The following is a 72,089-nucleotide window of genomic DNA, read 5'->3' as shown; positions in this document are numbered from 1 at the left end:
CTGGACAGTCCAGTGGCCCTTCATTTCTGTGTAGAATAATTACTTTTCAAAAAGCATTTAATTTTCTTTAATATGTTTTTGATTTTTGCTTTTGATGGCCTGCTCTCTACCTGACTTCAAAGAAACAAGTTTCATAACTTAGGCTGGGAAGAAAAAGTATGGTTTAGATTTTCAAATAAGTACATTATTCTGCAGTGCTGAAAACATTACAGATTCATTTTATTTTTTAAATAAGACTATAACACAGTTACTGGCATACTCTTACTGCTGTTGTTGATGACTTCTAGACCTGAGACTGCAAGCCCTGTACTGGCTCAGGGCAGCCAAGGAAATGTGACAGAGCAGTCAGAAAGCAAAATTTACATCTTGGATGACTTTCTGCTATTCCTGCATTTGTTTTCATCTCAAACTATCACACAAGATTATTTGGTTCTGTAATGCCAAATCCACCCAAATCATGCACTCAGGGACAAACAATAGAATTTGACAGCTCTGGTTAATCTAGGGAAGTTTCATTGGAATGGATGTACAGAAATAGAACCTCAGGTGTAAGATATTGATGTATTTTCCAATAATGATGAATATATTTCTGATCCCTCCAGGCTTAGAGTTATTCTTTCAAATAGGGAAAGGGTGGACAAGGTTTACTTGTATGATGAGGGGAAACTAAATTGTTTCCAATCTCCAAAAAGCCTGATAGACTGAAACAGGTTGTCTTAGCTTAGAATATGATGCAGCTAATGCAAATGTTTTCTTCTTATAAATCTAACTATAAATAAATATGCAGGAGTGGAAAACATAAGCGGAAATGGTAGCACTCATAATAAAAATAGTTTTATGTACATTTATCCTGGAAAGGGGAATAAGGTTTCTGATCACAAGCGATAGAGATTGTCAATTATCTCCCATTAGAAGCAAAGTTGGCAAAAATCTACAAGATTATGCTTAATAAAGCAATGACTGAAATAATACATAACGATTTCTTATAATAGTAGAGGCCTGGACCTGATGAGCAGGAAGTCTTAAGGAATCTTGTTGTAGAATAAAAAAAAAAAAGGCCTTTTTTAAAAACCATGTTCTGAAGGGAAAATGTGGGTAGAAGCTATCAGCCTGCTCCATCGAACAGATGCTTTTTGGGATTATTAAAGTTAGTAGGCCTTCTAGCTTAATTGAACCGTGTTTCTATCAGCTAAGTAACACTGAGGCATCTAAGGAAACAGAGATGCTACATTTTAACAAAATAAACTAGTATCCTCAGTCTTACCTTAATCCATGTATTTGGGACAAGAGAAAGGAAAAAGACTAGAAAATGCATATTTTAAAAATATTACGAACATAATTTTTGAAATTTTTAGAAATCCTTAGTAATATCACTAAAGATCAGGGATACATTCTGAATTCCTTCCTTGGTGAATATCAACTGTTGATTTTCATCACTTTCCCTACAGGGACCATCAAGACGTCACGACTGCCAACCTCGCATTGTGAATTAAAGGTGAATGCTTTGCATGGCCTAGAAACAATCTGAAATAAAATACTATTATTGACTTCAGCTCTACATTATTCACAAAAAGGGAAATGTACTGTATAAGCTGGGGCTGCTTCCAACCACATATTTAGAAAAATTAAATATTTTAGATGGCCTACACTAGACATCAATATTCGTAACCCAAATGAAAACATTACACAATCACATGTATCAATACATGCTGGCATAAGGCAACTAACTTTCTGAGATCATTGCTTCATCAGCTTACAATGGAAATTTAATGTTTAACTTTGTTTTCTGCCGATTTCTCCTTCCATGATGATCAACTACAAAATACACCATGAAGACAATGTTTTGGCTGAACCAGCTGCTAATCAATTTATTTTCTGAATCATGACTATTCATTGTACTTAGTCTTTTTACCTTGATACATATGCAAAGGATAATTGAGTCAGATTTCTCTAAGCAGTGCAACCATGGAGCTTTTCATGTTTTCATGATAGTGCACGGTTGAAAGACTTTTGCTTGTTTTTCCGGTCAAAAAAAGAAGCAGAACTGTGCACCAAACTGCTTTTACATTTTTGAAAGCTCTTGTTGTCTAGAAGATATTGCTGCTCATTTCTTCTGAACATTTTCCATGTTTTCTGTGCTGTGATTGAAACTGAATTCAAAATCAAGAGGATGAGAAATAGCAGCAAACTCATTGGACTTCATTTTGCTGGTAATTGCTTGGAACACATTATCCAGTTTTGGAAGCTTTTGAGGAATAAGCAGACATTTTTAATGAGTTTTGTTAGAAGGTTTGTTGGTTATTTTTGAGAGTTAAAAAAACATCTCTGAAACTGGGAGTGTCTGTATTGGTAGATTCATGAATCTTCATCTGCATGAAATTTCCTCTACCATTTTTTCCAATTGGCTACATTTACTGGAAAAATTGTATACCATGTAATTCCATGGCAGGGGGTTGGAACTAGATTATCTTAAAGTCATTTCCAGTCCTAACTACTCTATGGTTCTATGATTCTATTCTATGATGAGCATCTGCATACAGACTTACCTTTAAGATGGAGTTTACTTCAGATTTATACACATTTTTAGATGCTGCATGCCATTCATTCAGACATAATAGCAATGATTTCTACAGCAGCAGTGTGGTTCCCGCATTCTTTCAATATACAAAGGAAAAATATGTTTTATCTGGCTTACAGAGTTTCAGACTCACTGAATAGTATAAAAGAAAAATTGTTCTGATTTATGAACAATCACCAGTAACACAGATTCTCCCCTTGGGACATTTCTGCTGAAGTGTAACCACATCAAGATTAAGCTTCCTCTTTGCATGCACCTAGTCTTGTGGGTGCTATTATGAGTTAAAACGTAAAGACTGATCTAAAGCAAGCAAGTACTTATTGCAATAGAGAAGTGTAGAATATTTGCTGAGTAAGCTAGCACTTTTTGCTAGGGAGTTACAGGGACAAAAATCAGTCCCAGCAGCAAGTCTTGGGGCACTTTGTGTTAACCTCTCTGTATGTCAAGATCTCTTTTATTCTCCTTTGTTTTCTCTATCTCATGAATAGTTTTAATCCATTGTATAAATTTACATTTTACCCTGTAGTTTTAAAATTTCTGTAATAAGTTTTGGTGACAGATTCTGTCATAAGCATTCTAAAACTACAACTGAATGATCTTTGCGATGATTTCTGGAAGCTATCAGGAGAACTGGCTACCCTGGATTTGGAGAAGGCTAAGGTTCTTAATGACTTCTTTGTCTCAGGCTTCACTGGCAAATGCTCTGACCACAACACCCAAGTCTTGGAAGGCAGACACAGGGACTGTGAGAATGAAGACCTTGGACCCACTGTAGGAGAGGATCTGGTTCAAGACCATCTTAAGAACCTGAACATACACAAGTCCATAGGACCTGATGAAATCCATCCATGGGTCCTGAAGGAGCTGGCAAATGAAGTTGCTAAGCCACGGTCCACTATAGTTGAAAAATGGTGGCAGTCAGGTGAGGTTCCCGATGACTGGAAAAAGGGAAATCTAACCCTCATTTTCAAGAAGGGGAAAATGGATGACCCAGGGAATTACAGACCAGTCAGTCTCACCTCTGTGCCTGGCAGAATCTTGGAGCAGATTCACCTGGAAGGCATGCTAAGGCACATGAAAAACAGCAAGGTTCTTGGTGACAGCCAGCATGGCTTCACTGAAGGGAAATCCTGACTGGCCAATTTGGTGGCCTTCTATGGTGGGGCTACAGAACTAATGGAAAGGGTCAGAGAAGTTGGCGTCATCTACCTGGACTTGTGCAAAGCGTTCGACACTGTCCCACATGACATCCTTGTCTCTAAAATGGAGAGACATTGGTTTGATGGATGGACCACTCAGTGGATAAAGAACTGGCTGGAAGGCCACATGCCAAGGGTTGCAGTCAGTGACTCAATGTCTGGCTGTAGACCAGTAATGAGTGGTGTCCCTCAGGGATTGGTGTTGGGGCTGGTCTTGTTCAACATCTTTCTTGGTGACATAGACAGTGGGATTGAGTGCGCCCTCAGCAAGTTTGCCAATGGCACCAAGCTGTGTGGTTCGGTTGATGGGCTGGAGGGAAGGAATGCCATCCAGAGGGACCTCAACACGCTTGTGAGGTGGGCTGATGACAACCTCATGAAGTTTAACCATGAGAAATGCAAGGTCCGACACCTGGGTCAGAGCAATCCCAGGCACAGCTAGAGATTGTGCAGAGAAGAGATTCAGAGCAGCCCTGCAGAGAAGGACTTGGGGGTGTTAGTCAATGAGAAAATGAACATGAGCCAGCTTCAGTGTGCGCTCTCAGCCCAGAAAGCCAACCGTATCCTGGGCTGCATCAAAAGGAGCGTGACCAGGAGGGCGAAGGAGGTGATCCTGCTCCTCTACTCTGCTCCTGTGAGACCTCACTTGGAGTACTGTGTGCAGTTCTGGTGTCCTCAACATAAAAAGGACATGGTACTGTTAGAACAAGTCCAGAGGACGGCCACGAGGATGATCAGGGGACTGGAGCACCTCCTGTATGAAGATAGGCTGAGAAAGTTGTGGCTGTTCAGCCTGGAGAAGAGAAGGCTGAGTGGAGACCTCATAGCAGCCTTCCAGTATCTGAAAGGGGGTTATAGGGATGCTGGGGAGGGACTCTTCATTAGGGACTGTAGTGATAGGACAAGGGGCAACAGGTTAAAACTTAAGTTTTTTGTTTAGACTGAATATAAGGAAGAAATTCTTTACTGTTAGGGTGGTGAGGAACTGGAATGGGTTGCCCAGGGAAGTTGTGAATGCTCCATCTCTGACGGTGTTCAAGGCCGGGTTGGATGGAGTCTTGAATGAGATGGTTTAGTGTGAGGTGTCCCTGGCCGTGGCAGGGGGGTTGGAACTAGATGATTTTAAGGTCCTTTCCAACCCTAACTATTCTATGATTCTATTATTCCATTTCCATTTTTTAGTCATGAAGTTTTATATTCACTTTTATAACTCCATCCATAACACTAGACCCATCATAGTAGTATTTTCTTCTCAATAATTTGGACAGTAGTAAATCTGAAAATGTCCAATATGTAACTACCTTCTTACTGAATTGATAGATTCACATCTCAGATTTACAGAAGCAGGCTACAATAGTGCTACTGTGATTTTCAGCAGCTAAAAGTCTGATTGTATTTTTTGGGAGACTATTTTAAGAGAAAAAGCAACTGTGCAGCATGTCATTCACAACTAAATTTTGATCTACAGGCTAGGATGGTACTAGATACCCACTGGGAGCTGAATAACCCAAGTTGTGTTTCTTGTATTTTAGTAATTCCATATCCAATGTATTCCCACTGAGGTGCATGAAAAACAGAGCTAAAAGCTGTTTTTCTTAGAGCACTTTGAAGGAAGATAGAAGATAGTTTATGTTACATCATTTGAAGAGGACAGCACACATAGAAATGCTACTGCAGCACCAAGCAAAAAGTTGAAGTGTAGCTAAAAGGTTTGGGAATATCAAAAATAGAATATACAGTCAAATGCTTAGTGACATGGAAGTTAAAATTCAACTAAATATGACTCTACATTATTTTGTAAAGGCTTAAAGATTTGGGGTCCTGGTTTAGTTTTGTGTTGTCTTGCATCACAAACCCTTGAAACTGTTCTTATTTAAATATCTAGTTTTATGAGAGAAAGTATCAGGATCAAGGCATGAATCTTAGCCAATTTTTCTTTCGGCTATCCCATGTACAACTAGCAGGTGGTGGGTTCAAAAACAAACTAAGAGGCACAGATTTTCACGGCTCATGTACTTTTGCAACAGATCTTGTCACCAGATGTTCTGGATGCCATTGTTTACAAGGTTGCAGAAAGTGCTTGGGCAAATTTAAGGAAGAAGAATCTTTGGCTGGCAATAAGATGCAAAGCCATCACCTTGTTGAGACTTAGTTTTTTGCTGGATGGAAAGTTTTACCTGTACTATTATAGGTTTAGCCTGCTCTTCTACTTTACTTTTGAAAACTTCCCTGGCATTTGTCGGCTGGTCTTTGGTCAGACTTGGTATTGCCATTCCTACACATTCTTCTTTTGTAAGATTTCTCAGAGATGTTATTATTTCTCAGCAGTTAACAGATCTCCTTAGTCATACATAATGGAAAAGTAATTTTAAGTCACAACACAACATGAGGTGATAGGTTGTGTAGAACAAATAAAAAAATAACTGTTCAGTTCAGTGATGATTTACTTAGCAACTGTGTAATGGAATTCCTGAAATAATTAAATCTTGTCAGAAATCAGCAAGGAATACAGTAGTCTAGGTATTATTTATGAAAAAGCATAATATGAAAGATATGCTGAAAAAAATATGGGTTAGTCCAGCATGCCAGTGGAACTCATAAGGTTCAAAGAGTTAGTCTAGTGCAAGGAACATTGAGGTTCCAACTGCAAATGGCCATGTTGTCCAACATCTTCACCAGTCTTTACCTATTCAAAGCATCCTCTGAGCTATCTCCTCACTACTCTCCTGACTTTTCAAATACCATATAGTTTAGAAATACTGAAATATTTTATGCTGGGGTGGAGGGGGGTGCAATAGTAATAAAAGTCAACTGCAGTGATGAATGTTAATGGATGGTTTGCTGGAAATTGCACTAACACCAGTTCCTGGGTTAGCTTTGCAGTGTTTGCATTCTAAGCCTGTGCAGATGGATTATTTACTTTATTACCTGAATTTCATGGCCTGCGAACACTGCCAGTGGTTTAGAAAGTGAGCCAAAGTCCTATAAAAAATTCTGATCTGTATAATTAAAAGGAAAATGGGTCTGAGAAACTTGTTTTCTTTCTGGTTTTTTAGAGTCTTCCCAGATGACTAACAGCTATCAGATGAGCACAGTTGCATAGCTCTGTGGTGATGTATATTGCTTAAGAGCAACAGCACAACCTGGTGGTTTATGGTTATTTTAATACATCAGACCATGTATGTGCAGAAGAAAACACAGGAATTTCCTTTCCCTAGAAACCATCTCGTTGCCTGTACAAAACTGAAGCTGTTTTTCATTAATTCATTAATCTGTAAGATACCATTTCACCTGAGGTTTTCAGAATGAATAGAAAAGACTGCAAGGGTATATGCAAAAAGATAAATTAATAGGTCCTTTCCAACATCTAAGATCCTGAAACCTTGAGGCATTGTTGTGATGAGCCATTTCTTGTGGTTTTGTGCTGGATATGTCTGAATTTTTGTTCCAAGATAATAGCTAGGGGCATATAACTAGAAAAAGCTTGAAATACGCACTATGCAAAAATTTCCAAAAAAAAAAAAAGGCAAAAGGAAAGTGTGTGTGGAAAAAAATACAAGTTTGTCTTGCTTCCTTTTTATATTATGATGAAGCCAACCAAAGTATGTAATACATTTACAAAGAATTAATATTCAAATACCAATAGCAATATGTATTCTCTTTCTTCTGTGTCTTCAGGGTATGTGATGTTGTTCAGAGTGTATCTTATGTCACAGTGAAATGAAATGGTTGCCAAATGTGATCAGACAGAATTTTCAAATAAAATTAATTACACGTTCTATTTTGCTTGATTCTGAAGAATGGGTTATGTTATTACTAACTGGCACTGGTGTGTTTGCTGAACAGAATTCTTACAAGCTACATATTCAGTTCATTTACTGATCATATAAAATAGGACAAATGCCACTAGTTGTAACTAGTAAGCTGGTGCCAGTCTGATGATGGGGCTGGTCCTGATTCTTTGCAGGCCTTTTTCATCTTCAGGACACGTCCAAAACACTGTTTCCTCAGTTTTGCTTAACTTGATGGAAAGAACCTTTGATTTCAACCTGTGTGGGTTTGGATTTGAAAGGGATCTTAAGAGACCTTTACTGAGGCACTGAAATGCTGATGCACTTTGAGATTATAGTAGCATTATTTTATGCAGTGAAGACTTCTGTAAGTTTGTCAATGAAATGCTAAGGTTTCTCATTGCTTCACCTTTGTGCTTTAGTCCTGTTCATGTTTGAAGTATGACTCACAATCTTGGTTCAAAAAAAACACTTTAGTCCACATGGAAGTATGATTAATGCATTTAAACTTACACCCCAGCTCACACCTAAGTTTCATTTACTTTATTGTTATCAAATATATATGAAATGTAAAGTGTTCTGAAATTTATGAAAAAGCTTCTTATTCTGCTTTAGTTTATTATAGAAGAAATATGTCATTACATAAATATGATAAAATACTCAGAATACCAGACGACATTTCTGAAAAAATTGTACAAAGAGCTTTGGAAAAGTGAAGGGGCAGGGGAAAGAAAGAAAAGAAATAATTATTTTCTTTTCCTTGAGTAGTGAGTTAGAGGACAAAAGATCATAGGCCAAATCTTGTTGTTCACAGCCTTTCCCTGTAATCCACTGAAGCACAGGGAAGTAATGCAATTCCCAGTTCCCTGCACCCCACTGAAGCAGATACTGAAAGTATGTTCTGTTCTACCACAGCTAGACATAACTACAAACAGAAAACAAACACATCTGAGATGAAATGCCTTTGTGTCAGCCTCCCACACATCCTGCTTCACAGTGAAGGAACATCAGAATATTTTTGAGCTTGTTAAAAATTATTGGCGAGCAGAGTGACATCAGGTCTACCTACTTAATATGTTTTCATCACTCAATAATTATAACCCATCAGTTCAGACATTGCTTTTCACTTTGCTCTCAGAGGAGGTGACAGTTTTGATTACTGGATGAAGAACCTCAAATCAGCTGGGTTGAGCCAACATATCTCCCTCAGCATCTACTGTCATAATTGCTGTGTAGTGTCTAGGGCAGCATGGACACACTCCACTGCTGATCCATCCTCTACTCTGCTTTCTCTACTGTTTGCTAAAGTTATCCCATATTTTCATGTTAGCAAAAAGAATTTGTCACAAACAACCTACTACTTGGGGACATCTGCCAATGCCGACAATCAAGTATCTAACCCTCCCCTCAGAGAATAAGCATGTACCCAGTTTTCATGCTTGGGCAAGATATATCTCATTTTTCCATTTTAAATGGAGTGAAATAGAGAGGGTCTGTATTGTTTTCACAGTGCCATTCCTGCCAACAAAGCGAATGCTGTATCAGCATTTGCAGTACATTTAGAGGGTGAATCATCTTTTACTCAGAGGAGTAAAAATTCTGTAGTATAAATTCAATGTGTCCCCATACATGTCCACAAAATTGCGTTCTCATTGCTACAAATTTTGTATTAAATTATTTAGGTCAGCTTAATTTGGAAAGCAACAAAATAAACACAATTTTTGACTCATTTACATGTCTATGAATATTGTAAAATGGCTTGCTTCCTAAATTAAAATGATACAAGCAGTCTGGCAGGAAAATAAGCAGCAATATTTTTGCTATATTTTTGAAAAGCTGGTTGTAACAGTCAGTAACAGAAGAATAAGCAGGCACCTGGAAAATAAAAATTCAGATTACTTTTAGCATGCACTGGATTTGTGGATGCTCAGGCTTGAAATTTCATGATATTCCTTTGAACTGGGTAATATTTTGAGTCTTTGACTAAGGGTTTTCTTATACACTGCTGCAGATGTGGATAGCACACTTTCACATTGTACATCTTTAGGGATCTTAGGGTTGGTATATCAATAACCATGATCCGGTGATTAAGGACTGCCTAATAGCATACATTGTCAGGATACAGAGTATCACATTAAAGGTCATTAATAGCTCTATCCTGTGCATTCACATGATGTGACATAGCAGGTGTCTTGTGGAGAAACTCTTAATGGCATCCTGTCAAAGGTAGACATGTTAATAACTGCAGTAGGCAGTGGCATATTGCACCCTGACCACACTGGAGTCCTTCCTGCTTCCTTCTGAATTACTTGTTCTCACTGCCTGCCCTCATCCTACCTCTTTTCACTGCTGTTGAGGTGCCAGCTTCTGCCAAAAACTCCAGACTTCATTTCTGACTGACGCTATCTCAGATAAACACCTCTCTGTTCTTCTTTATGGGAAAGAGCACATAAACATTTCCACACAACTTTACCACCTATTGCCTTACAGTCATGTGGCTGTATGTTGCTTTGTGGTTTACAGTGTGCGTGTCCCATCTTTCTGCTTCCACCAGATGCCACATCTTAAATTGAAAGCTTCTTTTCACTAAAGCTACTCATAGATGATCTTTCTGCACATCCCATTATATGTGAAGTCCTGATCATGACTGAAACTCCAGTCATGGAGAGAAGACCTGGTAGCACTTTCTGAGACAAAGGTTTATTCTGTATAAATGTACAATAAAATTTCCAAGCAATAAATTCAAAGAGACCTTTCTAAAGATCATTAACCCAGTAATGGGGCAGAGAGAACACTTTAGAAAGTGTCACCAATCAGTAAATGAAGGTTGTTCTTTGGATGTTTGCTGTGTTGAATGATGATTATCAGCACTAAATTGTGCATTCACTGCGGTGTCACTAACAACTCCAACAGATATTTGGGATTTTACTATTCTTTGAGAATCCCATGCCCATTATTCAAGTGAGATTGTTGGCTTTAGCAGATTGGTTTTCCCCCTCATTATCTTTGGGTGTGGAGGTAAGCAATTAACCTGTCATTTAGCCACTTTATGGAATAAATATCCATTGAGGCACAGGAAGCACTTCTGTACGTTCTGCTGCCGAGTCTGTGTGTGGAACAGAAATTACTAAGCTGGAAAATCTCCACTTAATACCCACAAATCCTTGGGATCCTGGCTCATATTTTAGCTCAAGTGTAGCATACTAAGGTGACATTCTTTGCCTCTTGAACAGCCCTTTGATAGCTCATCCCATAACAATCCTATATCCAGGGCAAAGATACCAAAGGACAACTGCTTAAGACAGGGGCTGACTTCCCATATTTACCCTCCCATTGCTCAGAGTTCAAAAGCTTTAAGTCCACAGAGCAGACACCAGAGCTTGGGGGTACTTATATATATATATCTCCTGATTCTTTATTTGATTATCCAAAATCGATGCATATTTATGTTTACCATGGCTCAGCTCAGAAGGCTGTTAGGTACTGGCTGTGCACAGTCCCATTTTCTGCTGGCAAACCAGATGGCCTTTGGGTTTGTTTGCAGAGATGAGCTGGATATGTGTAGGTGTAGGTATTGGGATGGGAAGCTACCCACGGATACACTGTGGCTGCAGTAGCAAGTAGGGCAGCTTGGTGATAGCAACAAAAGAGCCAGTTCTGAGGATCTGATGATGTACACACTGCAGGGCTTTTTATTTCTTTATTTCTTTTATTATTTTTTTTTCTTTCCTGAGTTTGTAGAAGCTTGAGACTGATCCCATAGACTGAATATCCATTTCCCATGCATCAGGTATTTAGCATGAACTAAATTGGTGCTGTCCAGGCACCCATTGCTGAAACATCTGTCTCAGCATTAGCTTGAAATCATTTGCACTGGGATCACCTAAGCTCAAAAAGATGATAATTTGGGAAGCATGGAAAAGAGCTGGATCTGTTCACTTGGATTCTCTGTCATCAAACATCTTGTTTCCTGTCCATTCTGGTATAATTACCTCAACAACGTTTGATAAATTTTGTTTCTTGCCCATTTTCCCTCAAAATAGCTTTCAGGCTTCTCTATAAAGACCTTTTTGATTCAGCTCTTTTCCTATTTCATGCACCAATACATAATTCTTGTATAGATTTTTACTGATTGATTTTCTTAGCATTATCTTATTTTGCTGTTTTATGGCTGTTGTTAACATTTATTAGAAAAAACTATATTTTATACTCTGCATGTAGGAACATCTCTGCACATTTTTTTGGCAACACTGAGAAGAGCTGACTGAAAATTGGAGGGGTGGAATGAAAGGAGGAGAAAAGACAGCATAAGAGAGTTAGCAAATTGCTTCTCACTTTTCAAACTGTTAAAAGCTAAACACTGGTAAATGTCCTTTCACTGAGGACAATTCAGATATAAAAACAAGTGTGCTTAATCAGAAAGGCAATACAACATGCACTTACATTTCTTTGACACTCAAAATCTTCAATGTTTTCATCTGCTGGTGATGGGAGGCTTTTTGCATGAACACAAAAATTAAAATAATTTGAATGTTTTCACAGAGTAAACCTTAGCAAGTCTTGCACTTTATTACTTCAGTGGCACTAGGAAATAGACTGACATTTTATTAAAGCTGTGTTCCTGCTGGGTAGGCACTGGGAAGCAAACTGTGTAAAACTTAACTTAGCAGCACCTGCCTGCCTACTTTTGGGTTTTCTTCAATGCAAGTGAGTCACTGCTTTGGCAAAAATGAAGGTACATGGTTTTGTGCCATAATATTCTATCTGTGCCTTCTAAATCCATTTCCAGACCAAATCCACACTACAACCTTTATTATGATTAATTATTGTGCACTAAGAATTCACAGCTGTGGTGGTGGCTCCAACAGCCACTGGCAGCTCCTGGGCAGACTGCTCTGAAGTGCCTTTTCTTCCCCACACTGTGTCTACCAGCTCAGGAGGCCAGGACTATTCTGCAGTAACTTCTGATATTTGCCAGTGTGACTTAGAAACTGCAGCCTCTGAATCCCAGGGGCTAGCTTCTGTTTACTGTGAAAAAGGGATGGAAATGCTGCTTTTATTCAAGATTACCATCAGAATGTCTTCAGTCTTTAGTAATATATTGTGAGGAAACCTACAAAACTGCAGCTATAAAACTGGGGGATTTAAAACAAACCAAGAATGATGGTGTTCTAAAGTTCTGGGCATCTGAATGCAAGTCAGTCTTTTTTATGATCTTGGGCACATCTTTCTGTTTCCCAGTATCCTTGGTCTGATAACTTCAATAGAAAGTCTTTCAGTCAGGTTATGGGCTGTCTTTTTCCATTGTGGACTGAACCTGCCTTCAGGCAAAAGTGAGGGAATGAACAGAGAATCATAAAGTTCCTGCAAGTGCTAAAAATGCCTTTACTCCCCAGACAAGGTCCTCAAGGTCTGTCCATGGTGCCATGTTCTCTATCAGTGTACTGAAGTTTCCTTCCCTGTTTCAACTTGCTGCAACCCCTGCTAAGGAAAAATACCCTTATGGATTGTTTTCAATGCTAAAATGCTACTACATCATAAAGAGAAAGAGGCTGGAAAAAGTCAGTGTTGTTTCAAGCTTGCATAATTTCCTTTGTGGAAACAAAGGCAAGAGGAAGAAAAGATGAGTTTATGGGGTAACTTAATATATCAAAAATCTGCATAGGGCAGAATAATCATGAGCAGAATGCAGTGTTTAGAAACTAATGAAGGTTACTGAAGAATAATAATTCTCTTTTACAAAATAATGTTTCCTAATAGTTATATTATTAATGTTTTGTCAGAACCAGTATGCCCTTAATATTTTTATTTGCATCCTTGAACTTTATATAGAACATTGTATTTTTACCTTTAAGTTAATGTTATGTACTTAATGCATAGACAATAAGCAAGACTTGAGGGAGTCTACTGTAGTTTACCACTAAGCCACCTGTTCTGACAACTTAGTTTTTCAAGAATATGGCACTGTGATGAATTACCTAATATTCACCACTCACAGCATCTTCCTGAAAAATTTGCACAGATGTTTATAATGAGATTTTCACGATTACACAACAGTTACACATGCAGAGAAAGAAGGGGCCAGGGAGTTTGCTTCTCTGATGGGACTACAACAGTGCTCAGCAGTGTCTGAGCTTTTATGAGCAGAATGTCTCTGAGCATGACCCTATGGCAGAGATCAGTTGTGCCCCTGTGTTAACAAAATAAGCACAACCTCTTCCGTGGTTGTCTGTTTTTCCCAAAGTTATATTTCTTTCATAAAACACATAGGTGAAGAGATCAAACCAGCTGAGAATTACAGAGAATAAAAGAAAAAGAGCTCTGGAATATTTTTTTTTTTAGTTTTGCCCTTATGCAGGCATAGAGAGTAAAAAAAAAAAAATGTGACCTGATATTGACCAACATCTACTCTTCCTCCCTCCTACTTAAAGGTACTGAAAAGGTGCAGCCCAGCTGCTTTTATTGCATGTGGGCTGCAGTAAACTCTCAAACTTCCTCTCTCACAGGCTTCAGACCCACACAGAACAACAACAGGGCACAAGTGGATCTCAAATTTTATCTCCTAACAAACACCTATTATTTTCACTAAAATCCGTAGTTGCATCATATTCAGGTGCTGTAGCACATTTATTGGAGATGTGACTGGGGCACTTTTTTCCTCTCTAACTTGTTTCTTCTGTAACTTCCCACCTGCAGATCCCAGCAGGTCCTGATGCAAGGCTCAATTCTTTCATTCCTATTTTCAACATACTGGATGAAATTGAAATCTGAAAACTGCAGTGGCTTAAGATAAACCTTTGAACATATCCATGGCATTTTTCATTAGAGATGTGTATCCCTCCTGTGGATGCAGAAACTGAAAGATGGAGGATCATGTTAGTGATAAGGCCTAAAGTAAAGAGTGAGAATTGAGAGAATTGGGAATCAGGAAGAGTTCCCACCTTCCAGATACAAATTCTACTTAACAAATTCAAATGAGCTCATTTATCCATCAAACTTCTTAGTTATTCACAGAGTTTGGGTATGAGAGGACATGTTATCCTTGTGAATTTCATACTGTTGTCAGTAGGTGATTACCAGCAACCCAGCTTGATTATTCAGATGTCTTTAGATAAAACAGACTTTACTACCAGTAGGAAAGAAAAAGGAAACAAAAATAAAAACCACTTATATTGTAAATTAATTAATCTTATGCAGATATCTGTGAAACCTAACTTATAATTTAATTAGCTTTATTGTGCTCACACAAGATTTCAGCTCTTTGCTGACACTCCAATTTTGCCTGTTTTCTTACAAGCTAAAGAGCAGGCTAAAATAGCATCATGCAAGACGTATCGTATATACATTCATTATTTTTTTACTTTCTTTATTGAATCTGATCCCTATATGAGACAAAATACTGAGTTATGTAAAGGTATCATAAAGAATTAAGAGTAAGTGAACATTCAAAATAAATAATAGCAATAGTAATACCCTTATCTTTTAACTGGCTGTATTTTCTCATTGGCTGTGATTTCTCGAAGAATTTTATAAAGGTACGGACCATAATTGTGTTAATAAAGAGGAAATTATACCTATAATTAGAGTAATAAGGAAAAAGGTACAGTAGATCATAATTGAACCAGTAAGAGGAAAATTGAATCATGTTTAATGTCTTATACAACTGTTAGTGTCTTCTGTATACTTAATAAATTGGTATCCATTTTCATGGTATGTATCTAAGACAATTTTCCTAATATGATCAAATTACTCTTCAGGTCTGTAGCTGGGAACTTCTGCTAGTCCTGGAAGCTCCTCTTGAGTGAGGTTTCTTTGAGAAACCAGAACAACAACAGAATTTCAAACAGGTCTGACAACCAGATACAATCACCTGTAGCAACGTTTAAGTTCTCTCCAGATTTATTTAAGGTGACCCTGGTTTATGTTCAGGGGTATTCAAAGGTGTTTTATACAGCACCAAGTATGAGATTTGCAAAAGAAAGACAGAAGGTGGAGGAAGGTGTAACCTTTCGGGGTCATTGTATTTGGGCATGGAAAGATGCTCTGCAAGTAAGTGAAAGTATTTATTTCCTAATATGTATGGTAGAATAACATGAAAGCAAGCTCCAAGGCCAAACATCAGCAGTTTCTTGCTGCTACTGAACTCCTATCTTTTGTGGTTTTTACATGAAGATTCCACAGCCTGCAGCTTTTCTGGTTTTCCTTCTGAGTCCTTGAAATGCTAACTGCCTCCATCTTGGCAATCATAACTGTGGCAATTTTACCTTTCCTATCTTGTACAGCTTGAGTTTGCTTGTTTTCCTTGCAGCTTTTTCTCACAACATAGTGGTTTTCTCAAAGATTTGAGCCAAGGTCATACAGATGTTCAGCATAAAAACTCAGCCAGGGATGAGACAGCCAAGCCATCGCTTAAGTTCTTACCAGGGCTGGATTTTTTAAAAACCTCCCCACATTTTCATACCAATGATATGTCATATATTTTAGCTATAATTTGCCTTTTTGATTTTCCCCTCAGCAACTAAAATATGCTCCATCCTTGGCAGTGTTCAAGGCCATGGCAACATGGTTTAGGATGAGGTGACCCTGCCTCTGGAAGAGAGGTTGAAACTAGATGATCTTAAGATCCTCTCCAAACCAAACCATTCTATGATTCTATAATTTTACATGCTAATAGCATGTAAATATTTCCTCACACATGCACACACTTCATGTGTGATATCCTTTACTTTTCTGCAGAGCTTTTCAGACCAGTTATATTTACAGAAGCCCAGATGCTCTTTGTGAGGCTGTAGTTGGCTTGGAAGGCCAGGATCAAAGCTGATGAATGGGACCCTCCACATTCAAGTAGACCTTGAAAGTGCAGAATCTCTTGTAGATTTCTCAGCTCTGTTAGGTAAATCCTGAAGATAACCCAGAATGTGCATAATTTAAGATATTAATAAGTGTAAAGTTCTCCATATGATTAGGAAATATCCCAAAGGACAGATTAATAATGAACTAAATCATAACAAAAATATTTAATAATTCTATAGTATGTATTTTTTTTAAATTCTCTCTACTTCTTAGCCTACTAAATAACATTCTTTCCTAGAGCTGACCTTTGCTTTCATTCCTTAAGAGACTTGGACACCTCCCATATAAAACTCCTACACCAGTGTGACATCTGCTTCATATGTACATGTACACATTCTATAATGAAAACACACCACTATGTTTGGTGGTGATATTCAAGAACCTTGCCTTCAATGAACATTTACATAAACCCCTGGAGCCCCCATAGGTAGATAGATGGAGCTATCTAAAAGTACTAGTATACGTACATGTATATATGTATATATTTATAACAGCATTTATATATGTATACACACACACATATGTATGGCATTCTATCAGCTAGTTTGTACCTCCTTTCCTTTCTAACTCCCCAAGGAAAACTGAGAAAATGACCAGTCTACACCAAATTACTAAAGGCTTTAAATGTATTTAATCTCTAATTTTCAAGCAGGTATTTTTAGTAAGCTAAGTAATAACTAAAGTAAGTATTTTCTTTCACAGCACACAGTTGTAAAACTTTAATTTATATGTTAATTTCTTTAATTAAAGAATTATAGAAAAGGGCTTGGTTTTCTTTAAAAGGACAGCAAAATAGTTTAACATTAGACTAAAGTATAATAGTCGATAAGTGCAACAGTCTAAACAGTCTGTCCTAATGTCCCCCTTCCCTGAAGACATCCAGATAAACCCAAGGCTGAACTCAGTATTTTCTACCACCTAAGAAACAGCCTGAAACAGTTGATTCACCTTGTCAGAGTCCATAGAAATGCTCCACATTTTGTATCTGGTAACTGTGTCTGGCTCAGAGCAGGAAGCTGCTCCAGGTGCCCTTGGTACTGGAAAGAAGAGTGGGGTGAAGAGAGGGAAAGGGAGCAGCAGTGACAACTGATGTAGGACAACACTGACAATGCTGGAAAACAGATGAAATCTGAAACAGCATTTTCAGTGGTTGAGTATCTTGCTGTTTCTCTACAGCTCAAGGCAGCAATGAGGGTTGAGAATACAATGGTTTGCCATAATAATCAGAAGTGCTTTATTTAATAGTGGCTTCTAGCATGATTTTGGGCTTATGATTCATTCCTCTAATGTCATGGAAATGAAGCAAATGTGTGTCACCTGGCCACATTTCCAAATGTGTTCAAGAGGCATTAGATGAAGCCAGTGAATGTGCATGTCAGAGAACACTGAATACTGCCTTTGTTCAAAGATCACAACTTAGCTTTTCCTGCAGGAAACTGCATTTGAAAAGTTGCGATCAGCAAGAATTGCCACTATTAATGATTCCAAATCAATCCTATTATATTGGACACTTCCATGCTGTAATCTTAAGGACTTATAACCTGGTTTAGTCTTTGACTAGGACATATTATCTCCAATGGACATGTCCCTGCAATATACCTATTTAATGTTCTTATCCTAAAGGTAAACAGTAAAATTAGTGGGAGAAACCGAATGAGCATGCTTTGTTAAGATTTTCACTATTAAAACATTCTTTCATTTGCTAGCTTTTAAAAATAATTTGTAGTCTCCATATTTAGGTCTATAAACTTCATAGTTAACTTTTTATTTCTGCTTTATTCCTGTTCAATGCATTGCCAAATATTGCTTTTGTGTAATTGAAACAGAACTGTAGTTTGATTATTAAACAGAGAGATTGTAATTGTCTTCAGCTCTAATGGGGTAAGCAAAAGCTCTCAGTAAAAGTAAACCTGAAACAGTGAAAAAGTTTCCTTTTTTTCCAGAGCAGAACTAGAGAGACAATGCTAGGGGGCCAGCAGCCTCACCACCAAGGGGTGGTCATTTGCTTTCAAGTGGTGGCTTGAGGATGTGGGTTTGACAAGTTATTTTGCAAGTGGTTTTATGCAGCCTATTTATTTTCTCCACCCTTCTTCTCTATTCTGCCTTCATTTGTACCTCAAAATATTTGAGATCTAAATGTTCCCCCTGCATTACGGGACATGTCTGTAGCTGCAACCCTGACAGCTCTGACCTGCAGTTTAGACTGGTTTTGCTTCTGAAGTGCTGAATTGTGGTGGAAACAATGCTTAAAAGGTTCAGGCAAAAGGAGAGTATCAGGTGTACTAAGCAGCATGGGTGATTTCGTATTTGAAGCCTAAGAGCAGGGAGAAAACAGCGTGTGACACCATATGAGTATCATTTTTAACCCTAACATCAGATGAGGACAATGAAGCTTTCTGCTGTATCCTGCAGATGGCCATGAGTCAAGTAATGCAACTGATGCTTGCCAGTTGTTGACATGTCTGTGCAGAGGACACTCCTTTTTTATCTGCCACAGTTGCTTAAACCCAAAAATAACTCCTTATCTTACAGTGAAAAGTTTGAGGTACTTTAAAATGGCTCTAACCTTGAGCTGTACAACAACAAAAAAGTACAGGTAAGATTGGTGCTCTGGGCAAGCTGAGGGAAAGAGAGGCAGGATTTTATTATGTTTATATTTCTGTTTATCTATCTATATTTAAAAATTGTTCCATTCTAAGAACAAATCACTATCTGTTCCCTTTCCTGTAGAAGCTCTTTCCTTACTTGCTCCAAAATGGGTTTATCTCTGTAGCATTTGTACAACTATACGAATAGCCTTTGAGCGGATGTCAGACTGTAAGGAACGGCTGCCTGCAGATCAAGTTGCTGCTGCCAGCTCTCGCGAGCTTTGTGTCAGAAACAGTTGATTATAATGACAGCACTGTCCAATTTACGTGCTGAAGCAGCAGCTGCATCTGCGTTTTCCCTGAAGTATTCAAAGATCCTGACTCTTAAAAACTTTGTAGTTCTTGTAATAGAAGTGGGGTAAGTGATTCTCTATTTACACATCTCTGTCTGCCAGATTAATTTACAGTTCAGCTTGATTTGCAAGGGGATTGGGAACTTTTAAAAGCTCTGCCCATTTGTTGCTCTCTTGGGAAAACTGCTATGCAAACAGAGCTAGTAAGCAGGCATGTGTATCAGACCTTGGCATTATCCAAGGGATCCTGGGCTAAGTAAATTAAGCTAAGCTAGAAATCACTTATTAATTCAACCATCTCTTCTATTTAAATAGTGATTATATAGTCTTGTGTATAGATTTCTTGCCTGGGTGAAGATTTGCAAGGAGAAGAAATAGTCATTGAAATAAATTGTGTTCCCTTGCTGAATAAGAATAGAAAAGTATAGCCTGTTTAACTTTTGCTGGAGGAAAGTACTACAGCAGCAGCTTTTTAAAGTATGCAAATACATTATGTGATATGTCTCTGCTCAGTTAATGCTGATGAGCTAAAGCAATCTTCTGACCCTTTTATTCGCACAGTAATAATTGTAATGTTTGTTTTGCTCAGTGTGCTTTATGTTGTTGAATTTGTTTTAATGCAACATTAAAACCTTATTAAATGTAATATTTGTCATACATTCAGGGTGTAATAATAATCCTCTTTCTCTTTCTACTTTAGTTAATATTAGCTGGGTAACTTGAGACAAGTGCTCTCATTCAGCAACACAAAACTTTTGCATTTTTCTGTGATCTATTTAAAACTTTTTTTTTTAAATGCCACCTGTTCTTTTGAAGAGCTCATTAAAATTTTTTTTTTCATTTTTTTTCTTGCTAAAATTCTTGTCTAAAACTTCTCAGGGTGAAAATGTATGCTTCTCTGTTTTGCAATGCTAGTGTTTTCCTCCCATCCTTTTCCTTTTAAGTTAACAGGAAAGTAAAGAGGGGACTTAATTTAACTACTTAGATATTGAAAGCTTTAGGAACTTCAACATCTCTTGCTTTTTTAGGGTCATTTTCTCTTCTTCGTAATGATGAAGTTTGAAATTTTATTATTTCCAGCTTGGTTTTGTTGTTTGGTCCTGGGTGGTATTTTAGAAGTGAATATGTGAAGAAAATCAGTGTCAGCAAAACCACAGACTTGCAGAAATTACTTCTCCTATCTCACAATGCTGTGCATTGGATGCTCAAGTACCATATCCTTGCCACTTACATTTCTCACAGCCACCCCAGTTGCCTCAGTTGAATGTGAGACAGGGTGAAGGAGTTTAGCCTTAAACTAATCCTTACGTAACATTCCTCACCCAGCCTTTTAAAGATTTTATTACAGGAATGAACCGAACAGAAATGACTGGCACATAGAGATAGGAGCTAAATACCACTAAATTATATGAGACTCCTGTGAGGCTACTGCATGCTGACAGAGCAAGCTTCTGCTTACCCAAACTTACTGGGAGCTGCTGGACCATGTGAGTCATCTAGATTGACCACTCATATCTCTAAAGTTTAGCATATATGGGGGCATTTGTTTCTAAAAGTCAAGATGAAGGCTATGTGGAGTGTTAGACCAGCTCTGAAGTCTATTGCCCCCATTTACCACCTTAACTTTTTCTTTTTTTTTAATAAGAGGAGCATAAATGCTTATGTTTTCTAAAATTTATCTATTTTCTACCTGTTGGATGACAAAAATATTTTCCCTGAGGATTCTTCCTTCTCCTTTGATGCTATCTCAAAGTTAGGAGCTTCTCTGTGCACAATCTTTCTTTTTCCCCCTTCCTTTTCCCCCGCCCCCTCCACCATTTTCTTAGTTCATTTCCAAGAATATGCAAACAAGCAGGAGGAGCTCAGATTAAACCACAGCTGTACTTTAAACAGAAATTAGCTTAGTTCCTTTTAAGGACATAAGTGTTTCTCATTAACAAAGAATAGCCTGTTTAAAGTGGCAGGACAGAGTACACTATGCATGACAGGGCAACAAACAAAAAAATAGAAGCTTTGTTGAGCATTTTCAAATATGTATACCATAGAAATGGGTTTTAGCAAATAGTATTTTTCTGAGTTTTTACTTTCAAGGGGAAGATACTGGGGGTTTTATAGCATTTGAAAATGTTGGCTTAAATAGCAGCATTAGCATGCTTAAATGGGGTACATAATAAACATCTATACCCTTAGCTTTAGGATAATATTAATTATCACTGAAAGTTTTCAGGAAGCAAATGCCAGGCTATAGTTAAATTATTGGGCACCACCTACACATTAAAGAAAACCTTGGCTTTTTAGGAGTTGAATATTTATTCTAAGTAGTAGAAGTGCAACTACTTTTCATACTATGATGGTTATAAACTTGGTTAAATTGCTTCAGATAAAAAGATCTCAAAAGAAATATTTTATTTAGGTCTCTGTACACCAACTGACATTCAGTTCAGAAGTCCTTCATGTACTTCACTTGTTCAAGCACTTTCAGATCTTGCAGCATAGGAATAGGACAGTGAAATCACCCAGTGCTTTGAGTTTATAACAATGCCATCTCAATGGCATCTACTATGAGACTAGCATATAGTTCAAAATTTATGTTGACCTGGAAATCCTTGGATTAAAACTAGGCTTCAAGCTCCTTTTAAGTGTTCATGGGATGTGTGTTTATGTGCAGAAAAGTCTGTGCCTAATGATGTTTATTATCACATTATTGATTTGAGAATACGAATGCCAAAGTAACCTCTAACAGAATAATGGCTAGTCTGGCATGACATTTTCTGTCACAGATCATAAAATTTCCTGTTTGTCATGCCAGTGGAAATGCAAGTGGTTAAGTCATCTGCTAACTGAAGTAGCCAGAAACGGGCTTATATGACATTTATCTTCCCTGGTCTGTCTTCTTCAGTTCTATGGGTTTTTTTAGGAACTGAGTTTATCTGAAGGACTGTAACAAATACTAAATACCAAATGCAGTCTTCACAACACAACTAATAAGCATTTATGATTAAAGAGTTCTGAACTTTGTGCAGCAGCACCACCTTATTTTCAGTGCCCTTGGGATGATCTACACCCATTTTGACTAAGCTGTTTTGGCTCTGGTACTAATACATTACAATACTAATTCTGGATTTCTTTTTTCCTATGTTTCAGGCATCATGGTTTGGACAAACAGCACAAGTCTCTATGCCAGATTCCTTATGGGATTTCTTCTGTATATGTTTGTCAGGGAGGTAACGCCTGAAGATAACATCATTACAACCAAAAAAGGCAGAGTCAGAGGAATGAGCCTTCAGGTACTGGGGGGGACTGTGACAGCCTTTCTTGGAATACCTTATGGACAGCCACCCATTGGTAAACTGAGATTTCAAAAACCAGAGCCTCGTGAGAAGTGGTCAGACGTATGGGATGCCACAAAACATGCAAACTCTTGTTACCAGCTTATAGATACGACTTACCCAGGATTTCCTGGATCTGAGATGTGGAATCCAAAAACTAACCTAAGTGAAGACTGCTTATACCTTAATGTATGGGTCCCTTCTCCCAAACCCAAGAATGCAACTGTCATGGTGTGGATATATGGTGGTGGCTTTGAGACTGGGTCAAGTTCCCTACCAGTCTACGATGGCAGGTTTCTGGCCAGAGTAGAAAGAGTCATTGTAGTTTCCATGAACTACAGGACTGGTGCATTAGGATTTTTGGCTTTGCCAGGAAACAAGGAAGCTCCTGGAAATGCAGGTTTATTTGATCAAAGATTAGCACTTCAGTGGGTCCAGGCGAACATAGCAGCATTTGGAGGCAATCCAAAAAGTGTGACTATATTTGGAGAGAGCGCTGGCTCGGCTTCTGTTAGCTACCATATCCTTTCTCCTAAAAGCCATCCTTTATTCACAAGAGCCATCATGCAAAGTGGATCTGCAAATGCCCCTTGGGCTGCAGTAACAGCATCTGAAGCCAGAAACAGAACAGTAGCTTTAGCTAAACAACTCCAGTGTCCCACCAGCAATGAGAAAGAGCTAATTCTCTGCCTCAAAGACAAAGACCCAAAAGATATAGTGGAGAATGAAATTTTTGTTGTAACATATCACTCTCTTTTGCAAATCTATTTTTGTCCAACTGTGGATGGTGATTTTCTCTCTGACATGCCAGAAACATTGATTGAGAATGGCCGTTTCAAACAAACACAGATCTTAGTTGGTGTTAATAAAGATGAAGGATCAGCATTTCTGGTATATGGAGTCCCTGGCTTCAGCAAGGATAGTGATGGCTTGATCAATAAAACAGAATTTGAAACAGCTTTAACTGTGTCCTTTCCAGAAGCAAGCCAACTTGCAATAGAATCGATCATTTTTCAGTACACAGATTGGGAAAATGAGCAAAAGCCAGAACAGTACCGTGATGCCATGGATGATGTTATTGGTGACTACAACATAATATGTCCTGCAATAGAATTCACAAAAAAATTTGCACATCTAGGACACAATGCATTCTTTTATTTCTTTGAACATCGATCCTCAAAGCTTCCTTGGCCAGAGTGGATGGGAGTAATGCACGGTTATGAGATCGAGTTTGTGTTTGGATTGCCCCTAGAAAGAAGAGTGAATTACACCAAAGCTGAGGAAATCTTAAGTCGATCCATGCTGAGATACTGGGCAACTTTTGCAAAAACTGGGTAAGTTTACTGTGGAAGTTTGTTTGATTGGTCAGATGCTTGTTGTTTCACAGGCAGTAAAAGCTTAACTGTTTTGGTGGTAATTTTAAGCCTGGTGAGAATGATGAGGAAGGATTAATTGTTCGGCTAGCCAGAATTCCTATTTATTTCTGATAAAAACACTGTCTTAGTAAAACAAACTGTTGATGTATAGCTTATTGTATTGTATGGGCTTAAGAAAACAATGAGCATCCACACATAAAAGCAAATGCCAATTTTTTATTTTTTTATTTTTTTTTCCATAACAGCAGTTGTTACAAAGGAAGCTGATGGCTTAAAGTTTTAGAAGCAGAATATTTCAAATTCTGGTAGTGACTTCCAACAGTAGACGTAAAAGTAAAAAGCCCAACTTCCTTTAAGATGTAATTGGTCAGAACATGCATGTGTATAATATGGAGGTATATCATGTTCACATGAAGTGATTGGGATTGCAGGATGTTCTTTTCAGAAAGCCTATCTTCCCATGTGTACTGTAAGTATAAGTCCGGGTTTCACTGAAGCAGATAAAAAATTACTTGTTATTACAATTAAACTAATCTTTAAGTGAAATATATGCCAGCCTGTATAAAAAGCAAATAGCCATATTTCATTTGGATGTTTGAAATGGATTAAATACAGCTCCTCATTAGGTCTATTTAGCTGGCATCCAAGAGAAGTAAGACAGCCCTCGCTCTGCTTGGCAGGGCTGTGGAGTTCTCAACACAATATTCATTCTGAAATGAAAACATTTCCATGTGGTAAGAAAAACAGCCACTACTACAGTTATGTAGTCTCAAGGCTGAAAGCCTGATGGGATGGGAAGTTAGCTTGTCTTCTCACAGGTTTAGTTTGTGCTCTCTCCTGAGAAAATAATATATATAAAAATCTGTACATGACAGAACATGCAATCACAATCCTAATTCACACTTTAAATCATGTCATTAACTCAAATGTTTAAATCCTGCATCAATTTTACTTCCTTGGTGCACTTTTGTTTTGTGAAGGATACCTAGATTCGTAAAGGCTGAAATCAACTTTGGAACAAAGCTCCAAGGTGAACTAACAGCTTATTTTTATATATTTGTTTTGCTGGGTATTTTTAAACAGATATGCTTTTCAACAGGTGTGATTGATTTTTTGCCTTGGTATGTAGGAATGTTAATTACAATTAATGACTTTATCCCCTTTATTTGTTGAAGCCTGTAATACATTTTTTACTCAGTGGTGAGAATATTAAAACTCAGAATATTTATATATAGATAGTTATATTCATCAATGCACAATGTTTTGATACAGGTTTTCTTGTAAAATTCAATCTAAAATTTAATCTATGAGCTCTTTTTGCTTCCCTCTTTATTCAGAGCCTGATGACACCACTTTATATGCATTTGGTATGAAAGACTGTAGCACAGAGAAAAGCATTCAGCAGGGGTGTACATTCTGGAATTGAGCTGTGTGGTTGATTTATCTGTGCCAAAAACGCGTCTGATAGATTCCCAAGATGAAGACTGCAGAATGAGGTCAGGTAAAGCTTGGTAACAATTCCTGCATCACAAAGACGTGCTATGACAACACTGCATTGAAGCTGGTGTCATTAGGTCCTTAGTGGAGAGCAAAGTGAGTGAAGTTTCCTAATTACATACTGCAGCTTTATATCCTGTCCTGCAGGAGTTTACAATGAGGATCTTAAAGCAGACGTAACAGATCTTTCCATTAAACAGAACTATTTCTTAGTAGGAAAACAAAAATTCAAGTCTATACTAGATTTCGCAGAACAATATTTACATTTCTGTGAAGTATTGTTTTCCAGTGGATTATATTGATATATTTAACTTTTATGTATATATGTATATAATTTTTATGCATACATATATACATATTAAAATTTCAATAACCTGCTATGCAAAGTAGAGTACGCTGTCTCTGTCACTGCAGTTAGCTAAAATTAGACAACATAAGGTACATTCAGGTTTAAGCTTATAGAAGACAGTCCCATCATCTAGTCTGATTATCATTTGCATAATAGATTAACCTAGCGATTGAATTTCAAGTGGTTTCCACAGCAAACAGCAAATAATCTTTTCCATTGCCTCCACCTTAATTATGAAAACCATCGGTATTAAGGTAAACAATATAATCACGCAATTTATGTAACAGTAAAGGATCAGATCAGCAGTAACTGGCTATATGACACTTTCCTTGTCATTCAGAACACAGATCCCTAAGGTTCTGTAACACTTTACTCATAGTGTGTAGCAAGTTGGGAAATAATAAAAAATAAAAATTCTTAATAATTCCAAAAGTTATATGATAGATGATCCTTGTTTTCCTGACACCTTTGACCATGCAGTAAACATTTACAAAGAAATGGGGAAGCCCCATTTGACATGCTGTTTATTGTAAATTCTGACATGATCAAAAGGCAAGCATCTGAGGGGAAAATTACTTTATCATTGATGTCTTTAGTAGATGAGGAGAAAATCAAGCAAAAATATGAAAATCAGAAATATTTTACAACATAAATTTTAGTGAGGGTGTTTGACCAATATTCTAATGTGCAGAAGTACAAAAATACAACTGAGGGAAGAGCAGGAAAGAAGATACAAAGGAGTCAAAAAAACTGAGAGATTGGTTTTCTTCTGGTACTTTCTGGTTGGGGGAGATCAAGAGACAGCTCAGCTCACCACATACAGAACTGTTTCTCACAAGGGGTCTTCAAGCCCCTACTTTGACCTAATGACCTCTATTTTTCATTCTGTCATAAGCACTAGGCATAAAACTGATGATGACACTTTTCAGAGGTATTCCCTGTAGGAGCATTTTCTGTTTCTGTCATGGTTTAACCCCAGCTGGCAACTAAACATCACCCAGCCAGTTGCTCACCCTCCCACAGTGAGATGGGGGAAGAGAACTGGAAGAGTAAAAGTGAGAAAACTCATGAGAAATACATAACGATATGTAAGAACAAAAGAAAAGATGTTAGGGAGAAAAAGAGAACTGACTCCTTCAAAGGAATCCAAGAGTATATGTGAAACTCTTAATTTCTACATTTCTCAGTAAACAAAAGAAGACTTGTCAGCCAGTCCAAGAGTTCCCCCTCGACCACCATACCCATCAATGATTGATGCCATTTTCCAAGTCTCTAGGCTCTTCTTATTTCACATCCTTGCTAAAAATAAATATTAGTGATAACAGTCTCTTTCTGCTGGAAAAAGAAAAGGAATAAATATTTTCTCTTTTTGAATATGAATGGGGAATGGGAAATATAGATGATTCAGCAGGACATGTGAACAGACATTTTTTCTGTCATAGAATCATAGAATAGTTAGGGCTGGAAAGGACCTCAAGATCATCAAGTTCCAACCCCCCTGCCATGGGCAGGGACACCTCACACTAAACCATATCACCCAAGGCTTCGTCCAACCTGGTCTTGAACACTGCCAGGGATGGAGCATTCACAACCTCCCTGGGCAACCTATTCCAGTACCTCACCACCCTAACAGGAAAGAATTTCTTCCTTATATACAGTCTAAACCCCTGCTGTTTAAGTTTCAACCCGTTACCCCTTGTCCTATCACTACAGTCCCTAATGAATAGTCCCTCTCCAGCATCCCTGTAGGCCCCCTTCAGATACTGGAAGGCTGCTATGAGGTCTCCACGCAGCCTTCTCTTTTCCAGGCTGAACAGCCCCAACTTTCTCAGCCTGTCTTCATATGGGAGGTGCTCCAGTCCCCTGATCATCCTCGTGGCCGTCCTCTGGACTTGTTCTAACAGCTCCATGTCCTTTTTATGTTGAGGACACTAGAACTGCACACAATACTCTGACTTCATACACAAATATCCCTCTTCAGTACCCAAGGGAATAGTGTCATTTTTTAGGAATCTGAAATACATTTATGAGGTCTAACATTCGTGCAGACCTTCCTGAAACATTCTCCTTTGGCAATAAACTTTTCACTCAGGAGATTCCGTGTAGATTCATTATCCAGAATAGGATTCAGGAGTTTAAGAACCCCTTGGAACTATGGATACAGTATAAACCTTGTTACTGCACACAGGCATAGGCTGCTAATCACTGTCTGCAATATTTGCCCATGTAAATAATGTTGTTTCATATTGCATAGTCTGAGAATAATTAAAAAATAAAATAAAACAAAGTACTTCAACTGCTGTTCAAGCAATTAACACAAAGTAGCTTGAAGAAAGTACAGATCAGTAGTGATGTTTAGGATCAATCCTTTGGATTATTTCTACCTAATAATGCTTGAAGATAGACTACAGGTCAGAGGTAAGCACCTACCATGGAAATGTGGCTAAGCACGCTGGCGGCATGCGTAACTTACCCTCAGTTACACACTCTCCAGCAGATCCTTGTATTTAAGAACACTGGCAATTGAAGATCAATTGTTAGCTTTAAAATGATTTGATAAAGTTCCAGATGTCATTAAAACTGGACTGGCAAAGAGGTGTGGTCAAATGGTATTCAGCCTCAGTAAGATTATGTTTGTGTATAAGTAAAGTTCACTTTAACAATATTAAGTCAGTTTGCAGTAGCCTTCTGAAGGCTCTCTGTCACACTTTAAGTGACATGACTGTGAAAGAATTTAAATTTCTCTTTCTAAACACTTTTAAAATTAATTTCTCTGCTGCATTTCTGTTATTCTTCAGAAAGCTTTTGAAAGTAAGTGACGCTAACAGGTACTATCAATCATAAGCGGCAGAATGCTCTGCTAACTCTAGTGAGAGGAAGTTTTATTTATCATGAAAAAAATGTATGGCATCCCAATCACTGGGTGCTTGGCTATGCCTTTTGCATTATTTTATTCATTATATTTGGTATCTGTATTGTTTAGACATGAACAACATAAAGTGACAAAGAGACAGACAAATCAGATGAGATGAAAAATAATAATGTAGTGGAACATACAAAGATAATATTTTTAAGGCTTTGTGAAAAAATATTTTGGCTAAGAGGAAAATGGCAAAACTTGTCTCACTGCCAGTTTTACAACTGCTGAAACAAATCTTTACAGCTTTTTCTATAAAGTAAAGCCTTTGAAATATTTCCTTCTGTATTTTAGGGGAATTTGTGAGGCTTTGATTGTTCCACTAAAGCTCTGAAGTACTTTGCCTGGTTATTATTGCCTTTCCCTGATGTTCCACTGGTAGACATATAATAAATTTCAGTGCTTTTGTTACCAATTTATCACAACATTTTTATAGAGAGTAGTTTCAGAGCGATGAGAACAAAAACAACAGCCTCATATAGAGTCCAGACACCACATTGAACTGGGGACCTATATACTCTATGTATGGAAAGCAATGAATATACCAGGGGTGGGGTGGTGAAATGTAAAAAGCTCCAACCACTTTTAATTTTTTAACAGTTTTGAAACTGGGTAGTTTTACATATGACTAAGCCATTTCAAGGTAAGAAATTTACTGTGAGTTGTATTTCTTCCTAAGATTAGCCCATGTTCACAGGCCAGAAAGACACTCAGCTGAGACCTGGTTCTGATCTCCCACCATGTCTTCGAATGCACTGAAGCTGCAGAACAGTGGGATCAAGATGAAGTTTTCCCTGAGGCTGCTATTTCTGGCATCTCATGTTCATCACGAATAAGTAATTTATCATCTTAACTAGTGATTTGACTGGATCAGGTCAAGAATACAGAATAAAAAATTTCTGGGTGTGAAGCAAGTAACAAAGAAGTATAAATGAAGCATGACAGATTTTTCTAAAAGTACAAAAAGATATATAGAAAGTCTTAACTTCCAATTTTAGGAAAAAACAAAAATCTAATTTTGACCCAAAAGGGCAGATGCATTCTCATGCTCAGTCTTTCATGAGAATAATTTGAGCCATGAAAAAGCTTGTGGAAATCATAGGAATGAAAAATACTACTCCTATTTCTCCACCTTCATTTTTGGTTTTGGAGTTCTTAAAAGAGACTCATCATCTTTTCTAGAGTCCACACGTATTGTTATATTCAAAAGCAGTAATGGACTCATCTTTTTTAGGAATCTATTTGGAAATAGTGCATCATGGAACAAATCAATAACTAGAGAGCTGCATTTGGCAGCTATATCTCTCTGGCCAGAGATAATCTAGGATTAAGGATTACTTTCCCAACATCATAACTTTTGCAGGCATGTAAATACATGGTTGCAAAGGTCACTGTGAAATTCTAATTAAGGGTAACCCATGGTTGAGTCTCTTTTTAGGCCACTCTTTTGTGCTGCTTTTCTGCAGCTTAGTCCTTGTTTCAGCATCAAAAGGCAGAAATTGAAGTTTAAAAGGTCTACAAACCCCATTTTTCCAGATGGTTCTGGAGCACTAATCTGAAGTCCTAGTGAGAAATTTCACATGAAGAATGGAAACCTTTTGGTACACATTTTAATTTACTCCCCAGCACAAGAGATTGGCTTGTTTCAGGGAAGTGGCAAAGGGGAGAAAAGAGGAAATGAGGAGCAATAGAGGTTACTTAACACCATATTTTTGAAGGTAGCTCAATATGGTGTTTATTTTTTTTTTCAATCAGCTGCAAGAGAAGGCAGTTGTGGGTAAATGTAGTTAGCAATTTAGTCACAGGATCTGTGAGATTCTGTCCCCACAAATCTAGAAGCTGCATAAGTAGAAATCAGGCATTTCATGCTGATTAGTGATGTTACACCATTATGTGCTAGCACAGATGTAAAATTAAAAGTTGCCATTGTCTGCTTTTGCAGACATCTCTGGCTGCCATCTGTGTTCTCTACCTTTCCTTGAGGGAACATGACAAAATTTCATATCATACAAACTAAAGAGTGTTGCCTCAAGTTTACACCACAGAGATCCTTTTTCAGCTGCTGCTGTTCAAATACTGCAATTCTTACTTTAACTAATTAAGTTTTAAATATCTGTCCCTCGTATATGTTATTCACCATGTTTTCTCGAGGAGTAACCTCCAAATGAATTTTCTATACAGCTGGAAATTCTGAGAGGTTTAGCAGTTGAGTTGTTTTTTTTTTTCCTTAGTTTTGAAGTACTCTGCATATTCTAATTTCCACAAAAGCCCCTTCAGTTTTGAAGAGAATTACTTTGTATATGTTCAGATATCCTTTCCTCTTTACATATTATTCTTCTTAAGAACATGCATTTCATGAGTCTCAGTCCAAATTTCTGGTATTTGGAGATCATCTTCTTGTTGTAATCCAAATCAGATTCAGATAATGTTATTAATGCTGGGATATAATTTGAATTTGTTTATCAAAGAAAGGTACGTGCAACTTCCACTTCTAAAATTCAAACCTACAATGAATTAATAACAGAGATAAGAAAATAACTTAATATTTTTATTTTATTTTAAAGATCTTTCGGGGGGAGTTACAGACACAATATCATCTTATTTACATTCTCCATCATGAAGTACCAGTGTTTCTGTTTGAGGTGAATCAATAACATATAGGCACACTACTGAAACCTACCTAATAGTTTCATTTAGAAGACTGCTGCATTTGGCCTAGACTATATGGTAGTTGTAGTTGAAGTTTGTGACTCATGCTCTTCCTACTGTTTACAGAAATAAAACAGTGGCAGTAGTGGAAAATATCAAAAAAAAAAGTGCTACTATGATGAAGTCTATCTGGACACAATAGATCTAGATTATTTTATTTGATGCAGGGCTATGTGAAGCATCCATCTTGAAGAGAAATCATTATTAGGGCAATTACAATTGAAAACAAATCTCAAACATTATGTCCTAGAATGGTATCCACTACACAGTCTGTATTGAAGATTTGTTCTCTAGAGAAAAGGAAAACATTGAATCCATTTATCTAACAATTTCTGAGTGTCTGGGAAGAACTATTAATGGAGAGAAAGCAAGAGATGGAAACAGCAACCATATACATATGAGCATGGTATTCACTCTTTCTCATGACCAACAGGGCTGACAAATTTTACCAAAGCCAGTGGGAACTTAAAACACAGTATTAATAGTTCCACAGCAATAAAAACATTTTTCTCTCCTTTTACACACACTCTTTAGGTTTGTCCCAGGGAGCAATTCTGGTTAAGACTCTATGTAAGTTTACGTTTTTCCAGGTCAAGAGAGGTAAGGTTGTAGAAAAGATAAAACAGTTTCAGAGGATGAGTAAAAGGGCTAGTGCCATGTGCCTTCCTGTCTACTTACTCTTTTATTTACCTTCTATGGAAGTGACTTCCTCCTTCAAGGTCCCAGTAGGGTTCAGCACCTTCTTCCATTTACAAATAGCCCTCTTCAACCTCTACAAGTGAGACTGAAAACTATAGTATCATTTGATTTCTTGCTGCAGCTAAGAATGAAGAAAAAAACCCAAAATTCAATAAAAAAAAAACCTACAGCTTTGAAAAGCAGGTTTTGAAAGCTAAAATTTGTGCTGTAAGAAACTTACATAAGGACCTTACAAAATACTTTATTGGAACATCATAAAAAAAGGGGGGAGGAGGGAAAAAATGTTCCTTTAGAATAAAGAAGGACTAAGTCATAGTACTGCCTTTCATGTGTATTCAAAAGTGGCATAAATATGAACTGTGAATATTCACAGAATCAGAAGCTGGAGTCCTGGAGAAGGTGTGAAATCATCACTGTGAATTCTGTCCAGGAGGACAGAAGCTTCTTTTGTAAACAGCTACAGGTATTTCTCCAGCTGGGACCTGATCCAAAGCTTTTGAAGTCAATAATCTGTACCATTTGTTTGCATGTGGATCACCTCCTAACTAGTAAGTTGACTCACCCAAAAAGGTGCTGGACTGGTCTTCAAACACTATGCAAAATAATTCATCAGATGCAAGGCATGTTAAGCAGAAAGAAAAAAAAAAAACATTTTAAAAGTTCTTTACTGCTTTATCATAATACAAAATCTAAATGTGTAAATGATCACTACTATATATTGTAGGTATATCAGACATTTGTTATATTCATCTTAGCATGACATAAGCATCACACTGGATGATCAGTATTTTTTAAGACAGGATAAAACATTTTGGTGGTTTAAAATTATCTCATTAACATAAAAATTTCATCCATTTCCCTGAACTCAATTCAACTTCAAATCTTTTGTCTTCTTGAAGCTATACCATTAGGTTGAAGATTATTCACTAAGGTGTTTTGGAGTTTTATTATTATTTTTATCTTCCTCTTGCCAATCACTCTTCTCATTGTAACAATCTGCAGCATCACAGACTCTTTCCATTTTCAGAGTTTTCTTTCTTTTCTTTGGCCAGAAATGATGTTCTGTGATGAGGAAGCTGTGAGATTCATCATGGTCTTAGTCTCTTCTTCACACCCTCTTCAAAATTGTGCAGAACATGCACATATTTGAGATGTATTATCTGAGTTATTGAGGGGTCTCTGACTGTCAGGGTTTTAGGACTATAGTATGGATTTGCTGAGACACAAGTCTGACAGTTTTCAATCAGAGGGATCCAGGGCACAATGGGACAATGTTGTTATTTCAATCAATGTGGATCCTCAGCGTTAATGAGAGATAAATTTAAAGAATGGTCTGGTCATGTTTAACTTTACCAATTGCTCAGGAAAGGACACTTTAACTCACTTTGAATTTTCTAGTGACTCTTAGAATGCTGGGACTGCTCTTCCAGATCCTGTAGGATAATTACATCTCATCACATGCTACAAAGATAGTGGAGTTTGGGATAGGGGTTCCTGAAATAGCACCATGCTTTGCTGGAACATCCACAAAGTGGAGGAGACCTACATGCAGGAGTGGCAGCGCAGGCCCAGGAGGTTAGATATAAACAGCCATGGCCTGACGGGCTCATTAGCTTTGGCTTGGCAGACCTGGCTCATTATTACTCCTGTTACCAGAGCAAATCCCAATCCAGGAGCCAGGGATTTGAGGCACTGAGCTCCTACATGCACTGCAAGCATATCCAAAGAACTAAGGGAGAACACTCTGGATCTAAATTGCTCAAATACTGCATTATTTATGACAAATACATTAAGACCTACTTTGTCAATCCTTTATATATAACAGGAATTCACAAATAAGTACCAAGACATGCACAAGCAAGAATAATTTCAACTTTATGGGTGCTTCATGAGGCTGTTTTGAGCAGAACACAAGAAGACAAAAAAAGAAGCAATAGCTTGTTGCTTCATTTCCTGAAACTGGTATCGGTTGTAATAGTACATACCACAATAGTTTACCCTTTAAGACATTTAAACACACAACTTCTGTCACCAAACAGGAATCTGGAAGGAATATCCTGAGCTTTATTTAGCCTGTGAAGGTGTAAGAAAGCTTAGCTCCAAATTCCTTCTCCAGTTTCTGCCAGTTAAAAGCATGCCAGTTGGATCCTTCATGTTTCTTCAGGGATCAGCAGAAGAAATAATATTTACCTATGATATAACTTGCAAAGTAGTTTCCTTTTGCTATGGCTCAGGGGCACTTTATAGTCACTAGACTATGAAGTCATGTGTGATCTGAAAGCAAGAACTAAGCACAGTGGAATATAATGAACTCATAAACAGCTACTTATGAAAAGTAATTTGAAGGATTGAGGTCTGCAACCTACCTCAGATTTGTAGTATTCAGTCATTTATTACAGTAGGCATCTGAGTAAGGCTCGAATGTCACAGAATTAAAACGAATGATCTTTGCATCTTATTAAGGAACAAGTAAATGAGAAAGGTTTAATTATTACAGATTTTCAGAAACTGGTTACTGTTTTCTCACAAAAATTAGATTCCAATAAAACAAACAATGAGGTAGAGGGGTGGTTGTTTTGTTTTTTAAGTTCCCCAGTTCTTAATAGTGCCATGGGAGCACAGGCCTGAAACTTTGAGAATACTGATTCTGCAAGGCTGCTTAGTTTACGAAACAGATAACCATGGATGCTTTCCAATCACCCAGCATTGCACAGGCTGACAGTATCCCTGTCTGAATTGTCACCCTTTGGTATGGTAGTTTTTTAGAGCTTGGTTATTATAAATGGCACCACTCACCCTTTTCACCTGATAGATTAGATAGCTGCTGTCTTTCCCATTAGTCTAAAACAGAATATTAAAACAACAAAAAAAAAATATTAGTGTGGCAGTGTATTTGTCCAGAGGGTCCATCAGTTCAATAGATAGGATGTGATTAGCTGATATTAAGGAATAATCTGAAGAACTGTCTCAAATGAAAACTAGCAAGATAACTTTTTATACAGTATCACATATAAGGAGCACTAGGAGGGCTGAGGCAGCACAGGTGTGCCTGGTGCTCACTTTCTAATTAGGAGTGCCCTTCTGTCCAAGTGGAAAAGAGGGAAACAACAGTGATTTCTTCCACTCTGTGGGGGGTCAGGGAGGTGGGTGGGGGTGGAGGGAGAGGAGGTGAGGGGGGAAATGGGGAAGTTTGTCTATTTGGATTAGATAAATATATTTTGATCTGGTGTGTTGTCTAGTGCCAGCATGATTAATGGTGTTCTACATGACACAACTGCTAGCTAATAAAGCAATTGTAAAACAAAAATAAATTTTTAAGATAAAAATCCTGTGGCCTTTCCTAACAGCATATGATATCCCCTTTGTGACTCCTCTGAAGTCAACAGGATTGCTTATTGATTGAGGCATCAACAAGAGGGACTTGAGCTTTGGCTGTACTGCAGAAAGAAGAAAAAAGGCTGGCATAATCCATCCCTTGGAGAAGCAAACAGTTAAGAGTCCAGAACTTTGACAGGCACCCATCACATGATGTTATTCAGGAGCCCTAGCCATCCTATCATTAAGCAAGCAGGCATGTTTACTTGTGGTGTAGTGACAGCTTAGTCTGTGGTATTGGTTGTTAGGTTGGCATCTTTGTTTCTCTTGTAAACCACATAACTCTGCTTCCAACCCCTTACTCATCGAGATCAGCTGTTGATATGATAGCACAGTTGATGCCTTCTCATTCTTTTGCTCATTTTTCCCAGACCTTGGATTTCTCTGCCCTGTGCTTATTCCTTTTCACCTGGCAGAAAACATATACAGGAGACAACACAACCAAAATTTACAATACCACTGAAAAAGCAGTTAATTTCATACTTCAACAAGCACAAACTCAAGGCATCTTAATTACATTCACTCTTATCAGATTTTTTATCTGTGCTGGCCTGCTGCATGAGTGTTTGCAAAGCTTGACACCACACTGTGCTGCTGGCAGCCTTTTGCATGGCTGCTCTGAAGTGACCTGGGGTACAACTGCATGAGCTTCGGCACCTCGCTTTGTTTGCAGTGTAGACACAAGCAGTACTGTCCATCACTACCACAGCTACCCCTGGGGTGAAACATTTACTGCATGCTTCTTATTTGATGCTGAGTTGTTTCTGTAATTCTTAAAGGTTTTGTAATGCAGCTGTAGAAAACAAATGAGAGATGGGGTTACTGCTGCTGTTCCATGTGTTCTAAGGCCATTCCTCCTCTCTGCTATGTTGTGCCCATGGTAACTAACACACTGTAAAACACCATCCTATGAAAAATAGCTGATTGCCAGTACTGCTTGTAAGCTACAAGGAATCATGAAAGACAGTAAAAATTATTCACATTCACTCTCTCCTGCCTTTAAACCAGCTGTTAAAAGGAAAAGAGAGCAAACTGGAAACAAGCATCACTGTTTACTTCCTGTGTGAAATCAACAAAGTCACACCTAGGAGGAGCAGGTCTCCATATGATTTTAATTCTTACTGCATGGGGGAAACAGAAGGTGCAGTGCCATTATCATAACTATTCATTAATCTCAGTGGGCAACCTGTTCAGCTAATGGAACACACACCAGCAGAATGCCAGTCTGATGATAACCTGCAGGAGACACTGAGAAATTGCCTTACAGCATACTTGGTGGCTGGGGCTCATAGGGTTGTTGCTACCCTGCTGAGAGAAGAAGGGAGGCTGGCTGTGCACAGAGAGGCCACCTTCCTGCTGCTCTGCACAATGGGCAGGATAGGAAATCCTCTACTGAGTGAATCATAGGCAAACACGTTTGCTGATCTTTTCTCAGAGCAAGTCAGAGGGAAGCCAGCTGCAACTGAAGAGACAATTAAGCAATAACACACTGCTCAGGTGATATTAGTGCATGCTTCCTCTCAGGGAGCAATATCTGTATGACCAGCTTCAACCAGGCAGAACAAATATTTGTCCGTCTGGTGGAAGGGGCTACCAGGGACTGAAGCTAAAATTGTGTTTCAGCCTCTGAATCTCTTAGTGAGTTTGGGCTGGTATAATTCATTTGTGTTAGACAGCTAAAATGATGTGGATTTTGTTTTTCTTTTCCTCTAGAAAAACACACAACATGTTAACCTCATCCATTTACAAGCAGAGCAACTAAATAGGAACAAAGTGAAAGCTTAGGACAATCTAAACCGGTGTGGGGTACAATTAGCATTTACAACACTCATTAGGAAGGTAAATCCTAAAACAGCCTAAAGCCATTTCCAGGAGACTTAGGAAATGAACCTCTCTGTTAAGTGGCTATACCACAGAAGAGTGAAAATTATTCAGAGCTCATTTACAAATATAAAGTGAACTGGTTACAGGTACTTTATATTGTGAATGCTTGCCATAAAATGTTAGATTAATTACATTTTTTGTGTATGTGCACGATAAACCACATGTAAAAATAATGTTATGTGAATATTGATAAATGTGCAGGGAACTATTGTTATTTCAGGTTATATTGATTATATTAATGAGAATGGTAATGTAGGTATGCTTATTATGATTAACAGAACTGTGTTCAGGTTGTTGCATTTTCCATCTGAACCAAATTAATTTTCTCTTTCTAAAGTTGTTGAAGAATAGCAGTAAATGATCAGTGAATAAGTTCCTCTAAAACCCTCTTCACTCCTATGTCAAATCTAGTATATGTACTATGAGTCTTGAGAATATGTTATTGACAGTTATTGACATACAATACCCAAAGAGAGAAGAACCTGATCTTAGTGGGTAATGCTAAGCAATTTCCACTGAGCACAAGATTAACTAAGGCTCGTGAACTTCAGTGAGAGCATGTATATGTATAAAGGTCAAACATGAGAGCAGCTTTACTGGAGACTTAACCCACAAAGATAATCTGTTTTTCAAATTAATGAGAAAATAAGTTTGGCAGCCTTAAAGGCATATATTAATGAAATAATTAACTATAAATGAGCTGCTGTACCACTATCACAGAGTAGAGAGAGTTCAGCCTATACCTTTGGGGTATATGCAAAAAAACCCCACCAAATTACCTGAAATAACAAAACAAATCCTGTTTACACCAATGCTTAAACACAAGTGGGGGTTTTTTGTTATGGTTTCATTTTGTCTGTTTTTTCTTGCCCTCTCTTGCATTTCTGCTCTGGGAACAACTCAAATAATTGTATTTCTTAATTGCCATAAGACTTACTCCTGCAAATATTAAAAAAGTACATAGAAGAGCTAGCTATTTTTTAAAAATTCAGTGAAAAAGCTCACATTTTCTCCAAACAAAATGAAGGTTTTCCCTAACTAAAGTTTACAGATATGGACAGAAGTCTAAGAAAGGTGATTAATGTTTGGCAAGGCAGATGCACATGATAGAGTTCTGTCATGAAGTTTCATGTCCCAAGCCCTTTCAGAATGCACCTTGATGAACCATTGACAGCACTGAGGTGGGCAAAACTGGAATGTACTGAAGAGGGGATGATTGATTAGCACCAGAAGATAAAAGAACAGAGGTCTGAGGAATTGATAAAGATGACAAAATTGAGGCTTCCATAGAAATTGAGCTTTGTTTCAGTAGAAGCAAGTTCGTGTATCTATCAGCAAAGACTGTTCCTACAAACATAGAAGGAAAGAGACAAGTTTGAGCAGTGTATTGAATTCCTTTCTGTTCATTAAGGATATTATCACAATTCTTTTATTTTTCCCTATGAATATTATTAAGCTTTGAGTTTGGTGTAAAGAACAGGAAATTTTATAACTTTCTGCAGTTCTCGTCATGAACTAATCAGTAAAATATAATGAACAGTAACTGTGACAGAACAAGGTTATAGTTGTAACAACTTCTTACCTATTCAAGATTACACTCCTGTGATCTCTGTTTTGCTGTAAATAGGAGCTTCTTTTTAACTCGGGGAAATAAATTTTCAGCAATGGAGCTAAGAAGGAAATTGCTGGACACTTCTTTGAACAGTAAGCAGAGAGAATATCATAATCAGCAGGTTCATGTATTTCAAAATGCTGTGCTCACCTGACAGTTCTTTCCATCATTTTTAGTAAAATACACCTGTAGCCATCGTGTAATCCCCCCACACTTGTAAATTATAATGTGGAATGCCATGATTTATTTCATAGCACAAAAGCTGTTAAATGAATACTGACAGCACCATTAGTGTTCTGATCTTGAACTGAAGTGCAAGTCAGCTCTGCTTAAGTCATAATTCTCATGAGCCACAGATAGATGTGCAGATAAAAAGGGTGCTATAGGTTAATCAGAGCTGAATTAGTAAAGAAAAATCAGTAAAGAAGTGAGCAATTCAGGAAATGACGTGCTAAATCTCTTACTCTAATACCATTTCTATAGGCAGCCAATTGCCAAAGACTCCAGAGTATTAAAACATGGGCTGAAAACTTGATTCATTCTGAATAAACTAAGAAATATAGGTATTACCTGAGAAGCTGAATCTGTTTCCACCTACATCCAGTACTTTATTCCCACTTCTGGCAAGCAGAACTCAAGTGAGATCCTCACACCCTGGACTTCTCTCTGTCCACTGCCTTTGGGAAGAGTCCAGGTGAAAAAAAATAGAGATAACCAAATTAACATAGCTAATAGTGTTCTTAATTTATCCCACTAAGAATCATCAAATACTGTTGTTCTGCCCTAAGCCCCAGATTCCTTGATAACAGCTTCTAGGAAAAAAAAAAAAACAAAACAAAACAGTTCTTCTGATTATACTGCAATAACTTCTTTAATTTGTATTCTTAACCTCTTCTGAGCTAATGTTGATTTGTGACTATTTAAAGTGTAAATCTACTACTTTTTTTTTTCTGAAAATAATACTTTCTCATTTGTTCCCTAATGCTATGCTCCCCATTTGTTCTGCATACTTAAACCAGTCACTTTTTTCTTTCTAGTCATATAGATACTATGTATAGTCCTCTATGGTGGTGAAAAATTGAATGCCTGTCTATAGAGCCTTATGAATTCTGTTGTATTGCAAATATTTATCACAACTATTATAAAACTAACAGCTGTGATACTTTAAACTGCAGAGCTTGCTTTTTAAAGGGCCAAGCACTCAGTACCTCTTCCCAGTTTCTAAAAGATTTGAGATTGTACTTGTTCGGCACTTGGCTTACAGGGCTCAACTTACTTCAAGGAGGAAGCTTCTTCTTAGTGAGGAATAATTGTTTTCTCTCCCAATAGAGCTCTCACCCGAAGTTTAGGCATTATATGTGCCTTTACTTGCATTTTTATCTGAGCTATTTAGTCCAATCTATTTGTCTGTCTGAAGGGATAAGCAACATTCAAACAAAACATAAACACTCAACCTCTCAGACTGCTTGGTTGGTATTTTTTCAAGTTATCTATAGTAATTTACAGCTTCCGTGAGAATCTTCAGATTTGCCAAATGTAGTTTGTATACGGTTATTTATTAGCTTTTTCCCCTTAACAAAACAGCCCAAAAGGGTAATCAAATTTTTTTTTCAAATGAAGTTAAATCACATTTACCTTCCTTTTGTTCCCATTACTTACAAAAGTATACTTCAGTAATTCTAAAGTGACATACTGGGGTGTCGTGGTTTAAACCAAGTCCCCCAACTCCCGGAGAGTTAGGAAGGAGAATCCAAAGAATGTAGCCCCCACGGATTGAGATAAGAACGGTTTAATTGCTAAGACATAACACAAAACCCCTACTGCCATTTACTACTACAAATAATAATGATACAGCAAACAACAAGTGAAAAGAATACAACACCCCACCAGCCACCAACCCATAACTCACTCCACCCTGCCTGGCCGAGCACCATGTGCTCCCTCCTCCATTTTCCTCCAGAGCTCTACCTCTCCAGCCTTCTCTTTCCCAGTATGCATCCTGGGCATCACATGCTATGGTATGGAATACCTCATTGCCTAGTCTGGGTCAGGTGTCCTGTCTCTCCTTCCTCCCGGACTCCCCTCCTCCACCTGGCTGGAAAAAACCTTGAACAAAAACACCCTCAAAACATGCTCAAACCATGACATGGGGTGAAATAAGTGTTAGATAAAAAAAAACAACAAAAACATAATGCTTTATTGATGTGCTGAGGTAATTTCTTATTCCAAATGAAATGTTTCTTTTCTCATTTAGAACTCCAAATGGGACCCTGATAAATGGAACAAGGTGGCCAGTCTTCACTAGTACTGAACAAAAATATTTGACATTAAATACTGACACGTCAGAGATAATGACAAAATTACATGCTCAGCAGTGTCGATTCTGGAATAATTTTTTTCCCAAAGTCCTGGAAATGACAGGTAAAAATACTTTTATATAACTTTCATACAAGGATCACTTGCTTGATATTAATATGATACTTGAGTTTAAATGTTTACATTCCTGTTTGTGAGTTAACTTCCATGAGGTGTTCAGATGTTGAACAAAACTGCCCATGCTGTGGTGCTTCAGGCCAGGGGCTCACTACCCTGTAGCACCCTGTTGTGTATCAGGGTCCAAGGCCCAGGACTTCAGCAGCATAGAGCTTCTCTGTCTCAAAATGCAGATGCAGCCACAATAAGAGCACATTAAGAGTGCTGCAGATAATCTGTCCTCAAACTACCCTATGAAAGGGTCTGGGCACTGACTGGGTCTGGATTTCTGAGATACTGTGTAAACTTCATGTATCTGAGGTAGGTTGTGGGATGTTGTAGTGGGATATTATCTATTAGTTACGGGCTTATATTATCATTAAACTAATACACAGAAGATATTAAGCACATGGCTGCTGTAAACAGAGAATTCTGTTCTACACCTCACGTGAGAGCACATTGTATTCTGCTTCTAGAGTGTCAGCCATTGATGACATCCAGAGACTTCAGAATTTGCCTGTGCAAAATAGAACTGATTTGTGCCTGACCTTGTACACAATAAATTTATGAGATTCTGTTACATAAAAAAATATAACCTGCTCTTTGAAACTTTAAGCTCAGTTGAAAACAAAAGTCTCCAATTTTCTTCAGGAGCCTGATGCCACTGGTTTTACAAAGCCGAGCAAACAGACCAAGCCTCTGTTTTTCTGTACTTCAAAGGAATTGGTTTTATAAAGTAATTTTGCAGGTCTGGAACAGCATTCTGCTGTTTGACTGGAGGGTAGGAAAGGAATATCTCATTTCAAAAATAAGATACACTTTTTAAATGCTAATCAGTAATTTACAAGCTTTCTGTATGATTCAGTTTGAATATTAGTCTTAAAATATATAAACTTTCATGTTGCAAAAATGATTATTTCTGAAATAATTTATTCCTTCCTGATTTGAGACTATAACTGTATTATGGCACAACTTTATCACCTTTCAACCCAATAAATGTTTTTCAATTAGATCAAGAGAAGCAAAATTAGTAGGTAAAATAAATAATTTATAAAGCATACTCAGTGATTTTAAAACCACAATATACCAAAATATGGATGAATTTTAGGGAGATTTCAAAAATTCTGACAAGGCCTTTATGCTGAGCCAGGAGAACTAGAATATATTACATATTTCTTTGACCTGTCTATAAATCCTCACTGATTAACATGCATTGTACAAATGGACTGTGCATACCCAAATGCTCTGTGGTGCAACACAGAGAGCACATCACCAGACATAGCTGAACACATCCTGGCAGCACTGAAGAGTTGCTTTACATGGTTCTGTGGTGCAGATGATGACAAAGCAACACTCTGGATCTGCCAGGAGACAAATACATCACTTTGCCAGATTCAGTAATTTACCACAGAAATTTACATAATTTAATTAAAAGAAATTCCTGAGTATATTTTTAGCAAAAGGAAAGAATCATCATACCTGGATCCTACATACAAAAGTGAGACAAGAATATTTTCCAGAAGTAGAGCTGCTTTGTCATGTATCTACATCTGTCAGTCTTTGAACTGTTGTAACAGAAATACTGTCTATTTATGTTCCATATACAATCTTATCCAATTCTAACAAAGAAACCTTTAAAATTCCACTTACAATAATAATACTTTATATTGTAATAATTCTCTTCACTGAAGTATTATTTTGCATTTCCTATCTCTTTTTATGCCCAAAGGACAGCACTATATGTATTTCCTAGTTTTCTGAGGTTCTATCTTTTTTGTTGCTTCTCACGTTGAAATATTCCTAGAAAAAGAAGGTTGCTTTAACATGACATGACATAAGATGACAGAGAACAAGAAGTAAGGAAAACTTATGATATCATTATTGCAAGTAGGGTTCAGAGAGACAAAATGGAATTTTATCAGGTAGAACCTGAAGACAATCAAGCCAACTTACTTTGGAGAAATTGCAAGGGAATTTCTCATGCCAAGTGGTCAGAATTTGGCATGAATGTGCTTGCTAACAGATCACACATTTATCTACTGATGCTTTCCTAGAACAAGCCTTGCTACACCCTTGAGGTCTTCTTGACATGTATTGGCCAGCTCCAAATGTGTTCAGCATCTGAGCAAGCTTGTTACCATGACAGGCAGAGTAAGACAAGTTCTTTGATGCATTTAAATATATGAAAGAGAGAAAATATTTAGTCCCTGCCACCTTTATGGCTGGATATTTTTCACTTTTCTTAAGCAATCAAACCAGATATGTTAAGAAAAAATTAAAAAAAAATGTCATGGTTATGGATTGAGAAAACTAACAAGAAAAGAAAAAAAAAGAGCCTTACACATTAATGCAATAGTACCAACCTTTATATAAAGAACTGGCCTTTATATTTCTAGAGTACTTTGTATGAATATAGGAGATTTCTCAGTATCTTCTCCTTTAATTTCAATACATAAAAGTATAATTGAATACAAGTCAGATTCTGTGGATTATGTCTAGCTTGATAATAACCACTAGACAGGTAAGCTGGACCTAGACATGCCTTATGTGGGCTCCCAGTTCCAACTGGACACAATTTCTATACAGATTTCAACCTTATTGCAGAGGCACCAAGAATACCCTCTGTTCCTACTCCCCACAAGACAAGCCAGGAGCATTCAGAATTTAATATTTCATTAGAGGGCATGAGCGCTGAGGCAATCACTATAACTTTTTCTAATGGCTGCTTCTTAAAGAAACACACAGAGGGACAGTAAACAGTAAGTGACTCTCAAGTAGCTTTTAAAGCTATCATATGTTAATTACAAAACCATCTATATTAGATTCTACCTCCTTAGCACAATTTTTAATGCATCTAGAGCCCTATTTATATATGCCTGTTTCCTCTTTATTATAGAAAGCTGCATGCAGCCAACCTTTCCATTTATTGTTCCATTACTATTTTTGTGTGCCTAATAAAATAGAAAAATATGTACCATATGTATTTGATATTACTGTATCATAGAATGGTTTGAGTGGAAAGAACCTCAAAGATCATCTAGTTCCAACCACCCTGCCAAGGGCAGAGAGAACTTCTACTACAGCAGGTTGCTCAAACCACTCTAAAAAGATTTTGAATGTGGAGGCAGAGGAAAGTTCAGCCTTTGAACTTTTTTGAAAAGTTCAACCAGTGAATAACAAAAATATATATTTGCTATGGTACTCCAAACAGTACCTGGATTCTATAGAGCTAAACACTCAGGGTAGTAAGAATATTAAAAAATTGACTATTTAGAAAATTCACCATCAGAACTAGTTTTATTGCCACACCTACTGACAAAGATTTTACTCAGTACACCTATGGACAATAAGCTATGCACCTTAATCTGATTTCTTTCTACCTCCAATACCTTCTATCATGTGTCGTAGGAAAGATAACAGTCATAGAATCATCCTTACAACATTTAACCCCCTGAGAGATCTATTGATTTTAGGAAGAATAAAAGACATAAAACTTTAAGAACCTTAAGTCCTTAAAAATATGTATGAAATACATATGTTGTGTAAAAAAAAAAGTGTGTGATTAAAGAACACTGAATAGACATAATGAAGTATAGATACTATTTGTTTTCTTCTCTCTGAACACTTGTGTAGGAACTATCACCATGAGAATCTAATGTATAAACTTCTATCATTAATCAGACTAATGAATCAAGAAGTTTGCAGGTACCCACATTAATGGGCTGTTGAAGACATAAAAATTAATTCTAACTTGTCATCCGTTATTAATTTTGCTATATCATAACAGGTATATGGCCTTTGTCCCAATCTTAATGTTAATACACAAAAATACATTTAAGATTAGCACTTTATTGGCACATCTAGCATTTTGGCAAATGATGTATGGAGAAAAATTTAACTTTGCTACAATGTTATTAAAGTAAAGGCTGTATGCCTGTGTGGAAATAAAAGAAATGCCAGCTGTCTGTGCTGACACTGTCAAAGAATAATAAAAAACAACTTTCATTTTTTGGTCTGTTAAACTGGGACCTTTCTGAGGACTGAGGTATGATTCATTGCCTTCTGAAATATGTCCTTTTCTCCTTGAAAACTTCACTGGACTTTGCATTAGGCTAATCAGTATTAGTGTAAAGTTTGGGATTGTCTAAATGACTGCATATAGCAAAATAACCTCACTGTATTCTTAGCTGACTTCCATAGTGCTGCAGCACATTGTAGTAAGTCAGTGCTCCAAGAACCTTAATTATTGGTCAAGTTGAATCCTTTAATCCTGGGGGGAGTGGGGGGTCGGGTGTGTTAGGGTTTTTTTTTTTGCCTTCCAGCTGTCAGATCATCCAAGTCATGGGTGGTTGCTTCAGAGACTGATGATATTGGTGATAATGGCATGCATTGACTTGTGACTTCAACTTGGATCTTATCACTAAAAAAAGCAAACAAATGGGAATCCAAGTTCTTATTTCAGTGTTTTACTTCCCTTTTTATCTTTTATATTCATAATGGTGACTACTCCAAATTACTTGTTGTCTGCTTTCTTTAGCTAACTTCCTTCCTCACCGTGATCCTTCAGAAGCACCGAAATGCCTTATAATTTATACTCTTGTACGCCGATTTTTAATTGAATATGTGTGTATGTTAGAAGTATTTCAGTTTCTAAAGCCTTTGGGCAGACTTCAAACACATCTAAACCTGAAAAATTAAAGGAGGAACAGGGGTTTTACTTCATAAGTAGAGCCATTGTCTGGATAAATAAAACTGCATACCCATAATCAAGAATAAGACAAGAAATATGGCTGAGGCATTTTTCTCCAAGTAACACTAGTACTGGTTCATACACTAAAATACCTATCTATTTGACATATGTGGAAAATCTGTCTTTACCAGATCTGGCTACATTTTTAAATTTAGAAACATGCAAAGGCAAGTTCTTCGAGTCAGGAAAGGAATATGTTGTGCATGTCTTCTCCCCATAGTGCTGGCAGTCATACCTGCATAGCTTACTGATCAAAACATGGTTTTATTGTTACCAGCATTCACAAATCCTCTTTGAGGTTTTTTTTTTTTCAGACTTCAATTATAATTAAAAATTATCTGAACTTTTATTTGATTGCCAGTGTAACCAGGCTTATTTACATCTTTGAACTGAGGGAGAGGAGTATGGGGTTTTTAAATATTTTTTCCTATATTTGTTCTTCACAATTTCCCTTTCGACTACAAGGAATAGCACTAAACCTTGCAAGAAAAAACTATCTTGGTTTTATTTCTGGTCTCACTGAAACCAAGGAGCAATGTAAATCTCATTTCAAAGTCTCATTAAAATTTCCATCTGGATTTCCAGACCAAAAAGGTTTGCAAATGTTGAGCTAAAGTGCAAGTAAGCAACCAAAATACTCGATGCTTCTCCAAACTTAATCTCTGAATCTGCTAACTCTCTTTCCAGAATATTTTGACATCTTATGTGTAAAACACAAAAATATTTCATTTTCATGCAACCAGTTAAACTTGCAGTGCTGGCAGATCATAAAAAATAGTGTATTTATGGAAGAAAGGGTCTATGCTCTACTGCAGCAGAATATAAAGTCAAAAAAGCATAAAGAAATCATGGAATTTTTATCTCATGAACACGACTACCAAATTTTTTTTGAAAAGAGCTATGTCAGTATGGGAGACTGAGATAATTAGGTCCAGAATGAATAAAGCATTCACAGATCATAAATGGTTTCTAAACATTTCCTTAAAGTCTACAACTGATCTAAAATAATAAGCCACAGTATGTGATAGAGCCTACATACATTATCTTTCCTTTTAGTTGTTGTATGGATTGTTCCTGCAAGGTCACTGCATTTAGTGTTAATTATCTTTTGGGACTCAAGGAAGTGATCCCTGTCCGTAAAATACCTTGTACAATGATGTATTTTTATTGCTCTTCTCATTTTCATACTCTGCCCTGATGCCTATAACAAATTTGGCAATAAATATTGCCTTGGGATACAGGATTTGTTGGCAAACATTTTATAGGCTAGAATGAAAAAGAGAAGATGGTTCCATGTCAACATAGTGCACATTTTACAGTACCCTTCTCCAAACTTGTGCCCTTTACTCCTGAAACTTGCAGATTTATGCCACAGTAGAGTGAATTCGTGGCCATCCGTTGGATGAAATCCATTAAAACTAACAGCAAAACTGTTGTTTTCTTGAACAAAGCTGTGATTTCACTGTATCTTTACAAGTGCCTATCTCTGATTGCATAACATAGTCTTAGGGATATGCCAGTTTCACTGTAGACTGTGCTGAATCAAAGTAATATTTGGAGGATTGAAAAAAAAAAAGGAGATGGTGTTAAAATTGTAACTTTGATGGACAGAAGTATTATCCAAAAGCAACGAGGCTATACATAAGTATATTTATATATCCTCCAGTGTGCCAGAATAACATTGTTCATTTCTGATGTAAAGAACAAGTGTTAATCACTGAGTTTTCAGTCATTCCAGGTTTAAGAAATGAGACAAAAGACCACCTAACAATGTATCTGGAGCAAATGACATTGATAATCAAAATTATTTTTAATTAACATATAAAGAGATTCAAATTTAGATTAATGTAACTCATTTCATGTTTTACAGGAAATCTTGATGAAGCAGAACGAGAGTGGAAAGCCGGATTCCATCGCTGGAACAATTACATGTCAGACTGGAAAAATCAATTTAATGATTACACTAGCAAGAAGGAGAGATGTGCAGGCTCTAATTAATATGTTTACCCTTTCCAGTATGTCCATATTATTGTTCATCAGGGAAATATACAAGTAGCTTTCTAAGACATGTAGCATTAAGTATGTTACACAGGTTAAGAAAGTGTTATGAACATAATTTTGATTCCCCCAATATTTAATTTATATTTTACCTCATATCTCAATAAACAATATAAGGCATCCACACATCACTGGGTTAAATCAGATCATAGAGATTAAATTTTGAAGATTAATGATTTACGTATTATAAACACTCGCTACTTAAATTCACACTTCAAATAAACAATTGAATCTGTTATTGAAAAAATAGATATTTTTTAATTAGAAATAGTGTTGTTTTACTGTATTGGCATGCAAAACACAATCAGTTTTGATTTTAAACTGCAATGCCAACAGCACTTAAACCCTGCTTCAGACATAATTTAGTTGACATAAACATAAAAATATCATAACTTTGCTGGACACACCAAATGATATTTTCTTATTAGTCAAAAGAGTTTTAAAACTGCTGTTAAATGATGAATAATTGCTTCTTTATGGACAAATCTGCAGGACAAAGCCATAGTAGGAGAATATTCAAACTGTGTATTGAAGGCCTAAATCATCGGATCTCCGTGTGCAAGTGCACTGGTGGAACAAGCCAGAAAAACTGATGCCTCTGCTTCTGCTATCCTCATTTTTCAAGGAGTAAAGAGCTACAGATTCACAAAGTAATGAACTCACAGCTTTCCCTGCTCATGCACCCACTGTCTTCAACTGGTAAACATCCCTACTATGGAGATAAGTTCTGATTATGGCTTTTGGTGGTTTTTTTTTTGGTCCACCGATTTGCCTCCCAGTCAGAGGGCAGTCTGACATTTATTGAAGCATGACAGACAAGTTTTCATACCTGAAAAGCAGCATCAATCTGCAGGTCAACAGGCTCTTCAGAAATCAGCCATGAAAGCCCTCCTCAGCCACCAGATTTCTGCAGGAGAGTGAAACAAAGCCCTTGATCCCCTTCTGGAAGACTGGGAAAGATACCACTGCAGAGGGACATTGTGGATTTGGTGGGAAGGACCTAGCTCCTCGACATGGTCAACTAAGCTGTAGTTGCCATGCAAGCAGGCTTCTCCTGGCGCACCTTCTGCCTACTTGAGCTGAACCTCTTAGAGGCTTCTTTAAAAAAGCAAAACCGACAACAACCAAAAAAAACCCCAAACCAACAGAAACAAAAAAACAAAACCAGCACCCCCCCCAAAAAAAAGCAAAACTAATTCCCCTGACCACACACACAAAAAAACACCACCAAAAAACCCAACCCAAAACAAAACAAAAAAAACCCCAAACAAACAAAACCCCCAAACCTGTGGATAATTTGCCTTCTTATTTCTGCATAGGGTTGGAAGTTGTATGCCTGAATAATACCTTAATTGGGTGGTTTTCACTGACCCAACTAGGAAGAATAAATGCCAAAAAACTGATTAACATAAGGAGTACACAAAAGCAACAATCCATCTCATAAATAAATTATCCTGGAGCTTTCTTTAAATGTAATAGCATTTCAGTGCATCTATTTTCTGTTCTAGCAATTGAGAGCTCTTGCAAAATTCCTTCTCTGAGTAGACTGAAGATACCTAGATAATGAACAGGGAGTTTTCTCTTTCTGGCAATCAGTTTGACCAGAGTTTGACCTTACACTGAAAAGGCTTATTTTTGCAGAATGGCCCAGTACTGCAATACATGATGGCTTATCAACCTTTATATCTGTAAGATAATACAATTATTTCCTGACTAAATTATGGAAAATCACCTTCAGCACAGTATTTCCAAAACTACAATCAAACCAGCACAGTCAAAAAAAAAACCTGGTTATTTTTGAGCAAGTTGATTAAAACTTGAAGTTTTCTGGGATTAAAAAGCCCTTTATATGCAGTACTTCATGTTTATACCACAGCTAATTAGCTCATTATGTACATTAGCACAGTTACTACTATTAATAGTTGCATTGAGAGCTGTGTCAGTCTACAGTGTATTGGGTATTTATCAAATGTTCTTCATACAAGTGATGAGCTACTGAAAAAAAAAAACACAGGATGAACTTTCTGTCCTTCACTGAGCCAGTCCTGCCACTCACTATTTCATTTATATGGTGTGCTTCATAGACGTGATGGGTGCTGATCTGACACAGTGAGCTTTGACAGCACTGGTATCACCTAAGTATGTATATACTTTTCTTAGCTGTATTTCACTATCTGTCTAATCAGCTTAATCAATGGGAAGGGAAAAATCTGAGTAATTAAAATGCACAAGTATGCTTTTGGAAGGGGTGGTTGCAAAGCAGTTTATTTTGCTAGGAAGGTGTCCTTTGTCTATATGTGCTGTGAGCAAGGCAGGATAAGGTTTATTTGAAGACTATTATCCTTTCCACAGTGCTTGTGACATTTTCAAGAAGGAATAAGGATGGAGGGAAGAGGAAATAAAAGCAGAATAAAAGAAATATTAAACCACTTTTTGAAGTGTGGTTTTACTGGTTTTCATTAATAAATTGCTAGTTTTGTATTTTTTATATGCTGGGAAATAATGTCTCCATTTATCATTCATATGAAGTCAATATATCATGTAGTCATATATTCATATCCCATATTTATGCAAAAAATAGGAAAGCCTTAAGTACTTGGATGTAACTGGTTAAGATAATGAAGTGTGAAAAAACACCAGTCCCAGTTGCAGGTAGTTTCAAACTAAAAGTCAAGCAAACTTATACTGGTAATTGCTTGAGGATACAGTGTTATCACTTAAAGTGATGATTACACATTAGAGGGATAGCTCATGCAGACCTCACTGAAAATGTACTATTGTAAATTAATATTTTCTTTTTACTAAAAAGAGGTAAGAAACCAAGGTTTCTCTATGAAAACAGAGAAAAGGTGTCGATTCTTTCTTACCATTCTTGATATCAAAAGCAAGAATTCTGAATTTAGTCCCAGAGCTGCTGAAAGATTATAATAAAATGAACTGCAGTGCCAACAAAAATGTTGGCATTAAACCAGTTGTCATTAGGTTTATAAGCTAACAGCACACTGATTAAATTACAGACATTTCACACATATTTTAGAGATAGTCATAAGATGACTGAAGTCAGAAATTTCTCAGCAAAACTCTGTTTAAGTAAAACCAATAGGTTTTGTATTTTAAAAGTTTCCTTTAGAGGAATTTAGGTTAGATAAATAATATTTAAGTTTACTGAAAGCTTGAGTGAAATACCATCTTTGATCCTGTCAGAGTACAACAACTGCAGAAGTTGGGAAGTTCAAGGTACCTGGTCTGGGCCTAGGGCTGGTCTGCATAACTGAACCAAACCAAGGTTGAAGCTTCCTGGCTCTGAACAGTGACCTTCTGACCCCCAAAGGTATCTCTAGCACAACTAAGACACACACCACACACACCCCCTCAGAGGTTTTCAGGCTTCCTCTCACTTGCAGACTTTACACTCATAGCTTGGATTTCTGGAACAAGTGCTCAGCCCTCGCTATACTAAGCCCCAGCCATCTCTCTAGGTTTGTCATATTGATAAAACCAGAATTCTTTTTAAGTGGAAGCCTGATTTTTTGGCCTTTTTTGGTCACTAGAGACTTAGACTATTTATAGAGCAGAGATTACTTCTGTATACACACATAGATATATGTGCCCAGTTTATATCTTCAGAAATAGACAACTCATATGCCTCTCAATAGCAAGGAGTGAAGGCAAACCTCCTCATAGTTGGAGAGGTATCTTTGCAACACAAAGACTACAAGCCCTTTTTTATTATTATTATTAAGTAGAATGTTATTAAGTAGAATATTGGAGAGAAAATTATGTTTATGGAAAAAATGATATAACTGTCTGAAAAACATATATATATTTCATGACGTATAAGCTTAATATAACCTCTGTAAATCTCACTAATGTTCCTATTACAACAGTTCATCAGCAAGTAATTTGGCCCATTGCCATATCCTGATATCACATAAATTAATCTGAGCATAACATTATCAGTGGTGATATATATATATATATCTCAGTCAACATCATAACATTGTCTTCTCAGGCCTGATTATGGTTCATGCATTTCTACTGGTTCAGCATTAGTTCTGAAACATCAGCAGCTATTTAGAGGGACATAATAAATGTCACCATACTTCAGTTACACCTGCAGCATATCCAGCTAGTTAAGAGCAGCCTGTGCTGCCACTGCCAAATGCCAGCCTTCCTGTCTGTCCAGATGACTCTTGCCCTTCTTTCCCCTCCAGCTGCTTGGAGGTGAGGAGGGAGGAAAATAAGCAAAACAAAAGAACAAAGAACACCCATATAAAATATTGAGGGCAATGGGGATTGGGAGGGCACAGGAGGACAGAAAGGGGAGAACAAGAAGAAAAATAAAAAAGCCATCAAAAAAAAAAACCACCAAACACACACACAAAACCAAAATGAAACAAAACAAAAACAAACAAACAAAAAAACAAACAAAACCGAACCAAACAAACAAAAAAAAAAAAACAAACCACACACAGGGAGGAAAAAAAAATACAACCAAACCAAAACAAAAAAAACACCAATAAACCCAGGCAAGGAAACAAACTAGAGTATGGGGGAATAAAAAGTAAAAAAAGCAAGGGGGGAAAGACCCTATACAAGCACTTTTGCCCCAGTATGATCAACAGTTGAAGGGCTCAGTACTGTACACAGAGGTGCTAAGTATCCCAGTGTCTCTGTTCCAGTAACTCCAGCCAAGAAAACCTCCCACTGCATTGCAAAATAAGTTTAGGAATTTGACAGTGATTCAGAATATGGGGTGAAGAATGAGACTGTCAGGTTTGGCTCAGGCTTGAGGGCTGCTGTGGAAAGCACTAGTGCCAGCTGACTACTTTCTCGCTGTCTTTTCCAATCCATGGAACTATGAGCATTTGCCAAAAACTCTGAGTGTGCTTGGCTAGCCAGAGAGTCTAAATCCGAGCACCTGTGTAACAAATATGTGCAGCTATATATGCTCACCACAGCTGACCAATCTGTGATACATGCCACATGTCTGTTGGTTTACGCTGGGTGGATGAGAGCAAAAATCAATTAGATTAAAAAAAAAAAAAACAAAAAACCAAAACAACAAAAAAACTCAAAGAAAACAAGCAACAAACCAAAACTAACAAAACAAAAGAGAGACACAAATACTGGTAATTCAGCCAGGAACATTCTCATTGCTGTTTTTATTTGTCCTAATCTGTCTAAGATTCTAGGTGGGTTTTTCATTGCTAGATGATTGCCGCTGTATAAGTGTGAGGAAATTTACAACAGATCTCTAGCAAAAGCATAAAATTTTGAGCTATTTGAATATTGCATCTTTTGGATCTATATGAGGTTATTTGGCAACTGTGTACATACAGTTAATATTCAAAAACCTTGACTCAGTTCTGTAAATTGAGAGCACCACTGCTTTAAAATGATGTCTCAGAGAATATGCATCTATGCACAGATAAATAGTTTCATCAGCAATTGCCTCTCAACAGTATGTTTCCAACCCTTGCCAGCAGCATTGAGATGGAGGCTTATGTTACTGACTTGCATAATTCAAAGTGTATCTTTTTAGTCTTTACTGAAAAATAAAATGACCACAGGACTTTCTGACATAAATCAACAACTCAGTCATATTAGTCATTCACAGTTAAAAGTTCAAAAGCTTTTACTCTGATTTCAGTTATTTCAGGACCAAATTTTACCAACATAATTAGCCATTCTGAAATGCTTCATAAGACAAGATAATTCCTTCCTGACCCCTGCTGAAATCTTGAAGCATGAATGCTGATTATCTTGTTTTAGCACTTAAACCTTTCAGCATTTTGTTGATAAACTAGATTAGTTGCACTCATAAAAACTTTAATTCATAGGCTTAATGACTATAAAGCACTGATGTGAATCTACAATTAGCATAGGTGTGAATTTTTGAGAGGCTTTTAATTGGATTGCAGGTGAGATTAAATAAGGCTTCTAGAGATGTTGCAAGTAGAAGTGCTGGATTGGGTGGTGTTTAGTCACATAATGATTTCAGTTAGTTTGGGGAGAAATGGGAGGAAAAATGAAGCTTAATCCCAGCACAGGGCATGTTACACTAAAGTGAATAATGAAAAAAGTTTCCTTCCCGATAGCACCACAGAAGCTTGAAGAATTTACAGAGGGGGAAGGTAGTCTCTTTGCGGATTTACTGAATCTGGTTACAACATATATCACTCTCTTTTTAAAAACATGGTTATTTTTATCAGGGACCTGGAGATAGCCAGGAAATTACTGTTGTTTTAAAATGGAAATTATCTAGTACTTCCAAATCCACATATTTGACTGGAAAAGAACATCAGCTTTGATCTTTTTAATTCTGCTCCATTTTACTGTATGCCATGGTTGCAGGAGCTAATGTTTTAGATACTATTAACAGAACAATGTTCAAATGGTGTAGGTGGTTCTCGCAGTTTGGGAGTGCTGTGGTTAATTTCTTTAATTTATAAAGTATTTATAAGTCCTCAGCTATACTGAGTAGTGGTAAAAGTGCGTAGGCAGAAAGCAGTTATCTCCACACCTCAGTCTTCCAAATTAAATTCACTCTTGCATCACGTCTAATCACTTCAGGGTACCTCATCTTCCCCTCTTTATAACAGAGCTGTGTAACACCATTTCTTTCAAAATAGATATATCTCAACTGAGTTTCTAAATTGATCTTTGTTAAAATCTCATATGTGAGACAATTAGGGTATTAACCCAGAAAAATCAGCAAGAGATGTGACTGATCATTTATCAGTAATTGTTTAGAAAGTATTTCACAAGGAATTTTAGACCTGTGAGAACCAGCTGCAATTACACATCCAAAGTGATGCTTCTGAAATATTAAACTTTTCTCACTCACTAATTACAGAGCTACAAGTTTGATAGATACTGCTTGATGAAGTTACATCAGTCATTAAGTAACACTAAACATGCCTCATTTTTTCTGACTTAAAGCAAATATATAACTTTCTTTAAAAAAATAAAAATTAAGGCATTAGAAGTGAAAAAAAAAGATGCCTTGTTATTTTTCAGCCTTTAAAAAAAAAAAAAAAAACAAACAACAAAACAAATGTATATCATGTTTTGATTTCAGTGATATGGTAACTTGGACAGTTATAGTTTTCCCTGTCTCCACTCTCTAAAGGAGTTTGATTTTGTAGCTCTCACTGCAAGTATAATTCTGGTTCCAGGAACGATTATGACAAACCAAAACTGTAAGTATATACCTATGTACACATGGTTGCTTTCATTCAGTAAGACTTATACATTGCATCTATCTTTGGGAACAATCTCAGCACTTCCATTTTAAGACCATTAAGTGATTCAGTTAGTTAAAAGTTTTGTCACTGCCTTCAGCAGAAGCACAAGAGCTCCTTTGACTGACACTTTCAATCTTTATGATTTAGTAATCTGGAGGTACTTACTATTTAAGAAAAAAAGAAAAAATCCACACCTCAGAACATACTTTCTTCACAGATTTCTCTTAATGTTGAGCTAAATGAGAGAATACAACTATGATCAAATTGTATCTATATACTCCTTCTTGCAGGGAAAAAATCCATTAGATGCTAACAAAATATCACCAATTTACATTTTCCTAGTTTCTCTTATTTTGCTTATGAATGGTCTCTGAAAAATGGAAGCAGAAACCAAAACTGCCCTCTGCCAATCCCTGGCAAAATTGCCAGCGTACCCTCAGCTCCCCTCAGGGTGCTATGCTTCCTCATCAAGTCTCTCAATTAAAAATATGAAGATCAGTATCTCCAAGAACTCCTTTCTAGAGAGCGATATTGACAGCCAACCACTACAGGAGCTCCCAAGCCTGTGACTATCCCTTGTGGGTTCAGAACTGCAAACAGGCATCTTAGTTAAAACAGCCTACAGATCCCTACTTCTACTCCAGGAAACAGCTAGATTAGGACCGAGCGATGCAATTTGACAACACTTGAGAGCAAACAAAGCAATAAAGAAAACTTAATTGAATTTTCTTTCCTACCCCAGGGCACAAAACTGACAGATTAATGACTTCAGCTACCTCAAACAGTGGTAAGACTGCAACACTATAAGATTTCTTACAAGACTTTGTGCTAAAGTCAGTAAGTATAGAATACAGAGTCTTACCTGTTCTTTCACCTAGTTGATCTCTGGCTAACCATGTCCCTTGGTTGGCCAGAGCAAGACGCAATGCCTGTAGCCCAGTGGGCTGATGAAAACAGGACTGAAATCTCCACTTTGGTAGAGGTCTCACTCTTTTGGAAAGACAATACTTCAGGGGACAAGTGGAAAATCTGGATCTCCATTAGCTTTTCACTTGCTCAATCAAGCCTCATTACTGGTGATGCAGGTGTGCTGTAGCATGAAAATAGATGGTCTTCTTCTGGAAGATTTTTGAATCATTTTGCATAATGGAGAGCAATGGGGAGGATTCACCAAGACTTTAGTCTAGGATATTACCCACTCCAGAATAAACTATGAAATTTAAGTTGGCAGAACAAGTTTTATATCAAATCCTTGAAAAACACTGTGTGCTATTTCTATATTCAAAGGAAGATCTCTTGGCCAGCTAATCAGTCATTGCAGCTTGAATTCCTTCTATTTGCCATTGATATTAATGTCACAAACTCCTAAGAACTAGGTTATTGTTAGTGTGCTCTGACTCTACAATATACTCATGGCATTTGACATTCATAACTGCACATTTATGAAAATAGACCAGTCCATTAAAACACTTGTTAACAATAGCTCTAGCAAAGCGTACATTGCCTAAAGCAATACAATTATTGGTCAAAAACTCATCTTTAGCTGTCTGTATTACTGACACTTTATTTCAACACTTGGCTTCTTACCCTTTGATCTGCTAATTATCTTTTTACCCTCTGATCCTCTTTGCAATTCCTTGGCAATTTGAACAATTAATTGCAGTGTCCATAGTCCCTGTTTTCTGTAGAATACACATTTTTCTGACCTTCTGCACCTTTCTTCATACAAACACTTGCCATCATTCTGTAGGATATACCTACTTCTGTAAAGAAATATATTGATATAAAATGCTATAATTAAAAGTATTTTTACACTTTCCCTGTAATTCTTTGGACTTTATGAAAATGTCTTAATAGTTTGTTATTGACTTGAATTTTGATGGAAATGAGCAGTCATCTCTGGTAAATTCTTTGGCACTCCACCTTCAATTACTGTAAATGCTTAGATTTTTTTCAAATGTTAATAATAATTGGTTATATTTCCTTCCTGCAGACTCTATTAAAAACACAGTTTCTGCTATGTTTTGGATATATACTATTTTAAAAAAGTGTTTTCTGATATAAGGCTTTTCTCACTTTATGAGCATATGACTCATGAATTACTGAATTCCCAATGTTGTCAATTTTCTGGTCTCTTCTAAAACAGATGTAGACTTTCAGTGCAACCTAAATATGTTTTAGAATGGTAGAATTTTAGGAAGATAAACTTGTACACTGCAGGAATAATGTTTCTATGAGAGGTAGGCATTTCTGAGACTGGGAAAAAAGTTACAGTTGGAATACAATCTCAGTGTTTGAAAGCCATATTTCAGTCATTTACTGAGATCAGGATATCCTATAAGAATTGAAAAGACACTTATTCTACCAGACGCTCTCTGAAGCTGCACTAAAGGTTGTTATATACCCTGTTATAGGCAGCAGTACCTGCTTGTGAGGGAAAATGGAACAGCATGAAAAAAGGGTTTACAATCAAAACCTATCAGTTTAGGATATAAACTGATGCCACTGGCTGCCCTTTGGGGATCAGTGGTGGATAGCTTCCCTCTAGATAGGTCAGGCAATTGGGCTGACCAGGGGTCTGGGAGCACAGGAGTGTGCTCATGCCAGAATCCTTCCTCCTACTCCTGGCTGACCTAGACTCTTCTCATTGGGACTTTCCATGGGTACGTGTAGAAGCTTTTCACTCATATACACTTTACTCAGTGCTGTAGTCATTGGGGGCAGAGGGGCCCCTCTTAAATTATCCATTTTGCAAACCTAGCAGATAAGAGCATGCAAGCTCAGAACGGGCAGCAGTGATTCTTCTTGCCTGCTTCACACAAGAAAGAAACTTGAGTGCAAGCTAGGTCTCTTCAAAGTTTGCACAAAAGAGGGACACACTCATTTAAACCTCCTGTGTCTCAGCTTGCTTATTCATATTGTGGAAATTAATCCATTAATATTTACATTTTTAACATCAGAGCTGAAGACTTATTTCAGTACTTCAGGCTTGGGTAGTCTCAATCAATAAAGCACAGCAGTCTCTATGATTCTTAGTTTTATTCAGTTTTTATGTGGCACTCATTTGCAAATGCTCATTTAGTCCTCTGACCAAAGTTACCAGACATCTAAAGTAATGGTTTTGTGGTGTGTCCATTCAAATGAACTCAACAACTTCTCATTCCAGAGAAATCTCCGCAGAGTTGCCAAACAGCTATCATTAATGTAGTTTTTTACCTCATTTCTGCTTTAAAAACGATTCATTGAACACTTCTTCTTTTTTGTATAAATTGTATTTGCAATTTATAATAAACAGGATTAATTTTAGATTTTTCTGGTATAAAAAAGATTCTCATTTCTGTGCATCCATTTTTTTCCAATAAGATTACTCTTACAAATTGCAAGGGCAAAATATATGTTACAGAGTAAATGTATCTTCTAATACAATCCAAAAAAAAATCTCCTAAGAAATAACATTCTTCTCTCACAATTTCAAAACAAAAGTGTGCTTAGCGAATATAGTCCTGTCTATTCATATTGACAGATTCTTCCTTTTTGCCCTTTTAGACTTATCTGATAATGTGTAAGTTGCCATTTTTACGTCAGTTCTTAAATAGCTCACACTTCCTTGCATCACAAGGCACTTAACTGCTTTTTAGTAATCTGATTGTTCAATTGTCTGAATATTTCTTGACATAGAAAAGGGAAGTACAAGATCAGCTTGAAATATCTTGAAATAGAGTAGGCCATTTCACTGTAACTGAAGCAAGTAATGGAGAATTTGTAAAATAAAATGTAAAGAAATGAACTGTGGTTTGCAATAAATACATGTACTGCTCCAAGGGTATTTCTGTTTGAATTATGGAACTTTTCATTCATTGTTTGGGAATGAGGGCTTATCTGCTTGACTTCACTTTATAGTCCCCTAGCCATGTATCTTAGCTGCTTCTGTGACACACTATATAATTCAATACTGTATGAAGAAATTCAGTTCATTGATTGATTGTAGATATCAGATTTGCCAAACATAACCAGAAAGGTGGTCAGAACTGCTGACAGGTAGTTTTTCTTCACTACCACCTCCATTATGAAGGAAAATTTTTTGCTGCTTCCTTTGGTGGAACTCAGTCTCATCAAGCATTCCAGCAAGAGAAACAACATTGTCAACAATGGATTTGGAGAAGGCTGAGGTTCTGAATGACTTCTTTGCCTCGGTCTTCACTGGCAAAGGCTCTGACTGCACAACCCAAGTCCTGGAAGGCAAATGCAGGAACTGTGAGAATGAAGACCTTGGACCCACTGTAGGAGAGGATCTGGCTCGAGACCATCTTAAAAACCTGAACTTACATAAGTCAGTCGGACCTGACGATATCCATCTGCGGGTCCTGAAGGAGCTAGCAAATGAAGTTGCTAAGCCATTGTCCATCATATTTGAAAAATCATGGCAGTCAGGTGAAGTTCCTGATGACTGGAAAAAGGGAACTCTAACCCCCATTTTCAAGAAGGGGAAAATGGATGACCCGGGGAATTACAGACCAGTGAGTCTCACCTCTGTGCCTGGCAAAATCTTCGAGCAGATTCTCCTGGAAGGCATGCCTGGGGCACATGAAAAACAACAAGGTGCTTGGTGACAGCCAGCATGGATTCCCTAGGGGGAAATCCTGCCTGGCCAATTTGGTAGCCTTCTATGATGGCGCTACGGAACTGACGGACAGGGGTGGAGCAGTAGATGTCATCTACCTGGACTTCTGCAAAGCATTCGACATTGTGCCACACAACATAGAATCATAGAATAGTTAGGGTTGGAAAGGATCTTAAGATTATCTGGTCCCAACCCTCCTGCCATGGGCAGGGACACCTCACACTAAACCATATCACCCAAGGCTTCATCCAACCTGGCCTTGACCACTAACAGGGATGGAGCATTCACAGTCTCCCTGGGCAACCCATTCCAGTAGAGACATCCCTGTCTCTAAATTGGAGAGACACCAGTTTGATAGGCGGACCACTCGGTGGATAAAGAACTAGATGGATGGCCGCATGCAAAGAGCTGTGGTCAACGGCTCAGTGTCCAGCTGGAAACCAGTAATGAGTGGTGTCCCTCAGGGATTGGTGTTGGGACAGGTCTTGTTTAACATCCTTGTCGCTGACATGGACAGTGGGATTGAGTGCGCCCTCAGCAAGTTTGCCGATGACACCAAGCTGTGTGGTTCTGTTGATAGGCTGGAGGGAAGGAATGCCATCCAGAGGGATCTCAACACACTTGTGAGGTGGGCTAATGCCAACCTCATGAAGTTTAACCATGACAAATGCAAGGTCCTACATCTGGGTCGGAGCAATCCCAGGCACAGCTACATGTTGGGCAGAGAAGAGATTCAGAGCAGCTCTATGGAGAAGGACTTGGAGGTGTTGGTCAATGAGAAAAATGAACAAGAGTCGGCTTCAGTGTGTGCTTGCAGCCCAGAAAGCCAACCGTATTCTGGGCTGCATCAAAAGGAGCTTGACCAGCAGGTCGAAGGTGATCCTGCCCCTCACTTGGAGTATTGTGTGCAGTTCTGGTGTCCTCAACATAAAAAGGACATGGAGCTGTTAGAACAAGTCCAGAGGAGGGACATGAGGATGATCAGGGGACTGGAGCACCTCCCATATGAAGACAGGCTGAGAAAGTTGGGGCTGTTCAGCCTGGAGAAGAGAAGGCTGCATGGAGACCTCATAGCAGCCTTCCAGTATCTGAAGGGGGCCTACAGGGATGCTGGAGAGGGACTATTCATTAGGGACTGTAGTGACAGGACAAGGGTAACAGGTTAAATCTTAAACAGGTGAAGTTTAGATTAGATATAAGGAAGAAATTTTTTCCTGTTAGGGTGGTGAGGTACTGGAATGGGTTGCCCAGGGAGGTTGTGAATATTCCATCCCTGCCGGTGTTCAAGGCCAGGTTGGACAAAGCCTTGGGTGGCGTGGTTTAGAGTGAGGTGTCCCTGCCCATGGCAGGGGGATTGGAACTAGATGATCTTAAGGTCCTTTCTAACCCTAACTATTCTATGATTCTATCAACCAGTTTAAACAACTACTGAACTTCAGACCTGGATTTGTGACTAACCTGAAATGTACAATAGTAAAAGAAGAACTTGTTGATCAAATAGTCTTCAAAGACAGGTAGCATTTCTTCTGGTCAAATGGCCTCTGTGTGTATCTGTAATGATTCTCAGTCAATATTTAGACTATTAAAATCCAGCAACCCACACAGTGTGAACACATACCTTTTTTTCTACAGCAGAATTCAGAGTTCACCTGATAATGATATTTTTTAATGTCCAGTTTAAATCCAAATTCTCATAATCAAATACTTAGGTCATTTTCCTTTGTCATTAATTAATATAATTTAGCTAATAACTAAATAATCTAATTTCCTTTTGCATCTCTGTAGCACATTACATCAGTTAGTTTTCATTTATTTATGTTTTGTTCTTTTTTTTGTACTTTTCCTCTCTATTTCTTGCTTTTCCTCTCCATGTTGCCTGGACTGTTATTCAATATTACTACAGAACTTAAATCTGCATGACTCCTCTGTATGGTTTTGTTTTTCCACAAAAAAAAAGGACAAGGTGGTTTTCCATAATGGTTACCAACCAGGGTGTTCCCATACACAGAATTCAGCTGCAGTCTATTTCTTAACAAATACCATTTTGCCTTTCCTACCACTCCAAGTTGTCTATAACTATTAAAGCTTCAGGCTAACAGAGCTTACCCCAGATCTTGTGTTTGCCCTTTTAGCTCTGAGTAGCAATTAAAACCTAAGATTTCAAGAAAACTTTATGGTTTTATTTTCAGTCATCTTTTGATTTTATTCCCTAAGATCTTTTGCTGCAAATAGATTCAATATTTTGTGCTAGAAACTGCATTTGAAGGTGACTGAAGTCAATGAAAGCCTTTCAGTTAAAATTTGTAGGCTTTAAAAGGACCCTTAATTTAGCAGCTGACCCAGCCTGTTTCAATAGAAGTTAGGAACTCTTTCAACAGAAGTCAATGTAAAGCTTAAGCTTTGACAGAATCACACAGAAAACCCTCCAAAACAATTAAGCATGTATTTATAACTAAGAAGAATGTACATGTAACAGCATGTCACACATGCCAAAGAATTGCAATGTTTTTCTGACTATAACATTCGCCACTGGAAGATTTAGCAAAGAGTGAAATAGCAACTTCACATTTTTAGCATACAGGATTGCCTCTCCTACTACTGCTGGGAGAGGCACAGTCTTTAAATATTGTTTATCATGGAAATGTTTAGATATCCTTCCTCTCTTCTTGTCTTCCTCTGCTATTTAAGCAAGAAGCTTTATTTGAACAAGAACTCTTTAACCTCATTACAGTGTTTTTTTTTTCCTTATTTCAGCCTTCTTATTCATTAATATATTCATAAACCCCAGCAATCTTGCTGCCCTGCCTTGAGACTAGCTGATATTTTGCCTTTTGGTGAAGACAGCTAAGGAGGACACCTTCTCCAAACAGAGCTGGGGCTGTTCTGTCTGGCAAAGAGAAGGCTAAAGTGGGATCTTATTAATACCTATAAATAACCAATAGATGGTGCAAAGAAGATGGAGACAGGCTCTTTCCAGTGCTGCCCAGTGACAGGACAACATGCAACAGGCAAAATATGAAACACAGGAGCATCAGGAAACACTTTTACTGTGAGGGTGACCAAGAACTGGAACCAGTTGCTCAGGGATGTTATGGAGTCTCCATTCTTGAACATACTCATAAGTCCTCAACAATTGGCACTAGGGTGGCCTTGCTTGAGCAGGAAGGTTGGACCTTTCAACTTCAACCATTCCATGTGTTGTCAAGAGCCAACTGAAAAAAAAAAAAAGAGAAAAGCATAAGTCATATTAGATTAAGTTTTCCATATTCAATAGGGTTCCCAAACTGTGTAGCACCCCAAATATCATAAAATTTGATCAATTTTTAAAATATCTTTGCTTTCTTTTCAAGTCTCTTGTCTCCTTTGCTGTACTATTTCTATAATAAGAAAAAAAGTGCCTTTTCCTGGCCAATTTCTTTGAACTGAAAAATAAACCTGTAACTAGGTGCATACTTGGAAATGTTTACAGATGCTCAGTAACCCCATGAAGACTCTCATGTCCCTTTGAATTTAATGGAAGTTGACACTGAATTCAATGAAGTGCGGATTTCCCTCTCAATTTCACTAGCACTTTCTCTCAATTTTTTATGCCTGTGATTTCACACAGTGTCTGTAAATGGTGTTATAATACAGCCACCAACTCAGCCATAGTATTTCAATTGAGAAGTTAGAGACCAAAGTCTTTTGCCATTAGCTGCCTACTGTTCACATCTGCAATGGATAATCTGGACTCAATGTTCTTGAGATCTATCTTTCATTACTAATTGGTTTCATTTATTTTCTAGCAGCTTCTTATAATTAGAAAGGGTGAATCACTCTCCTTTAGGGAAATATCGATAACATACTATAAGACAAGATCAACTGCTGCACAAGGGTCTTACAAACCAGAGAGATCTCAGCTCCTGCAGGGCATGTGCTAGGAGAAGCGACACAGTAGCAGCAAATCTCATAGTGGGATAGTACATGCGCTCCCATCTCATGAGTATTAACACTGAGAAATTCAATGTTAGCTGGTGACCCTGTGGAGATTACCTGTTTTGCTATGGCTTTAACACTGAGGTGTACACTGGTAAATCATATTTGTGTAATGTTACACTTAAGAATATGGATTTTTTTCTTCTTTTTTGTCTTTGTATGTGTGTAAGTAAATTGTCATCAACAGGATTACTGCAGTCCTGGGTCATATGTGGTTCAGAATTCTTGGCCTTTAAGTTCCCCCTCTCCAGCTCCTTCATAATCAGCCTTGCAGATCTGGAAGGGTAAGGTTTTAGCTTGTTATTCTTCTAATCCTTCCACAGTGCTTGCTGATGTTGACAGTTTTCAAGCAAACAGGTGGCTGGGAGGAAATGGAGTCAGATATCTGATTACCGTCTCAGCCTTGTACTGAGGAGTGATGAGAAGAGTTATGTTGGGGCAGATGCAAGCGGGAAATGGAGCGAATAGCAGAAATGCCATTGCCCTGGGTCATATACTAGAGTGACAATGCTCTGGCAGAAGTTTCTTCTCCCCAGCCTGGCATAGTGACAGACCCTGTTCCTTGATCAGAAAATGAGCTGAAAGTTCAGAGAAAGGCAAAGGTGCTGTGCTGGCAGGGAATAAAATCTCATCTCTGCTTTGGGGTCTAATGAGAGGGAAGCCAATGTAAGAGCTGGGCTCTGCCAGGAAAACAGGATAGCCCTTGCTGTCCTTGCCTTGTTTTTTCTGGTTTTAGTTTCTACAAGCTGCATCTATGCAGCGAAGTCCCATTAAAATCAATTGACTTACATTGGTGCTTAAAGCTACCCACAAAAATAGGTGCTTTGCTGAAAAAGGATGGACTTCAGCTGCATAAAGTTCTGAGTCAGTACTTTAACTGGGCTGTGTAATTTCCCATCGTTTAATGTGAGACACCTCCTTGTGCCTTCAGTTCAGAATAGTCTAATATATATCACTGGGAAGACTGTGCTCATCCTATGCCTCACTACAATTAATTATGAAATTATAATGCCACTCTATAACCTTGCTGGAGGGAGAGTTTCAAGCTAATGTAAGAAAGCTGGCCTCCCATACTTATGAGCAAATATTTTAAAGAAGGTATTGCTGAATATCCATCCAGTACCTCAGTGCAGCCAGCCTCACTGGCTTATCTTAAGGCAGCTGAAGTTTATATGTTTAACTATTAGAATACAGTCCCAAAGTCTCCCCAGAATTTTAGAAACTTTGTTCTTGGGAGTTTTATCTTTTATGACAATTGTCATGTTGCCTGATCAGGTTTCAAATCTGAAATTATACAAGACTATGGACTGTAGAGCAATCTCTGGGAATATTTTGCACATTTGTTTGTTTCTGATAAAATTTTGCAAAAATCTTCAGACCCATTCCTAGTCAAGAAATATTAAAATATAAAATCAAAGAGACAGTGCTTTTTAAATGCCTAATCTGGTCTGAGATCTTCAACTCAGGAGAACTTTAACAGTGCAATAAATAGTGAGACATCCCCTCTGAGCCTGATAAAACCTACTGACGTCTGCAGGGAACTATGCTACTGTAAAAATATTGTACCTACTCCATTACTGCTAGCATTGCATATACATTCCTAGAGCCAGCTTGAAAATGTTCAAGCAAGATATTACCTGTCTCTTTGACAATAACCACTTGTCTCATGTACAATATCTTTGTAGACTGCACTATGTGCACATAACAGATATAGGTGCTGCAGTGTCTTTTGCTACCCTATAAGAGTCAGGATGTCTTATTGTCTGAGTGGCTACCAAATATGTGTAATTATAGGGAGAAGAAAAATCTATGGAAAGTGTTAATACATTACGTGCAGTCTCTGAAGTAACTGAAATCATTATGTGAAAATTATTCTACCTATCTTCATCCAGTCCCAACCTCTGTATTTCAGTATGAAAAAAGTATATTTGAAAAGAAGACTGGCATAATTACAGTACAGAGAAACCTGTAAGAAATGGCAAAATGGCACTAAAAAGATAGGTACTAACACAAGCAAAGGCAAAAAATAAAATAATTCTATTGGTACAACGAAAAGTTTGTGTGTAACAAAACCACAACTGCTAATTAACTTCACTGCATAATTGTTCTGCTGATCTATGCTGTATATTTGGAGGAGTTTGGGAGAATATTCACAATGTGATCCATATTATTTGCTCTGTAACTGCTCTCTGGGTATGTAGCATTTATGAAAGATAATAGATTTCGCTTAAAAGATTCCTAAAAAAAAAAAAAAAGCATTATTTTAAAGGATGAGCATGATGCCAACATTAGGTTTTGACTTCACAGAGATGATTTGGTAGGTGCTCTCCAGAGCAAGTGAGGATAAGCAAACAGGCTCGTAAAATGCAGAAATATCCTTGGAGTTTGTATAACTCTGTCTCTCATTCCACACTTCCTCTTAAGCAATAGGAAACACCAAAGAAGAAATATTTTCAGGGGGGTGGTGATGGTGTGTGTGTGAATCCTGGTGTTAAATAACGTGTACCTGGATAACAGCTGGTCACATTTTCCAGAGTGCCTGCCCTGTGTGGATGTGGGCTTCAGGGAAGCTTTCCTCTCTGTCACCCACTGATCCCAGTAACTTGAGCAGCTGCATGTTTTCTTAAAATCCTTTCAAGTGGAGATCAGGTACCTCCACACCTCATTTCTGGATTGGTTCCTGCTCCTTCCACGTGCTGGTGGAAAGCAGCTGCAGCATTCCTGCTCTGCACTGTTGCCCCCAGGGACTCCTTCGGTGCCCTTCCTCAGTCCCAGTATGTTTTACGAGGGACACCAAGGCACAGGAATGGCACGTCTCAAGGCGTATGAGGAAATCTGGGGATCCTGAAGTTCCCATTTGAACTGCCATACCATCCCCACTGACACTACCCCTACTTTGATCTGACTCAGAAGAGAGGAGCAAAAGAAATAAAAATATTATTAAGCATGCCTGCAGGGAGGAGTATTGTATGCAAAGCTTGAATATAGCAGGTTCAGGTCAGCCCAGGTGTCCCTTATATTAAAATCAGAGAGAACAGGAACTTGAACAAGTTCATTATTTGAGCTGTTGTAAGATGGGCTATGCAGTTAATTTTCCCTTTCTCTTGCCTGAGCCCCAGCTTGCTTGACCTGTGTTACACTGCACATTTTCTGACAGAAACACCACAGATAAGCCTCTCACCAGCAGCAGCCTCTGTTATCTGGGTCTGTTTGTGAACAGAAGTCTGCTATTGGTGTCTGAAAAAAAAGGGCTGCTTAATGTCAGGGAGTATGTCAAATTATGTCATGAGAAAAGGAGGAAATATCTTGATAAGATTTTCTTTTTTGAATAAATTAAAGCAGGAGAGATAAAAAGCTGTTTCTCAAAGATAAATACAGGAATAAAGTTTGCTAGTCATGAAGATGAATCATTGTGTACATGACAGGTAGATTGTTGTCAGAATATTTAACTTAGTTATTTGTTCTGTGGTCTATGGTTATCACCAACCCTGCATCACTCCCATCAGTTCTAACAGGGCCATAAACTGTTTAGGACCAAGAGCCAGAGCCTCTCTTTTCAACTTTATGTTATGTGCAAGGTTGTTTTAAGAGGATAAACATTTACCAATCTGCAGAGAGAGGACAGCAGAAAAGAGACGTCTTTGCCTCTTAAGACAGAACTTTCCATAATGTTTTCAAGATGGGAAGAATCTTTGTCATTAACGAATTTCTGTGGGTGTTCTGGGCCCCATTCCCCTGATGAATTCCTTTTCCTATGCATTGTGATAGACTTGTTTCTGTCTACCTTTCACACGTTTCAATTTTTATAACATTTTTACATTATATATAAAATATCCAAGCTTGCAAAGGGATAGCTACACCAAGAAAATGAGATTATTCTCTTTGCTCATTAAAAAACAAAATGAAAAAAACACCAAAAAAAAAAGCACAGAAACTGCATTTTTTTTCTTGCTTTTGGATTGACAATGTGTGATAGCAGCAAGTATATGTCTCTTAAAGATGGATATGGTTCTTATGAAAAGTTCTCAGTGCCTTCTAGCTGGTAGAAGAATTTGGTCTGAAATATATTAGAGACACAACTATTAAAGGAAAAAAAAGAAAAAACAATGGCAGCAATAAAGATGCTGACAGTAACATAGTGCTTTAGTCCACTGAGATTTGGCAATAATCAATGTAGGATGCCCTCTCTAAAAATACTTTGGCTTTTGGCAGCTTTAAACATTTTGCTCCCCATTGGTGTAGATTGCCTAAGGATCAGGCAGGTTGAAAAATTTAGAGAAAATCTGAGAAATTACTGAAAGAACAATAAATATTTATCTCTCAGAAATTCACAGAACACCTCCAGCTGGGCAGGAACAGACAATATTCCAGATCTTCAGTATCATAGAAAAACAACAGGATAGAGGCCATGGTTATTCCCGCTGCAAATGTAATTATGGCTGCTTTATCTTCAGGGAAGAAGCAAAGTTTTATTACAATTGCTATAGACCTTCCTTTTTCACAGATATATGAATAAGGAGTGTCTCCATTGAGACCTAGAAAATTATCTCAGTTACTGGAAAATCAGGTTTTTTCTCATGACTTGTACAAAGGGTCAGACAGTATCATCATAGATGTCTAATGTCCTCTATTAAGAGAAACTAACTAGCAAGAGAAAACAAACAGTATTGGTTTTAATTCCTTACTATAATTTAATCACTGTTTATGAAACAGGGATTTTTGACGCATTTAGACTAATTAATCAATTCTGACACAAACACCTCTCTTCATCCTTTTGAGCCTCAATGTAATCTTCACTTTTTGAGCACCAAAATCTTTTTGTCATGATATTTCTCTCATGTTTCCTCACTTCCAGCCTGAACAAGAAACAGAATTTACCAACTACCACAACAAGAATTGTCATCGTAACATTCCAGTCCACTTAAAATAAAATCCTATACTGCAGGATGGAACACCAATTGAAGTTCAAGTCTGTCCTAGCCAACTTGGGTCTCATCTTCTTTCAGAAATAGTATCACCAAAACACCATGGCCATTCATCTCTATAATATTACTAACTATAGACATGATGTCACCCTGCCACCTTAACCATCTTATATGAAACATATCCTTTGGCTCATGGAACCATCAAAACTTTGGGATCCTTCTTCCTTTTAAGAATACTCAATGAGTATTTTTAAAAGTTCCCCCTATGCCTTTAAATAGGTCCCTTGCAGATGTGAAGAGAAGGATGATTTTGCAGGACAGTTGCAAAGAATGTATGAGAATGTTGTGCTACACAGAATCAGTGGGCTTCAGATGAGCTCAGGAATTGCCCCCACATAGAGTTTACTGCAGGGATCAGAAGCTGAAGATGGCTTTTTGTTGTCCTGTGTATTATTACCAAATATCATGTATAATGATGATAAAAATTTATCTGAAAAATGAAGAATAGGAAACTTAGACAAATATTTCTTAGTATGAGATTGGCTTTCAGATTCCAAAAAGAGGAATATAGGAAGAAGAATGCGCTAATTGATCCTGTAAAATATGTCATTCTTTTTCATAGATGAAACTACGGAAGTTCTTAGAATTCAGCAATTCACTTGATGGCTGTAAAGTGTTCATGACAAATCAAAAGGTCCTAAATGAAGCATTTGTGTACAGTTCTTTAGTGCATGGCTAGTCACAAAGACACAAAATATGATGGAAAAACAAGGTATGCTAGCAATAACTGCAATCTATTTGATATAAATGGTTCAATTGTACACCAGGCTACCAGAAGTTCTGCTTCAGATCATGTTCTACATTTATGGGAAGTATTTGTTTTCATCAGATAAATGTGAGTAACATAATCATGAGGCAATGAAGAGAGTAGGTAGTACTTTCCATGTTTTTTTTTATTGCAGCAGATTTTTACCTTTTTATTCTGCCTAAGAGAATCCACTTGGGAATTCTGACTGTGAAGATTTTTTTTTTCCTGACTAGTGGTGCTAGTGGTAATAAAGATCTGAAAAGCTTTTATTAATGAAATATCTTTTATTTTATTGCCTAGCTTTTATTCATTTTTTACTCACATGTAAAAGAGAGCAAAAAGAAAAAAAAAAAGCCAAAATGTACTTGCACATAGAAATAACCTGTAAAGTCCTAAAGAAAGACTTTTGAGATAATAGAGATAACATTTTTAGATTATAAGGATGGAAGGTGAAGAAACATAGAGCCTTTGGGAAGGTAAAATTCCCTTTAAACATTTTCTCACTGCTTCCTGTATCACAATAATCTTCTGGATGTAACATTATTTAGCTGTAGCGTAACTTATTCTGGCAGTAACGCCAGTTCATTTGTCTCAAGGGCCATATGCTTCCTAAGATACTGCATACAATTAATACTTTGGTCCAGGTATAGGTTATATGAAGCACAAAAGATCTATCACATGTACACTGCAAGCACTTGTAGCTGGTAGAGGTCTAAGTAAATAGGTCCTTGCTCATATCTCAATGTCACTTATTTCTGAAGTTGACTTGACAATGCTAGGAAATAATACAAAACCTGAGGGATTATACCCAGTACATTAAAGGCAATAGAGATGAGCTTCCCTTTCAGATACAAGTGCTTTTCCAGAAGTCATCTTTATGGCTCAATCCCAGTGCATTTAAGATAAATTTTGGATTGCAACCTCATATCTACAGACCACCTCTTCTAGACAGCTTTGGAGATTTAGTTACAGTGGGTTTCTAAAATGTCTACAGCTCATTTGGGGAAGAAAATGAGAACACAAAGCAAACAATTATTACTCGGGGACTGTGTGTTCCTGCATAGGCAAGTCCATTTAACAGCAAATCAATTGGCAGACAGTTATGCAAAACAAAATGAGTAATAACAGGGTTTACGAGGCCAACAATCACCTAGTGGCAACTACTGTGTACTGGTATTTCCTAAAAAGCTTCTAAAATCAGGTGTTTTATTGCAAGATAACATACAGGAGATACCATAATTGCTACTTTTGAACGAGATATGGGAAGCACTTTGCTGCCAATTTGTCAAAAATGTAAACTATATAACTATATAGCTACAGTTACCATGGTTGCCATCTTTATAGTGGATGCTCTCATGCTGTGGCAAGCAGAACGAGCTTCCCATGGTTATAAATTCCCTCCTTATCAGGAAACCTAATGAGAGGTTGCCTGTTTCCCTTCTCCCAAGATGGAGCAGGCACATCATCTGTGGAGGTACAAGAGGTGTAGAAAAGTGCCAAGGGACCATGCTGGTGGGGCATGGTGCCTGTACCCAGTTGGGTACCTGTGTATGAGCTGCTGAGGTGGGCATCTCATGCAGGTCCCTTACAGAGGAAGGGACTCTGTAGTTTCCACAATCTGTGATTTCTATCCAGATCTCTTTTTATATTTTCAGATATAAACTCAGTGAGGTTTTTAGGTCTCATTGCATTCTACTCACTGTTTTGAATATTTTGTGCATCTTTATCATATTGCTTGTCACTATCTTAGGTGAAAATTAACCCCTGCCATTGAGATAAATTAAACTGTCATTGTTGTCTTCTTGCCAATGCTGTTTGACTTCTCTTGTTTCTGAATTTGTCTGTAAATGTGCACCCATGGATCTGGTTCAGTATGCAACACATTTAAAAAAAAATAAATCACAAAGGACTGCCATAAATACATTCCTTTTATCCCACCTTTTGAAAAAGTGACTAGAAAGAAAAAAATGAGGGAGAAAAAAAAAAAAAGGCTCTGCAACAAACCTGGAGCAAGAAGATATAAATCAGTTCAAAATCTCATGCTGAACTTGAATGTTCAACAACAGGAATTAATAAAAGATGTAGAAAAGAGGAGATGCAGAAATAGGCCTCATTTAAAAG

At 37.5% G+C, this 72,089-nt stretch overlaps 1 protein-coding gene across 1 annotated transcript; it reads left to right on the top strand.

Moving 5' to 3' along the window:
* Positions 1-19,293: 19,293 nt before the first annotated feature.
* Positions 19,294-48,343, top strand: BCHE (butyrylcholinesterase). The gene is made up of 4 exons (XM_005149493.2): positions 19,294-19,427; positions 22,507-24,025; positions 41,364-41,530; positions 48,202-48,343. The coding sequence occupies exons 2-4, from the start codon at positions 22,512-22,514 to the stop codon at positions 48,327-48,329; spliced, it is 1,809 nt and encodes a 602-aa protein (XP_005149550.1). The 5' UTR covers positions 19,294-19,427; positions 22,507-22,511; the 3' UTR covers positions 48,330-48,343.
* Positions 48,344-72,089: the final 23,746 nt, after the last annotated feature.

Source organism: Melopsittacus undulatus, chromosome 6 (genome assembly GCF_012275295.1).
Source record: "Melopsittacus undulatus isolate bMelUnd1 chromosome 6, bMelUnd1.mat.Z, whole genome shotgun sequence".
Taxonomy (NCBI): Eukaryota; Metazoa; Chordata; class Aves; order Psittaciformes; family Psittaculidae; genus Melopsittacus; species Melopsittacus undulatus.
The sequence above is the reverse complement of the archived record's forward strand: the minus strand, read 5'-3'. Positions and strand labels throughout refer to the sequence as shown.

Bases quoted from the DNA above. Each gene is read 5' to 3' on its own strand.
- BCHE (XM_005149493.2), top strand. From the start codon at position 22,512: ATGGTTTGGACAAACAGCACAAGTCTCTATGCCAGATTCCTTATGGGA. The intron at 24,026-41,363 runs GTAAGTTTACTG...TTTCTCATTTAG, and splicing joins GCAACTTTTGCAAAAACTGG to AACTCCAAATGGGACCCTGA. The intron at 41,531-48,201 runs GTAAAAATACTT...CATGTTTTACAG, and splicing joins CAAAGTCCTGGAAATGACAG to GAAATCTTGATGAAGCAGAA.